The 72,089-nt window shown below is 42.4% G+C and overlaps 1 protein-coding gene across 1 annotated transcript; it reads left to right on the forward strand.

The window, feature by feature from the left end:
- The first annotated feature begins 25,927 nt into the window (after positions 1 to 25,927).
- On the forward strand, positions 25,928 to 36,137 carry si:dkeyp-72h1.1 (uncharacterized protein LOC799956 homolog). The gene is made up of 4 exons (XM_068038302.1): positions 25,928 to 25,981; positions 26,754 to 26,841; positions 30,979 to 31,183; positions 35,766 to 36,137. Exons 2-4 carry the CDS (start codon positions 26,755 to 26,757, stop codon positions 35,852 to 35,854), a joined length of 381 nt encoding a protein of 126 aa, XP_067894403.1. The 5' UTR covers positions 25,928 to 25,981; position 26,754; the 3' UTR covers positions 35,855 to 36,137.
- Positions 36,138 to 72,089: the final 35,952 nt, after the last annotated feature.

A 72,089-nucleotide genomic window follows, 5' to 3' on the forward strand; every position in this document is an offset into this window, starting at 1 on the left:
ACTGTGTTTCCTACATTACAACAGTGACTGCACTTCAAAAGTACTTCATTGACTAAAAAAGTGCAAATGCTTTCTTTCTTTCTTTCTTTCTTTCTTTATGAGCCACACTCACCTCTGTAGTGCTTGGATGTAAGGCATTCCATGTGAGGGGTGCATATAGAAAAACTGGCCAGGGAGAATCATGCATCCAAGGAGCAGCCTGCCTGATTTTCATCTGTTTGAATTAATAGACAGAAAATCAGATAACTGTATTAAGGTGTGAAATCCTCCCACTTAATTTTCCGATTTGCTTTCCAGCCATGAGAAAATTTGCTGCCAATTTTTTCCCGACAAGCAGAGAAATTGTATGTGGGATGTCCCTGTCCCCATTCTAATAGGCAAAATAAGCTCCCAGATACTTTGGACAGGAGCAAATACCACCCATTCCAACCAAACAGAAACTCGACTGGTGTTGACATGGGGAAAATCAGGGGGAATTCATTTCTGTCTGGTTTACTGCTCCTGCGCTCTGTGCTCAATTTTGGGGAGTAACAAAGATGAAAATTGGCACCATAGAAATGACAGTAAATGAAAAGTTGCAACAAACACAATAAATAGATATCTGGTTACTATTGGTTTCAGAGCAAATTTGTTGAGGCAAAGCTTTCAATGTCAAGATCCAAAACATGGAGTGATTCTCTCAGTTCCCAGTAGAAAATTAGAACAATACTGTTTAATGTTTCAAGTGCATCCCAGCCTCATTGAAAATCTGACCTTTTGTGGCAAGCTGGAGAAACAGATGTACAATTTCCTTGCAAGACCACGTGCATGTCCCTCAGGGAAGAATTCCCACCATACTGTTTCCTGTTTTGACCAACAGCCTGACATGTGATGAAGAGTAATGCTCTCTTTGTTAATGATATCACACTTCCCAGATTAGTAAGCTCTCTATCTGAAGGAGAAATAGCAACTTAATGATTTCAGATGGACACGGTGAACTGGATACTGCATGGGCAAATGGTATGTTATCTTTGTTATTCAAAAAGCCAGGTCAATATTTTTTGAAGGTGACTGATCGTGACATTGTATGCTTACCTCTCATCTATAACAGGTACAAACTCACTTCAGGCACAAACATTGAGGTACCTTAGTTTTTATGCTTGACCTGACAAATAGTGAGAATGGTTGAAAATCCCGGTAAACGGGGAATTTTAAAGAAGTTCAACCTATCACTAGTCACATATTTTCTACAACTCAACGCACTGTACAATAATGTTTCTCATTTTGCAAGCAACAAAAAAAAACTAGCTCCTTTTCTGGGACTCTATCCAGTCTGAAGTTATGATGGACTTGACAAGGATGGCCTACAGCATGCCAGAAACCACGTTTACCAGCCTCAAAGATGTCTAACTAGGTTATCAATCCTTTATGATTATGATTATGTTTTGACCAGATTTCCATAATTATGTTCAGGAGACAAGGTGCTGCACCTCAACTTTCTGTATCAGTTCAAAAATAGTCTATTGGGAATACCTCTGGCAAAGCTTCATATGCTGCTTCAACTGCTTGAGGAATTTGTTCCAGAGAGTTTTGTTATCTATCTTTTGTACTCAAAAGTTTAAACGCCAAGTTGACCTGCTGAATAAAGATACAACACATGGAAATCAATGGCTTGCCCTGTGGCAACCCAATACAACTAACCAATCTTTCTGTTCGCTCAGCAACTATCTCTATGGGTCTGTATTTCTTAGAGTTGTGTTCAACTGTACCATACTGTTATATTATTTATTCTAGAACTTCCTCCTAGTAACTTTAGGTTTTGAGAGCTAATGTTCAAAGGATCTAAATTCCAAATCTACATTTCACTGACAAAATTATATTGTGCCTCTTTTCTCCTAGCACTGTTCCAGTAAATTATATCCTAGGTTGAATAGATAATATAAAGTTAAATATTACTCATTATATGAAAAGTTGGAATGCAAACTATGAGATTGGGGCTGCAAAATTTAACAATAAAACTGAAAATAGATTAATGGTATTAAACTTTGAACATTAGATAAAAGTTTGCCATTAGAAAGTTTAGGTCACAGATTAACTTTCAGTTCAGAAATTTTACTTTGGCACAAGAACAGAAACATTATTTGTGCCAATGTAAATACTGATCTTTGTGGCAATGTTATACATTCCTTCCTGATTTTTGCCTATGTGTGCTTTTCATTTCAGAATTATTAATGAAGGTATGTGTCAAACCAAAATGTACTTTTGATTTTTTTGTTACACTCTGTGCTGTTGCAAAGAATGCTGTGTAAAGGAAAGAATCAGAGCAACATAAACAATGACGGGCTGGAAAAGACCATCTCGTCCATCCAACCTGTCCCACAAATGCGCAGCTTACTGCTGAAGAATGGTTTCAGCTTGTGTAAAGCTCTTTGAGGAAAAGAGGGAACTATAAAAATGTAAAGAGATAACAGAAAAGCTATATGCATTTTACAGAAACTCGTGACCGTATTCAGAAGACCATCCTTTACGCATAGTTTCGTAGAAAAATATTATTTTGCTACTATATACAGGATTGCAGATAGATTTCACATGTGTTATGATTGGTGTTTACACCTTCCAAAGCTAGATACCATTGTCTTTCTGATTACTTTTGAGCATGTCTACTATTTAGCATGGAGCCCAGTGGGAGTAGTGCTCATACAACATCAACCGGACAAGGCAACAAGCTACACCTTACACCTGCTCAGATTTTGTGGTAGTCAACAAAAGAGATTTAAAGACTGTTTAAAAGCTACTTTGAAAGAGTGCCAAATTAATGTCCATAAGTAGGAACAATTTGCTTAAGATAAGAAAGCATGGCAAAAAACAAGCCATGAAGGTACCTCCTACCATGAGGCCTGTTGCATCGCTGATGTTGAATATAAACACTAGTGGAGGATGTCTTGCTTGAAAAATCAAGATTTCCAACTTGGTGTAACTGGAATCCACTGTACAATCTGCGGATGTTCATTCCAAGCAAAAATAGATTCATCAGTCACCAAAGAGCTCACAGCAAACAACTTAAATGATATTCTGGCTGTCTTCTTTGATATCAAAAGATGAGCGATGACACCGACAATGTAGCTTAATACCATAGTAGAAAGCCATACAGACTAGAGGTGCTGAGTTAGTTGATCTCAGCAACACTTGTCATGCTACAGTTAGCCTCAGCACTCCTAGGTGAGGAAAGGAACAACATAGCCAGCATATTTATTGTCACATTTGGCTCAGTTGGTAGCACTCATGGCTAAGGTTCAGAAAGCTGTGGATTCAAGCGTCAGTCTGGAACTTGAGCACATAGTTTCAGCTGATACATCAGTATTGTACTGAGGGACTGTTGCATTGTAGGAGGGGCTATCTTTCAGATGAGCCATTAAACCAAGGACCTAGCTTCTGGTTTAGGTGAATGTAAAATATTCCATGGCTCTATTTGAAGAAGAGCAGGACTCCTGGTATACCGGACAATATTCTCTCAACCAATACCACCAAAACAGATTAACTGGTTATTCATCTTATTTGCTGTTGATGGGGCCTTGCTGTGTGCAGGTTAGCTGCTGAATCAACTTACACAACAGTGGCTACACTTCAAAAGTAATTTATTGGTCGTGAAGCACTTTGGAACATTGTGAGAGTTATGATAAGGTGTTTAATAATTTTTTATAACAATCCAATGATTCATGTTGGGACGTACACCTGTACGAACATTAGGATAGGTTATCATAAGATTTGGTTGTGAGATTTAGGCATACACAAGAGGAATGCTGGCAGCACCTGTGAAACCTTACTACAAATGAGTCAGTGAAATAATAATACTTCCATTTACTTATCAAATGTATCCCAGTGAAATATCTCAAACGACATTACACAAAGAATTATGTTTTGCAGTTCACTGACTGTTCTCATGCAGACAAATGTACCTGCCATTCTGGAGCAGCGATTTTCCACAAATAGGAGTGAAATAAATAACCAGTTCATCTGTTTTAGGTGGTATTGTATTAGTTGAGGGAGGACACCAAGAGGAGTCACTTCTCTTTTTGAAAGGTGCTATACGATCTTTAATGTCGATCTGAGCAGGCAGAAATGATCCAGTTTAATACCTTTTTTAATTCATTTGTGGGATGTGAGCATTGCTGGCCAGGCCAGCATTTATTGTCCATCACTAATTTCCCTTGAGAAGGTGGTGGTGAGCTGCCTTCTTGAACCGTTGCAGTCCATGTGGTGTAGGTACACCCACCGTACTGTAAGAGAGGGAGTTCCAGGTTTTTGACCCAGGCACAGTGGAGGAATGGCAATATAGTTCCAAGTCAGGATGGTGCATGGCTTGGAGGGGAACTTGCAGGTGGTGGTGTTCCCATGTGTCTGCTGCCCTTGTTCTTCTAGGCAGTAGAGGTCACGGGTTTGGAAGTTGCTGTCGAAGGAGGCTTGGCGAGTTTCTGAAGTGCATCTTGCAGATGGTACACACTGCTACCATTGTGCTGCAGTGGTGGAGGGACTGAATGTTGAAGGTGGTGGATGGGTGCCCAACAAATGAGCTGCTTTGTCTTGGATGGTGTCGAGCTTCTTGATTGTTATTGGAGTTGCACTCATCCAGGCAAATGGAGAGTATTCCATCACAGTCCTGATTTGTGCCCTGTAGTTGATGGACAGTCTTTGGGGAGTCAGAAGTTGAGTTACTTGCTGCAGAATTGCCCACCTCTAACCTGCTCTTGGAGCCACATTATTTATATGGCTGGGTCCAGTTAGGTTTCTGGTTAATGGTGACCCCCTAGGATGTTGATGGTGGAGGTTTCTGTAATAGTAATGCCGTTGAATGTCAAGGGGAGATGGTTGGATTCTCTCTTGTTAGAAATGGTCATTGTCTGACTCTTGTGTGTTGTGAATGTTACTTGCCACTTATCAACCTAAGCCTGAATATTGTCCAGGTCTTGTTGCATGCAGGTGTGGACTGCTTCAATATCTGAGGAATTGCGAATGGTACTGACCACTGTGTCTTCATCAGCGAATATCCCCAGTTTTGAACTTAAGTTGGGGGAAAGAGCATTAATGAAGCAGCTGAAGATGTTTGGGCCAAGTCACTACCCTGAGGAACTCCTGCAGTGATGTCCTGGGGCTGAGATAATTGGCCTCCAACAACCACAACTATCTTCCTTTGTGCTAGGTATGACTCCAACCAGTGGAGAGCTTTCCCCCTTATTCCCATTGACTTCAATTTTGTTAAGGCTCCTTGATTCCATACTCAGTCAAATGCTGCCTTGATGTCAAGGGAAATCGCTCTCAATTCTGGAGTTCAACTGTTGTGTCCACGTTTGGCCCAAGGCTGTATTGAGGTCTGGTGCTGAGTGGCCCTGGAGGTACCCAAACTGAGCATCGGTGACCAGGTTATTGCTGAGTAAGTGCCACTTGGTAGCACTGTCAACATTACCTTCCATCACTTTGCTGATGATTGGGAGTAGACTGATGGTGCGGTATTTGGCCACGTTGGATTTGTCCTGCTTTTTGTGTACAGGACATACCTCAGCAATTTTTCATATTGTCAGGTAGATGCCAGTGTTGTAGCCGCTTGGCTAGAGGTGCAACTAGTTCTGGAGCACAAGTCTTCAGTACGACAGCCGGGATGTTATAAGTGCCCATAGCCTTTGCAATATCCAGTGCCTTCAGCCATTTCTTGATATTTCGTGGAGTGAATCGACTTGGCTGGCATCCGTGATGCTGGAGGCCTAAGGAGGAGGCTGAGATGGATCATCCAGTTGGCACTTCTGGCTCAAGATGGTTACAAATGCTTCAGCCTTGTTTTTTGCACTGACCTGCTGGGCTCTGCCATCATTGAGGATGGGGATGTTTGTGGAGCCTTATCCTCCAGTTAGTTGTTTAATTGTCCACCACCATTTATGACTGTCCAAAGGCCAGCACCTCAAAAAATGCAACATTTCCCCAGTACTGTACTGAAATGTCATCCTAGATTATGTGCTTAAATTCAAACCCACAATCTACAAACCCAGATATGGATAGGTTGGGAAGGTTGTGTTCTTTCACACATGAAGATAATATTTGATTTTCATGTTTTGATATAATGATCCTACAGGCAGTGAATGATAATAGGTAGTTTATTAATGAGGGGGTTGATTTACTTGATCCAAGTAAACATTAACAGCTGCACCATTGTAAAATGGTGGGCTTGTGGACAAAATGATTATTGCAAGTAACCTTTAGGTCAGGCCTCTCACTGCATTGTTATAGTTTCTTTCATTTTTATTGAAGAAAAGAAAGGTCACAATACTTTGTCTCCAGTTGTAATTATAGGGTTGTAGTCAGTTGGTATCAAAGCCCAACATTTATTTAAGTGCAGGACGTGGACAGCAGTCAACCTATACACTTGTGCATTCTTAAGATGAAGCCTATGTAATATTCTGTGCAATTTAGTTTTCTTGTTCAAGTCAAACAAGATTTAATTTATATAAAAGTAAAATACTGCAGATGCTGGAAATCTGAAATAAAAACAAGAAATGCTGGAAATACTCAGCAGGTCTGGCAGCATCTGTGGAGAGAGAAGCAGAGTTAATGTTTCAGGTCAATGACCCTTCATCAGAACTGCATTTAATTTATGCTGCACAAATCAATTTACTTCTTACATACTTAAAAGATAAAAGAAAGATAAAGAGTTGCATTTATATAGTGCCTTTCACAACTTCAGGATGTACCAGAGCACTTTACAGCCAATAAAGTAGTGTTGAAGTGTAGACACTGTTGTAATGTAGGAAACGTGGCAGCTAATATGTACACCCCAAGATCCTACAAGCAGCAATGTGATGATGACCAGATAATATATTTTTTATTGTTAATTCAAGAATAAATATTGTTAGGACACAGTTGAGTACTGCACTACTCTCCTTCAAAATTGTACCATGTGATCTTTTATGTCCATGTGAGACGGTATCTGAAAGATGGCACCTCTGAGAGTGCACCACTCCCTAAGTACTGCACTGGAATGTAAACTTTGATAACGGCCTCAAGTCTCTGGAGTGGAACCTGAACCTTCTGAAGTATTAAAATGTGTTTGTAGATTTTAAACAAAATGTATTTGTACAAACAGACAGACCTTTGAAAAGTTAGAAGTATTTGCCATTGGCTTAATTAACAAGAATTGATTGGCTGAAATGAAGGTTGATAATTACATTCTAAACCCTTTTGATGAAATAAAAAGATCTAAAATGAATCTTTTGTTCTGAGTTTGTATTAGAATACTTTGAAGAGACAAAAATAAATAATTTCTGAATGTTCTCTATTTTGGAAAAATATTAACAATAAACATTTTTAGTTAATTAAGAGTCCATCAGGAAGTCCTTTGAGGTCTACAGCAGCACTTTATCATTTAATTGAATATCTAAATTCAGTAAAGTTCTACCATAATAATTATTCCATTTATTCTTTTATAAGATGCAAAAACAACAGTCGGCAGATTGTAATTTTTGGTGTTTTATGGTCTAAATTGTGTTCAGTTTGAAAGCCACAATGACTGTTTATTATTCAAAGGATTCACATTTAAACAGAGCCTTCTAGAAAACAGGCACATCAAAGCAGAACACACGTCATCCCGTCAAATCTTTTATTTACAAAAAAAACCTCTCTGTGAAAGTGCAAGTTTGGAGAACACGTATCTTTAATATTATAACAATCATCAACACTCTTTTGATAGAGCCTGAATCTGTTTTTATGAAGAAAACAATGTTAGAATCTATCCGCCTGCCAGGAGCTATGGAGCTGGGTACTTAGAATGCCCTGGGTTACCGACGCACCATTTCCCAATTTTTAAGCAAGCCTTTGGACTGGTGGCTAAGCCACCTGCCCAAAGTTGGTGATATTCTGCTTCACATAAACTAGTTAGGGTCGGATACTATAATATAAGCAATTTTAACTTTAGTCTGAGAGGGGAAGGCACCATGGTCAAGGGCCAAGTGAAAGCCAGCATGAGGAAGATCGGGAAGATGAAGAAATTCTGTGTCACCACAAGGAAAGATTAGGCCAACCCTGCATTGGACTCTCCTTCCTTTTCTACCATGAGATGCCTTGGAAACCCTTTCCTAACACTTACCTTAGTGCTGGCAGACCCAACTTTCTGGATCGCAGCTACTTCCCACCCACTACCCTCCGTTCCAGAAGGGAAATGGACAGGGCCTGGCGTTTAAAATCTCTGTGTCCTCACCTGTCATGGGGTGCGGGTGTAGGGTGAGGAGAACTAACTGAAAATAAGGGCCCAATTTTATTCTGGTGACAGGGGTCCTGGTGGCTGGCCGGAAGGTGAGGGGAGAACCTGCCTCAGCCCTCCATCGAACCCTTCTTGCTGTTTCACAGTGGCAGCCAATTAATTGCTCATTGCTGGGGATGCCGTCCCTTTAAGGGACGATATTCCGCCTCCAGAGCTGCTGGCCAATCAGAAGGCCGGCAGCTTAGCAGAACCGGCAGCGCCACCAGGAACGACGGCCACTGCCGGTACTGTAGGAGGCCCTGCAGTGTGGTTCAGTGTGGAAGACATCCCTGAACCTCAGACAGGTAAGTGGGGTCGAGGTTGCCAACCAGATAGGACCTGATGACAGAGTTGGGGGGGACTTAGTGAGAGCGGGGTGAGGTCTTCTGGGTGGGGTGGGGGTGGGGGCCTGCAGCCATTGCTAGTGGCAGGCCCCTCCATCCTCAATAAAATTAGAGTGGAGGCGGGAAGAGGCCCTTAAGTGGCCATTAATTGGCCACTTAAGGACCTCAATTGGCCTGGGGTGGGAAGGCAGTGCTCAGCCTGCCCCGGCCCAAAGTAGCAGGGGGCCCAGGCAACATCAGGAATGGCACCCCTTACTATCTTGTTTGCCTAACCCCCCTTGGCCTTCATTCCCGTCTCCAAGGGCAGGAATCCTGCCCTAACAATTTCCTGTTGGAAACCTGCTGACCATTAAAATCTGCCCCTTTGAAACAAATTCATTAAGCAGGCAAATTGTGCCTGTGGTTAGTCAAAGTACTGGGAAAAGAAAATGTTCTAAATATTTTCCATACATTTTTTTGAAATGAAAATTCCCTTCCACCTATCCCTAATCCCATTTGTGATTTTTGGCTTGTTCCAGAGTATTATTCCATTTATTTCAAGGGACTATTCTTTATGTGTTAACCTAGACAGTGAGTCCTGGCAGGCTATTCAACTGCAGATGGCATCACCACAAAAAAAATGATTCCTGCCTTCACTCAATCTCTACAGTGGTCAATAGATAGCAGTCAGGAGTCAGAACTGCAGCTGCCTTTTTTCCTCCCTTAAATGGAGCAGAGTCTGACTGCATTGCCTAAATTACCAACCCACTAAGATCTCAGAAATGTATTTCTTACTGGTTCAAAGCATCATAAATTCAGAAGAGTGCGAAATTGATCTGGAAATGGGAAAATGTCTAATGAAGGTGCAGAAACATAAGATGAGTTACACCATCACTCAGAGAGGTGGGGTAACACTGATTTTTTTGAGATACGAAAAGCACTTTCACAAACTTCTATAATATAATGTTCATGAAACATATTTTATCAAATTCGCAAAAGAAATTGCTGATAATTTGAATACAGATATTAATGTACTTTAATTTTAGACAATAAACAAATAATAACAATTCAAATACGACAGGAAAAGGATATGGAAATGAAACAAAAAAGTAATTTATTCCTATCAATAACCAAAGTAGATCTGAAGGACATTGTCAGCATGTTAAGCATGGCAACAGTATTATCAGCTTTTCAAGTACATTCTATTAAATAACATTCTTAAGAATTTTTAAAAAGTATTAATGAGAAAAGACCGCAGGGTAGATTTTCACATTGGGCAGGAGGTGAGGAGGCTGATCAGGCTGTCTGTATGTTCTCATCAGTGAGAGGCCCCTTAGGGCTTTATTTAAATCTTATTGGTGGGTCTCCAGTGTTGTGCAGCCTACCTCCTATTTAAAGAGTATATGCACCTCTTAAAGTGAGTAGTCTTTTCACTAATTGTAAATTTTCAATGCTATTAGATTTGGGCTGTACCATGTCTCAGTCAAGAATACCTAGATTTAGTGATTCAGTGTGAGAGACTCTTGTTGAACAGGTATGCCCTCACATGGTATATCCTCTTCCCCTTGGATGGGAGCAGGCCTAGGCTGAAAACATCAACACCTGGGCAATCACTCCCAGGACATGGGTTCAGTACCACAAGTGCTTTGATAACTTTACCCCAATAGCAAGAGTGGGAATGATGTCTTTCTATCTCTGTTTCTGTGCATTAAACATGCCACAACACTCTCTCCACTCATCCACCCAGCACCCCATCCAACCCAACGAGCACTCTGAACCCTTTCTTTCCCTGCTCTATATGCTTCTTCTCCAATCATGAGAGGACAGTGCACCTTGTCCTCTTCTCAATCTAAATACATAAGCACTTACTGCTGCTGCCCTCACAACAGGGACAAACAGCATTCTGCTTTTATCTGGTAGCAACTGGAAAGCATTTCACTGTTCTGCTAATTGCTTTCACATTTCACATCAGAGCTATTTTCTTGCATAGGCATCTGCACTCTGCGGCTAACCATGGAGAAAGTGGTTACCTCTATGGACGCTGCAGCAGATCCTCTAACAAGGAGTCTATATTACCGTCCCTTTCAGCTTTGATCAAATCTTAAACTGGTGCCATTCAGGCTCTAGAATACCATCAGCACTGCCTATAAAAGGTCAGGAGAATCCATTGAAAAGGGCTTCAATTGTATCAGAGACCTCCCAAAGTCTGTTCTACCACATATATGTTGGGAGTGATGATGCACAGCTCCACGGGAGCAGCACTGATACAATGAGAGTGGCACATGTTGCATTCTCTCAGGATAACAACATGCCTGCTCCCTCACCGGTCCATCAACTGATGCCTGACCTAATATCAGAAAGCCAGCAGGTCCAGACTGCCCCAGCAGCAGTTGAGCAGTCTGCAGCTAGACCCCCTAAACTCAAGCTCTGCATGTATATAAACACACAAACTCAGGCATCTGAAGGACCCTCATCTGAGCATCAGCAACCTTTTGCTACCCATGTTGAAGCCACATGAGGATCCTTTCATAGGCACTAGACAAAAAAAATCACTTACAAAAGCATTAGGGCTGACACATGGGTGATAATATTATTTAATTGCAGTTATATCATCCATTAAATAGTCACACCGTAGGAAATTCTAACTTTATCTTCAAGGTAGCTCCATCACAGCTACTGAGTCTGCAATGTTAAGTGTCACTTATATGAATGTTGGTCGCATGTTGGAAGTTTTTACTGCAGATTGGAAGGATTGGTAGTGCTGGTAGAGATTGGTAGAGACTGTTAATGTCTGCAGTGGTGATTGGGTTGGAGGAAGAGTAAATCAGCCGAAGCATGAATTGATCAACTCCTGCCAAAGAGCTCTGGAGAGAGGTTGGTGTTGCCACCCTCCCGCTTTTGGTCCAACCCTTGCTGCTGTTGGGGCCTTCCTCAGCAGATAGTGGAATGCTTGCTTGCTGTGCAGGTTCTGTTCGTTATCGGTGTGACACAGCAAAGTTGTACAGAATGCAGCAGATGACCACAATCTGGGAGACATTCTGTGGACTGTAATGTAAAAAGACCCCAGATCTGCTGAGGCATCAGAAGCATTCTTTCAGCAGTCCAATCGTCTTCTTGATGATGCCTCTATTGGTTTTGCGGCTTAAGTTGCATTTCCTATCACTGGGCAAGGTAGGGTTTCAGCAAGGCGTTGTGAAGTAGGTATAAACAGCATAGCCCTTAGAACATAGAACATAGAACATACAGCACAGAACAGGCCCTTCGGCCCACAATGTTGTGCCGATCCTTTGTCCTCTGTCAAGGACAATTTAATCTATACCCCATCATTCTCCTTTATCCATATACCTATCCAAAAGCCTTTTGAAAGTCCCTAAAGTTTCTGACTCAACAACTTCCCCGGGCAAGGCATTCCATGCCTCGACCACTCTCTGGGTAAAGAACCTTCCCCTGACATCCCCCTTATATCTCCCACCCTTCACCTTAAATTTATGACCCCTTGTAACGCTTTGCTCCACCCGGGGAAAAAGTTTCTGACTGTCTACCCTATCTATTCCCCTGATCATCTTATAAACCTCTATCATGTCACCCCTCATCCTTCTCCTTTCTAATGCGAAGAGGCCTAGAATGTTCAGCCTTTCCTCGTAAGACTTATTCTCCATTCCAGGCAACATCCTGGTAAATCTCCTCTGCACCCTCTCCAAGGCTTCCACATCCTTCCTAAAATGAGGCGACCAGAACTGCACACAGTACTCCAAATGAGGCCTTACCAAGGTCCTGTACAGCTGCATCATCACCTCACGGCTCTTAAATTCAATCCCTCTGCTAATGAACGCTAACACCCCATATGCCTTCTTCACAGCCCTATCCACTTGAGTTGCAACTTTCAATGATCTATGCACATAGACCCCAAGGTCTCTCTGCTCCTCCACATGCCCAAGAACCCTACCGTTAACCCAGTATTTTGCATTCATGTTTGTCCTTCCAAAATGGACGACCTCACACTTTTCAGGGTTAAACTCCATCTGCCACTTTTCAGCCCAGCACTGCAACCTATCCAAGTCCCTTTGCAGACGACAATAGCCCTCCTCGGTATCCACAACTCCACCAACCTTTGTATCATCTGCAAATTTACTGACCCACCCTTCGACTTCCTCATCCAAGTCGTTAATAAAAATCACAAACAGGAGAGGACCCAGAACTGATCCCTGCGGCACGCCACTGGTAACTGGGCTCCAGGCTGAGTATTTACCATCTAAGACCACTCTCTGCCTTCTATCAGTTAGCCAATTCTTAATCCAACTGGCCACATTCCCCACTATCCCATGCCTCCTGACTTTCTCCATAAGTCTACCATGGGGGACCTTATCAAATGCCTTACTAAAATCCATGTACACCACATCCACTGGTTTACCCTCATCCACTTGCTTGGTCACCTGCTCAAAGAATTCAATCAGGCTTGTGAGGCAAGACCTACCCCTCACAAAACCGTGCTGACTGTCCCGAATCAAGCAGTGTCTTTCCAGATGCTCAGAAATCCTATCCCTCAGCACCTTTTCCATCAACTTGCCTACCACCGAAGTAAGACTAACTGGCCTGTAATTCCCAGGGTTGTTCCTATTCCCTTTCTTGAACAGGGGCACAACATTTGCCACCCTCCAATCACCTGGTACCACCCCCGTCAGCAGAGAAGATGAAAAGATCATTGCCAGCGGCTCTGCAATTTCATCCCTTGCTTCCCATAACATCCTTGGATATACCCCGTCAGGCCCGGGAGACTTGTCTATCTTCAAGTTATTCAAAAACCCCAACACATCTTCCCTCCTAACGAGCACTTCCTCGAGCTTACCAGTCTGTTTCACACCGTCCTCTTCAGTAATACACCCCTTCTCATTCGTAAATACCGAAGAGAAGTACTCATTCAAAACCTCACTTATCTCTTCCGGCTCAACACACAGTCTCCCGCTATTGTCCTTGACCGGACCTACGGTCCCCCTGGTCATCCTCATATTTCTGACATACGCGTAAAAGGCCTTGGGGTTTTCTTTTATCCTACCCGCCAAGCATTTTTCATGCCCTCTCTTAGCTCTCCTAATCCCTTTCTTCAGATCCTTCCTGGCCATCTTGTATCCCTCCAGAGCTATGCCTGTGCCCTTTTTCCTCAACTTTATATACGCATCCTTCTTCTTCCTAACAAGACTCTCAACCTCTCTTGTCAACCACGGTTCCCTCACATGACCATCCCTTCCCTGTCTGACAGGGACATGCTTATCAATGGCCCCTACTATCTGCTCCTTGAAAAAGTTCCACATTTCGACCGTGCCCTTCCCTGCCAGCATATGCTCCCAACTTATGCTCCTCAGTTCCTGCCTGACAGCATCATATCTACCCTTCCCCCAATTGTAAACCTTGCCCTGTTGCACATACCTATCCCTCTCCATTACCACAGTGAATGCTACAGAATTGTGATCACTATCTCCAAAGTGCTCGCCCACCAACAGCTCTATCACTTGCCCTGGTTCATTACCTAGTACCAAATCCAATATTGCCTCCCCTCTGGTCGGGCAGTCTACATACTGAGTCAGAAAAGCTTCCTGGACATACTGCACAAACACTACCCCATCCAAACTATTCGATCTAAAGAGTTGCCAATCAATATTTGGGAAGTTGAAATCCCCCATAATTACTACCCTGTGACTTCTGCTCCTTTCCAAAATCTGTTTCCCAATCTGCTCTTCCACCTCCCTGCTGCTATTGGGGGGCCTATAGAAAACTCCCATCAAGGTGACTGCTCCTTTCCTGTTCCTGACCTCAACCCACAGTGCCTCAGTCGGCAGATCCTCCTCGAAAATTCTTTCAGCAGTTGTTACACTATTTCTAACTAACAATGCCACCCCCCCACCTCTTTTACCACCATTCCTAATCTTATGAAAACATCTATAACCAGGTACCTCCAAAAACCATTCCTCCCCCTCACCTATCCACGTTTCAGTGATGGCCACAACATCGTAGTCCCAAGTGCCCATCCACGCCTTCAATTCACTCACCTTATTCCTGATGCTTCTTGCGTTGAAGTATACGCACTTTAACCCTTCTCCGTGCCCATCTGTCCTCTGTGACAGTGCTACCTTCCCCAATACCTCACTACACTCTTTGTCTTTCTGAGTGGACCCACTGGTCCCTGGATTACAAGTCCGGTTCCCATCCCCCTCCCAAACTAGTTTAAACCCTCCCGAACAGTACTAGCAAACCTCCCTCCCAGGATATTGGTGCCCCTCTGGTTCAGATGCAGCCCGTCCTGTTTGAACAGGTCCCATCTTCCCCAGAATGCAGTCCAATTATCCAAGAACTGGAAGCCCTCCCTCCTACACCATTCCTGCAGCCACGTGTTCAGCTGTGCTCTCTCCCTATTCCTAGCCTCTCTATCACGTGGCGCCGGCAACAAACCAGAGATAACAACTCTGTCCGTCCGAGCTTTCAGCTTCCAGCCTAACTCCCTAAACTCACTTCTAACATCTGTGCCACCCTTCCTTCCTACGTCGTTGGTGCCAATGTGCACCACGACCTCTGGCTGCTCCCCCTCCCCTTTAAGGATCCTGAAGACGCGATCACAAACATCACGGACCCTGGCACCAGGGAGGCAACAAACCATCCGTGCGTCTCGCCTGCGCCCACAGAACCGCCTGTCCGTACTCCTCACCATCGAGTCCCCGATGACTAGTGCTCTCCCATTTTCCCTCCTTCCCTTCTGAGCCACAGTGCAGGACCCCGTGCCAGAGGCCCAGTCACTGCAGCCTGCCCCCGATAGGCCGTTCCCCCCAACAGTATCTAAAACTGTATACTTGTTGTTGAGGGGAACGACCACAGGAGATCCCTGCACTGACCTCTTCCCACCTCTAACTGTTACCCAGCTGCCTTTGATTTGTGGAGTAACGACCTTGTCTTGAAGCAGTCAATCTTTGAGCTGATGTGCTGGGCCTAAGAGTAGGGGAGATTGAAGAAGGTGCAGTACGTAGACATCATGACAGCAGCTAGGGGCACCTGCATGGTGCACTAGTGGTGATCACTCAGTAGATGAACATTAAGGGACTGGAATCCTTTTCTATTTATTAAGGCTGCTGGTTCATTGGGAAGTCAGACTTTCAGGAGCTAGGCAGAAGTTAAAAAGTAGGAATTTGAAGCTGGAAATCTCTGGATACTCCTAGTGCTATGCACTGGCGAGAGTAGAAATACGAAGATAGTGAGCATCAATCTGTGGTTTGAAGCATGCTGCAGGAGGGAGGGTTTCAGATTCTTGGGTCATGGGGACTGGTTCTGGGGCAAAAGGGATGGCTTGCACTTCAATAGGACTGGGTTTAGTGTCCTTGGGGGAAGTTCACTAGTGTGGTTGGGAGGGTTTAAACTAAAATTGGCAGGGGGCTGGGCACCAGCATATAGAAGTAGAAATGAGGAATAAGATGCATGAAGGAGTGAAAGTGTTGGATAGCACTTAGAGAAGGAAGTAGTACCATGTTAGATAGGAGCAGTCTAAGAAGGACTATGAGAAGTACAAAAACAGGTTTACAGTGCATGTATATAAACACACAAAGTGTGGTGAATAATGTTGGTGAGCTACAAGCACAAATAGCTGTGTGGGAATTTGATGTAGAGGCAATAATGGAAATGCGGCTTAAAAATGGTGAGGACTGGGCACTTAATATTCAAGGATACAAAGTGTTCAGAAAAGATAGGGAAGGAAAAAAGGGAGCTGGCGTGGCAGTACTGATTAGGGAAGACATTGTAGTGTTGGAAAGGGAGGAATTATCCTTGAGGGGGCAAAGAGAGATTCTATTTAGTTAGAGTTGAGAAGCAAGATCACACTATTGGGGGTATTCTATAAGACTCCAAATAGTGAGAGTGAGATAGAGGAGCAAATCTGCAGGGAAATTACAGAGATGTGCAAGAACTGTAGAGTGGTGATATTGGGGGACTTTAATTAGCCAAATATCGATTGGGATAATGTTAGAGGAAAGGATAAGAAGGGGGAGGAACTTCTGAAATGTTTTCAGATGAACATCCTTGACCAATATGTTCTCAGTCCAAATAGGAAGGAGGCATTGCTGTATCTGGTGCTGGGGAATGGGGTGGGCCAAGTGAACCAAATGTCTCTGGGAGAACACTTAAGTAAGAGTGATCATTGTATCTTAAGGTTTAGATTAGTAATGGAGAAGAGCAAGGAACAATCTAAAATTGGAAGAGGGCTAACTTCAATGGGATGAGAGGGGATCTCACCTGGGTAAAATGACTGATAGGAAAAATGGTAACGGAACAATGATCTTTAAGGAAGAGAAGTTTCAGGTACAGGTTAGGTACCTTCAACAAGGGTGAAAGGTAGGGGAACCAAAGCCACGGCTCCTAGGATGGCCAGGAGATAGAGAGTATGAAAAAGAACAAATAAAAGAGGGTGTATGATGCACGTCAGGTGAAGTCTTCAAGCAAGAACCAGGCCAAATACAATAAGTTGAGAGGGGAAGTGAAGAGGAAAAAAAACCTGGCAAAGAGAGAATATGAAAATAGAATGGAAGTTAACATAAAAGGAAACCAAAAAATCTTTTACTGGCATGTAATTAATAAGTGACTAATAAGAGTTGAGGTCAGGCCCATTAGGGACAAAGAGGATGATATTTGCATCAAGGCACAGGGCAAGGCCAGAATACTTAAGAGTACTTTGTATTGGTGTTTACTAAGGAAGAGGATGCTGACAAAATATCAATAGAAAAGGAGGTGGTAGAGGTAATGGATGGGGTGAAAAATGATAGGCAGGATGTACTGGAAAGGCTTAGAGTGGATAAGTTGCCTGGTCCGGATGGTTTTCATCCCAGGTTGCTAAGGGAAGTGGGAGTGGAGATAATGGACAGGCTTGCCATAATCTTCCCTGGACACAGGAAAGATACCAGAGGATTGAAAAGTGACAAATGTGATACCCTTATTCAAGAAAATGTATAATGACATTCCTAGCAACTACAGGCTGGTCAATTGTGGGTGAAGTTTTAAAAACAATAATCGGGGGAAAAAAACCAACAGGCACTTGGAGAGGTTTGAGTTAATTAAGAAGAGCCAGTACAGATTTGCAAAAGGCAATTGTGCTTGACTAATCTAATTGAATTTTTTGGTGAAGTAACAGAGAAGGTTAATGAAGGGAATGCAGTGGATGTTGTCTATATGGATTTTAGAAAGTATTTGACAAAGTACAACATAAAAGGCTGATTGACAAAATTGAGGCTCATGGAAAAGAAGGGTCAGTGTCAGCTTGGATTAAAAAATTGGCTTACGGACAGAAAACAGTGAGTCATGGTAAATGGTTGCTTTTCAGACTGGAGGATGGTAGTCAATGCTGTTCCCCAAGGGTCAGTACTAGGACCACTGCTTTTCTTGGTGTGTGTGTAATATATATATATATATATATATAAAATAAATGATTTGGATATTAGAAGACAGAGTAAAATATCAAAATTTGCCAATGATATCAGACTTGGAAGTGTGGCAACTGTTATGAAAGTGCCTCTGTGTTTTGTTAAGTATATATTTTGAGGATTTTTTTTGAAAGATCGAAGAAACCTGAAACATTGGGGCTTTCAAAGGGGGTCATGTAAAGGCCACTTGACTTTGAAAAACAGTCCCTGGAAATGTTTTTCAAAAGTGGCACTGAGAGGTCTCGTGAGGAAAATAAGCCTTTCCGGGAAACCACTTGACTTCCAGCAACACCAACAAGCCTTTCTGGAAACCACGTGACTTCCAGCTCAATAAACTACAGAGAACTTTGGACACCTGGAAAAGATGTTTACAAAGAAGTGACAGGTCAAGATTGATGGAGGTCAAAAGGTTGACCTCCTGTTTAGTTTAGAGATACAGCACTGAAACAGGCCCTTCGGCCCACCGAGTCTGTGCCGACCATCAACCACCCATTTATACTAATGCTACACTAATCCCATATTCCTACCACATCCCCACCTGTCCCTATATATTTCCCTACCACCTACCTATACTAGGGGCAATTTATAATGGCCAATTAACCTATCAACCTGCAAGTCTTTGGCATGTGGGAGGAAACCGGAGCACCCGGAGGAAACCCACGCAGACACAGGGAGAACTTGCAAACTCCGCACAGGCAGTACCCAGAATCGAACCCGGGTCCCTGGAGCTGTGAGGCTGCGGTGCTAACCACTGCGCCACTGTGCCGCCCCTGTGTCGGTTTTGCTTTTGAATTGTTTTGAGTTGGGGTTGAACTGTATAAAAAGGGAGAGGACTTTCAAGGCGAGAAGAGAACATCCAAGCAGAGAACAGAGTTTCCAATGAAGTAGAAACGATAACAATCCAGCTCAGATTTTCAACACCTCTAAAAGTCCACTGTGTCAACTCAACTCGATTCCTGTCTTTGAAGAAATGCCTGCTAAATTAATTCTCAACGCCGCCTGAAAAGAATTGTTCTAAAAGATCCCAATGACCTGTCTACGCATCTACGTGCACTCGGAGGCCAGACTTTATGCCAGTTTTGGTACACAACATATCTCATCTGCTGTCTCTTCAAGAATGAGCAAGTATTCAGCCCAAGTGTTTTTTTCTTTGTTTTTTTTTGCAACAGTGCTCTAAACAACAATCCCTTTTATTTTTCTGGTTAACCAGTGTATATGTGTGTGTGTGTGATGGGCTAAGGTAAAAGGGGAACTTTATTATTTCATTCTGTGTGTTTATGCTTTACTTCATTATTGGTTAAGATTTGTTTTATAATGAACTGATATTTTTGTTTATTAAAGGAACCTGGTTGGTGTGTTTTATTCTGGGATAAAAATAGAGTCTATGATTGACCGTATCGGTAAGTGGGAAAACATATAAATATAAGTTCTGACCTGTGGAGAAGTGGAACTAGAATAAACAGTGCACTCCTCCTGTCTCGGTCATAACATAACAGAACATAGATAGGCTAGCAGAATGGGCAAACAAGTGGCAGACGGAATTTAGTACAGAGAAGTGTGAGGTGATGCATTTTAGCAGAAGGGATATGGAGAGGCATATAGACTTAATGGCACAGTTCTAAAGGGTGTGCAGGGACAGAGGGACCTGGGGGTTCATGTGCATAGATCTTTGATGGTGGCAGGACATATTGAGAAAGCAGTTAGCAAAGCATATGGGATCTTGAGCTTCATAAATAGAGGTGTTGCATACAAAAGCAGGGAAGTTATGCTGAACCTTTATAAAGCTCTAGTTAGACTGCATCTAGAATATTGCATCCAGTTCTGATCACCACACTTTAGGAAGGATGTGAGGGTCCTTGAGAGGGTGCAGACGAGATTTACCAGGGATCAGGGATTTTAGCTTTGAAGTTAGGTTGGAGATGCTGGTGTTCTCCTCGGAGCAAAGGAGATTGAGAGGAGATTTGATAGGTGTTCAAGATTATGACACATTTAGATAAAATAGACAAAGAAAAGCTGTTCCCATTAACTGATGGTACCAGGTCTAGGGAACACAGTTTTATGGTTTTTGGGCAAGAGGTGCAGGGGGAATGTGAGGAAGAACTTTTTTACACAGCAAGTGGTAATGGCCTGGAACTCACTGCCTACAAAGACTGTGTAAGCGGAGATGATTAATGATTTCAAAAGGAAATTGGTTGGGCACTTGAGGGAAAGAAACCTACAGGGCCATGGGGATAGAGTGGGGGAATGGGATTGACTGGATTGCTGTAATCCAAACATACAAATATTTGCATTCCACAGATGACACATCAATGGTACAGGCAGAACAGAAATCATTGACCTCAATTAAGAATTTAATCATTATGGTGGTAAATTTCCCCAGAGATGCTCCTGCTTCACACCATAACTTAACTGAAAATTTTGTGGACCCATTTTTATGCACAAGAAATGGGGATTTCACCACACTTCTGGAGAAGTTACAGTGCTAGAGCAGAAGCTCAAGGAAATTTCTGGCCTGGGACTGTCGGCAAAATTTAGAACCATCATTTGTGTTCTTAAAAGAAAGTATGGCATTACTGTTTTTGTTCTAATTCTATTTAAATTTCTAGTCTCATCAATTTTATATGAGTGTCCTTTAGTTCTGTGATCGGTCTCTGTTAGCTGTAGAGTACAATACCCATTGCAAGTTGTGAATCACATTGCTGGTAAATTTATCATATTTCATGTGCATGGGCAAGATATGGAAGAAAACTCTGTAGTAAGTTTATAAAGTGCCCAGGTAGTCTGAGCACTTTTAAGATCCAGCTTTATAACAGACTGGAATTATATTGCACACAGTGTCTAATAATGTGAGATGGCCTGCCTGGGGGGTATCACACTGCTTTGCTTTATTGCAGACTATGCTTTGACTCCAAAATTATGCTGCCACAATCACAGCAATATACAGCCAAAAATGCTTTTTATTGACTCGATACTTGGTAAATAAATCCAGCTGCTAACATGATGGAGATGGGTCTTAAAAGACGAAGAATACTGGGTAAAAGGCAGTACTGCTACAGCATTACTACCATTTCCTGCCTCTCGTGCTGTCAAAACTGTATTTGTTTGCACTAACACTCTGGTGCTAAATTGGCACTGACTTAGTAAAGCCAATTAAAGTGTTGTAAATGACTCACCACACTGCTGTTATTTTGCTTGAGGAAATAAATACTTCTGTGGTGCAGTGTATTCACTAACTGAACTGAAGTTTGCTTTTGCTACAGTGACTTACAGCAGAGAAATGCTTAGAGTGCCGAGTGCCTGATTCGGGGAGAAGCTAAGATGCACTGCTTGATATTACCATCCTTACTTGGCTCAGCTCCCAAGGAACGTAAAGAGCAGCATTTATGTAATTATTATTGAAGTCTCAAAATAGCAAGTCATAACATTTACGATGAATCATTCTTGCACATTTTGCCTTTTATCAGCTTCTAAAATCTATCTTTATAAAGCCAATTAAAGATTGATGCTGAGATAATGTCAGGGTGAATGTCATACAGTATAATACCAACATATGCCTGAGATGTGCCCTTTACGGCCGTTCAATTTGTGGAAGTTGCTTCATTTGTAACTGTAAAAAGTTGAAATTTTAAGAATTTCATTTGCCAAAAGATTAGGAATAGCTCGTAATTTACAGCCATGGCTGGAATGACAACGATAACTTCAAGTCAGCTGTTCTAAATTTGTAAACAAGAGGTATAATTGACAGATTAAGTTGTACATTTCAACTTTTTGCAGTTAAAAGCGGTATACAACGTATAATTGTTACAATTAAGTGTTACAGTATACGATGGTAAGAATTTTATTGGCTTTGTAAATGCATATTATATTTGCCAGAACAGTTTGTCAGTCCAATGTTTTGCGCGCACTGCAGTGCTTTGTAAATATTGATGGCAATTTATATCTCACTATCGCCCCATTTTTAGATGTAAAAAGGGTAGTGGTAGGATGAAAAGTGAAACAAGTCTGTCCGCTTTACCGCTGAAGGTCTGCTTGTTGCAATTTTTGGTCAGAGCTCCCATCGGACGCAGGTGGAGACCTCATTAATATATGCAAAGCGGAGTCAAGTCACCATTTTGTCTCTACTCACATTGGCATCTTCAGTTCCTCTACCTTGAGTGCTACAGGTCAGGAAGCAGCCATTCCAGCAGTATTTAAAGTGATCCGTTGCTGCATTGAGGGAAATCTGGACAGCACCAAAAAAAAAACGTGTTTTGAGCATCTAAAGCTTCCAATGTTTCAATTTCTTTTTTTTAATTTTCAAAATATACTTTATTCATAAAAATCTGTAAAATTTACATTCCCAAACAGTTTAAAACAGCATCAAGTCAAAAAATACAAACAGTGCAAAGGTGATCAGTTTCCTTCTATACAATTATGAGTTGCCTCACAACCCTTCCATTTCATTGTCATGCCATATACATTTTTACATTTTATAGCAAATGAAAATTTTCCCGATACAGTTCGAGGGGTTTCCCATGGATCCAGCCCCTCAGTTCAGCTTGGTGGGGGGACCTTACACTGTGGTCTTTCCCCATTGAGCCTTTGCTGTGGCTGCCCCAAGCTTTAGTGGGTCCCTTAGCACTTAGTCCTGGACCTTGGAATGTGCCAGTCTGCAACATTCGGTCGTGGACAAAGAGTTGTCCACGACCAATGTTTCAATTTCTTGCTGCTTTGGATGCTGCAGAAATTTTTCTGATGCTGAAAACTGCCACTGCATTTCACTGCCTATACTTCCGCCCTGCCCCTTTAAGGTGCTGCTGCAGGCCCATCTTGATTGGCAGGCACGTCCGATTTTCCACCCTCTCATTTGATGAGCTGCCAGTCAGAAGTGTGATTAGTGCGTGCGGCTAGTAGCATTGAATGCTAGTCGGGTCCAACCATGCAAATCGATTGAACTTCCCACTAACATCATCGGCCAGGTGGAGTGGACGATCCATCCATTACCATTGATGTACATTGAAAAATGACAATCGATCCCATTATGATGTGCTATTTTGAGGATATGATGTTCTTTAGATTCTGTGGCGATCAGATTGGACCAAGTTAGCAATGCCATGACCTGACACATCTGCAGGGCGAGGGGTGGAACGTCCTGTACCCCTGAATGTGGGCTCCTAGTGCACCCAGATAACTCATCCATCTTTTATACAGGACATCCAAATATTAGTTTACTTATATTTGCCATTCATTTCGGCCAGCCATTGTGCGACTTTTGAGTCCCTTTAGCTGGCTTAACATATTGCTGCCACTCCCTTTTCTCCAGTTTAGTGCCGATTAAATATAAAACTGATATTTTCACTGCTGACTCTGCATTGTTTTTATTCATGCACAGGATTTGGGGGTCACTGGCAACGCCAGCATTTATTGTCCATCCTTAATTTCCCTTGAGAAGATGGTGGTGAGTAGCCATCTTGAAGCACTGCAATCCAAGTGGTGAAGGTACTCTCAACAGTGCTGTTAGGAAGGAGTTCCAAGATTTTGACTCAGCAACAAGAACAAAAACAACAACAGTGAAGGAACGGTGATATATTTCCAATCGGGATAGTTTGTGGCTTGGAGGGGAACTTGCAGGTGGTGATGTTCCCATGCATCTGCTACCCTTGTCCACCTAGGTGGTAGAGGTCACGGGTTTGGAAGGTGCTGTCAAAGAAGCCTTGGCGAGTTGCTGCAGTGCATCTTGTAGAATGTGCACACGGTGCCCTGGTGGTAGAGGGATTGTATGTTTAAGGAGGTTTTTGGGGCACCAATCAAATCTGCTGCTTCGTCCTGGATGTTGTTGAGCTTCTAAAGTATTGTTGGAGCTGCACACATCCAGGCATATGGAGTGCATTCCATCACTTGTGCCTTGCAAATTGTGGAAAAGCTTTGGGGAGTCAAGAGGTGAGATACTGGCTGCAGAATTCTCAGCCTCTGACCAGCTCTTATAGCCACAGTATTTATATGGCTGGTCCAGTTCAGTTTCTGGCCAATGGTAACCCCCAGGATGATGATGGTGGGGAATTTGATAATGGTAATGCCATTGAATGTCAAGGGGGTGTTCAGACTTCCTCTTGTTGTAGATGGTCATTGCCTGCCACATGTGTGGCATGATTGTTACTTGCCACTTAACAGCCCAAACCTAAAGGTTGTCGGCGTCTTCTTGCGTGCGGGCACGGACTGCTTCAGTATTTGAGGAGTTGTGAATGTAACTGAACACTGCACTGGCCAGGTTTCTGACATTAACAATAACACCAACATCTGCTGAAGTAATATTCCCAGCGGAAAACACAGCTGTTTGTCCTTGAAACAATGTTACGGTTGGAAAATAAAGATGAGACATTAACAAAATCCAGGTCCCATGTTATCGTTCATATTGCGCTCAATCTTTTTTTCTATTAATAACTTCAATTAATTAAGTTTCTCTCCTTTCTTAAAAATCAAACGTCTCACTTTTCTCTGAACATTCATGTAGGTCCTTTGGAAAGGTTACTATCCAGAATCGCACATGTGGCTTCATGATGATCTATGCAAGACGATAATACTGGAAATGTTCAGTGCGGTTATTGGAATAACGACAGTCTTAGTTTGGATATGTTCGTGGAGAACGTAAACTCTACAATTAATATATGTTTCATATTTATATTATCAAAAATCTATCAGGCAATTGCTTGATGAATATTGACCAAATAAATGCGTTTATCTTTAAATCTACCGTACACTCAGTTCAGTATGAAACACGATTTAATGTAGCGTGACTTACATTTGTTTTAATATAGTGTTCTACAAATCTGATCAATTCATATTTATACGGTAATTCGTGCTAGAATGGTGATGTTAGTCAGATGATGACATGATGAATTCTATCCCCAAATAGCTTTCCTCGCTGCACCGCTTTAATCCTTACAATGGTGAATATTTTAAACTTTAAAAAGGGCAAATCTGGAGAGAGATGCAATAAGACGTCACAACCGCCGCACTCAATTTAGACTTTAACCTCTTCGGAGACTGAGAAAGACTTTTTCCTCGTTTCTGAAAAACGATTTCATTGTGTTTTATTGTACGGATCATCTGCAAAAGCCCCGACTGCAATAAAAGCACAAGAAACACGATACATGGACACTGCCAATTCGGAAACCTTCATAGCTATCAAAACAGTGCTGAAATACTGTTGTGGTTAATTATCAGGGCTGTTTCTTACAAGATAGGTGATCATATATTAGCGTCATCGAAAACTTAAGACTGCTGCTGCGGTCCATCTCCCAGATAAACAGTTGGTCATTAGTTTTAGATCAAATCAAGGTGCACACGGGTTTGAAAAAAGGGATGTAAATGAACCGCCTTGTTAAATCTAAAATAATTATCAATGACAAATAATTGATTAAAATGTGACTATTACCATAATTTGTGTACATATATTTATTTTTCTATCATTTGATGATGCATTTTTAGAGAGTAAACAAACTATTCTTTTGATCTCCCCCCCCCCTCCCCCACCCCTCACCCCCGCCCCCACCTCCACCATACAGAGTATTTTCAGTCTCCTTCCCAGATTCTGCCGATAGCACAGTATTGGCTGTGATCTCCTCTGATGAGTGGCCGGCAGTGGGATCACTTGGACCGTGACTGCAGCTCTGCCACTCTCCCTCACCATGTCTGCACACTGATGATGTGGTTGTGCTGAGAAAGGCTCTCTCTTTCTCTCTCTCTCTGTGGCTGCATGGACAATTGCCGTCGTTCTTCTTGGGGCGCCCTCACACTCATCAGGTCCTGTCAGCTGCAGTCGCCTGCAGCTAACGTAGAGCTGTCACCCATCAAAAGCGGCAACCGGAGACCGATCAGCACAAATTAAGCTCCAACAGCTCGCCACACATCTCAGGCACAAGAACAAACGCAGAGTGCGTGCGGTACCCAGGTGTATTTATTCCCTTAAGGTAAGAATGGTGGCTGTGTTTTTTTCACCGTTCCTTGCCATTGCATTGCGCTATCTACAGCAGCAATGGGCTGTAGAGCAGGACCAGTGCAATCCGGCGCACCGGGCACCAGGAGCGCCTCTTAAAGGTAAACATTTTGCTTTCCTCTCTCAACCATCGGTTTAAAAACAAATCACTGATCGACTGAATCGGCGGCAGCTTTCCGTGTATTAGAATGGCGTCAAACTGCTGCTCGGCCTCATTTGAAATCTAATCCACAAAAGCAATCAGGGAGTAGGAAGTTTTGGACAATTTCTGGCAGATTCATGTGCAGCTAAGGTTTTGCGAAATGTTCCCTCTTGGAATCTATAGGAATGGATTACACAGAGGAAGAGGCTTGCTAAAGTGCTCTGATGATAATGATTATTATTATTGAGGGGATACAGCTCCAGTCCTGTTTCCTGACGATGATATTACTTTGCGTTCTCGTCACCCCATACAAGATCATTGTTCAACCTCTCGTTATGAAAATACCAACCGGTCTGATAAGGGTGACAGTCCGTCTGTGTTCCTTGTCTAACTGCCTGATGGAAGTGCAACGTTTTTCGGTTCGGCTTTCACGATCTATTGAAAGAGTACTTTGGATGATTTTCTTTTTGTGTATTCGTTAACGTACTTTGTAATTTTTAAACACCCCCATTGCATCAAAATTACGTCGTCGGCTAACTTAAAAATTGCCAATAGAATTGAACATAGGCGTGTAGAATTTGTCAAACTCGTTTCTGTGTTTCAGAATGACGGAAGTGATGAGCAGCTGCGAGCCTGTAATGGAGGATTTTACTTTAAACCAGACACCAGAAGAGGGAAAACTCCCCTTTCAGGTAATGTGTTTGTGTGTGTGTATAGGGAGCAGGCGGAGATCAAGGTGATCAGTAAATATACATTGCCTTAGCTTTCTATTTCTTCTTCCCATTTCCCGCTGTCACATTCTACACAGATTGGTAGTTCTTAGAGGTGACTGTTTGTTACGAGCACACATGCGGGTTATCGCCTGTGTTCCTGGTTGAGGTTATTTTTGTTCCTGTCATCAGACAAATGGTGCGAAGAATCATTTTAGCGGCGTACATTTTATCACTCCATTATAATAACATCAATTATAGGTGTATGAAACAAGGAATGACAACTTCACATATGTAAATGGCAACTATATTTGTCGGAATTGTTCACATATTCCTAATTGTGAAAGGACATAATGACACACTTACTAGCGGTGACCAGTCTCTATGTTCCCCAGAATTAGGCACTAAACCGAAGATCACAGGTCATGGAGATGACGCTCTCCGAAATGGCAAGATGAAGTGGCTTCAGTCATTAAATGAATCAGAAAGCTGAAGAGGAGGTGTTTGTTGGAGGAGGGTCATGTGCTTGACTGTGTCAAAGGCTACAGAGAGGTCAAGCAGAGATAACACGCTATGGTTATAGTCACAGAGAATGCAATTGATGACCTTAGGGATGTTAGGGCTGTTTTGGTGCTGTGGGAGGGATGGAAACCTAACAGGGAGTGTGGGAGAGGTGGGCAGCGATCTAGGGGGTGCCAGAGCATTCCAGGATCCTGGAGCATAAGGTAAGGTTGAAGCTGGGATGATAATTAGTGATGAGCAAAGGGCTGAAGATGGTTTTTTGAGCAGGGGTGCTGACAGTTATTTTTAAAAGGTAGACGAACAGTACTTGAAAATAGGAAACCACTTACAACGTCAGCTAAAATGTGGGCCAGGAAGGGAAGTTGGGTGATCAGGAGTTTAATGGGAATGGGGATATAGAGAACAGGAGTTAGATGGCATGGATGAGATGAACTTGGACAAGGCATGGGAGGAGATGTGTCGAAATTAGATAGACATGAGGGATCAAGTCTAGGTTGGGGATGGGACAGAGGAGATTAGGCTTAGTGAGCAAGCAGAGGAGGAAGCAGCAGATAGCCTCTATTGGAGATGAAGAAATCCATTAATTCCCCTCATTTGTTAGAGGGAGCAGGGAGAGATTTAAGGAGGCAAATCAGTATTAGAAAAAAAAAGTTTGTGGTTATTTTCCTCATCGGGATGATCCTTGACTAGTGGTCCATTTTGTCAGAGTCAAGTGTGATCAAGTAAGCTTTGACAATGGATGGCTAAACCAGCTGCATGCCAGATAAATCAACTCTGCACTCATTGGATTTAAAAGAAAGACAGGGCCTGCACAAGAGGGCACAGCTAGGTTGTCACATGGATGGTGAAGGTTTCTCTCAGGATAAGGACATCAATAGTGGACTTGAGGGAGTAATTGAGCAAATCAACCATTGCAGAGGTATTATGGCAAATGTACGGTCAAGGTTAGGCAGTAAGGAGTTTGAAAGTACAGTTTTAAGTAAGATGGAGGAAAGTTTTTTCCCCCAGAAGTGGATGCAGAAGTAATTGGCTTTGATGGAGACCAGAGGAATGGAGAGGTCACAGGAAATGGTGTGGTCGAAGGGGATGGCTGTCGATATGGGTAGGAGAGTTTATATGGAAGTTTACAGAGGAAAGGGAGCATTGAGTTTGGATCAGAGGAGATAATGGAAGCTGAAAAGGAGATTGAAATCACCTTGGATTAGGTTTCACTTCATGCAGAGGCTGAGGGAAGAAAGAAGAGTTGAAATTTTGAAAATGGGGGCTTAAATGTCTTTAAACTAAGCTATTGAGAAGTCCACACAGTGTACTCTTTGTTTGTTCAATACAGAATTTATATTCTTTCCCCCTTAAGAACAGATTTAACTTATATAAGTATAGAGAGTTTAGGCATAGGTTGAAAAGACTTATCAACCCTAAGATTGCAGGGTACTGTTGGAGTTTAACTAATTGAAACTACACACCCTACAAGCACAGAGCATTGGTCAAACTAGGAAACAAATTATTCTGAAAGCTCTAAATATGGAGTTCCTGCCAGTACAGACGCACCTTCCACTCCATAGATGAACTCTTTAAGGCAAGACACAGGATTTCTCACCCACCTTCCATTGTACACAGTTTATGTTTAAGTATCTTTATACCCCTAACTAATCAAGCTCATTTTCCCTTCAATGTAGAATGGAGCTGAAAGAAATAAAAAATTTAAACAAACATAAACTGCAGTCGTTGCACGAGTTAATTGAAGCAGCAATATGTAGCACTGTAGAGCCACGGGAGATTTCCCCATTCTGTTCAATTCATATACTTAGAAGGGAAGGAAAATTGAAATGATATTGTGCATGCTTCTCTATGGTCAAGGCCTTAGAAGCGGCTGACCACCAATTGTTTCAACTGTAAGGGGTGGCTGGCCTGACAACACCTTGTATGTGGGAAAAAATGGAGGGGAAGCTGCCAAATATCATGTCCCTATAAAAAGATGGAGAATACACTAACCCAGTAAGTATATTTTGGCACATGCAAAATTAAAAGAAAAACTTTATAGCTCCATTTTTAAATGATATAAAAACCCTACAAAATATATGTGTTGTATCAAATTGCTTACAGGAAGGGAGGACAGGAGTTTCCAGTTACTCTGAGGTCTAACAAGTTCCTTTCGCCATATTAGCCAAATATTCTCCCATCCCCTTTGTTCTTCACTGGTGGCCAATCAGGTTTGTTTGTTTCCACCTCATGCACTATGACCTGAAATAAGAATTAATATATTTTTAAAACAACTGAAATTGATCTTCGATAGCTACTTACCAACTTCAGCAGTCGAGCTGAGTCATACAGATCAAGGAAGGGCTCATATTCGATCGCAGTCAGTGTTGACTTGGCTAATTTCAGTTGAATCAATGGTACGGTATAAATAGGTGGTGGCGCAAAGAGCTGGAAATGTATTTTTGTGACATGGATGCTAACAATGTGTCTGAGCCACTTGCAGGCAGGAGAAGAACCTCAATCAATTGAGTCCACTTGTCCACAATAATCCTGAATCCCATTTTTACACAAAAACCTCTTGAAACACATCACAGTTTCTTGTTGTACCATCTACTTCTGTAAACTGTTCCACATACTTACCACCCTTACCTGCAGTATACGAGGTAGAAATAAACAAACCTGATTGGCCTGGACAGTCAATAGTTTATCTACATCTGCTGGTAGTCTAGTCTAAGGGTTAAAATAAATAATTTCTAACTGAAGGAATAAAGTGTTTTTGGTGTTTAGAACTTTCTGTGCCTGTTATGTCTCACAAACATCAGCTGGAACTGTCATAGAATGGTTACTGCACAGAAAGAGGCCATTCAGCCCCTCAAGCCCATGCCGGCTCTCTACAAGAGCAATTTAGCTGGTCCCATGCCCCGCCCTTTCTTTGTAGCCTTCAATTTTTTTCCCCCTTCAGGTTATCCAATTGCCTTTGAAAGCCATGATTGAATCTGCCTCCAACATCCTTTTAGGCAGTGCATTCTAGATCACAACCACTCACTGCGTAAAAAAACTTCTCATGTCGCCTTTGATTCTTTTGCCAATTGCTTCAGTGAATCAATTGATAACATCTAGTTATTAGCTTTTTTCTATAATTTATCATATCTGTTATATTAAAATATAAACCACTAATAGCTCCAAATAACATTAAAGAATAGCACAATAAATTGCAACCAAGTGCAAAGCCTAATTAAACCCACCTAAATTGTATAGTATTACTTTATCCAGCCTTTACTATCTTTCCCCCTTCTTCAAAGGTTCCTCGATTCCATGTACCATTGCTTAACCCCAAGGGGTGTCCAAACAACAAGGTCTTGGGTCTCTGCCGTTGCAACTTTAGACTTTTTTCTCCCATAATCATACTTGCTGGACCAAGCACCAATTAGTACAGCCAACAGACCTCACCCCCTAACAATAACATTTCCTTAATGCAATTAAGGCTCTGTAATATATCATGTAGAAAGGGACTCAAATGTAATACATAGCGATTTGAGCATCAATCAGCTTTAAAGTACCAATGATTTTGTTGTAGGAAGAATTGAAAAATAAAGAAATAATTTATTTTTACAATAGATATTTCCTGATCCCCATGAAAAATCTGAAAGGTTTCCTAAGATGACAAAAAGACTGCCATCAATTGTGGTTGAACCAACTGAGTGTGGTGAGGTGGAGAGTGGAGAGCTGCGATGGCCACCTGATGAAATGAATGTATTAGAAGATGAGGAGCATCACCAAAGTGAATTATCTAAACCAAAAATACCAGAGGATGAGGAGGAAGGTAAAATGTACATTTCTTGTAGTTGCACTTCTATAATTATTTTAGTTGAAATTATTTTAGGAGTAATTAATACCAAAAATGCCACACACAGGAAAAATAGAATTATATTGCTTACTCTTGCAAATGAAGAAGAACTGATGGCACAAAGCCAAGTTTGTGTTTCTCCATATAAGTTTGGTTTTTAGACAATATAAAACATAACTTTCTTTTCAAATTGAAAGTACTTTATTCCAGCAAAGGTATCACATACAATATAAAGACTCATTTAATCAATAGGACTGTCATATTATGACAACAGCATGCCTTACTAGAAGGTTACAGTTATGAATTATGCTTTATTACAGCAGAATCATAATACTTGTTTGTTCAGCAATTTTAAGCTGAGGTCAGATTTCTGTAACCTGAAAAATAAATTGTTAACTTTTACATCCCAATCTGATCATTCATTCAACTATAAATGTGGACAGAAGCAACAAACCTTCAATGAGAATTTTTAAAAATATAATTTTAAGACTTCTGAAATGTGCTGCTCTCTCATGATGAAATGCAGCAGTTTACTGACTATATTATGTATCAAGCACTACATTAGCGGAAATTGAGGAACGGCTGATTCTTCTTTCTGAATGTTGTGCTTAAATCTATGCTTAGGACAGTAGTCTGGACAATAAGAATTGATGGGATATGATTTCATGAAATCTTATGTGTTTATCTGGGATTAACTGATTTACAGTTTCTATCTGAATAAGGAAGTTAGAAATAAAGGATATTTATTAACAATCTGGTTAGTTGAGAGCATTATAAAGATTGACAAGCAGATGCAATTTTACTTCACTAATTCAATTTGCCATATTTTTCTGCTTTATGTTTTCTCCATTTGTCTCCCAATCCTCTCTTGAATAATACCAAGAAACAGCACTGCAGGCACAGCCACTCATATGGTCGCTCTTCCTATATGGCCCTAGCTAAAGAATGAATGTTGGCAGACTAGATTCTATTCTCACCAGACATGCATACAGACACAGGGCTGGATTTTCTTCTCCCCCAGGCATCAGGTTCCGTGGCAGGGGGTGGGGTTGGGGTCTGAAGATGGCTCCAGCTGAGGCCCACCGTGGATCCTGAGACCGGGAGGGCCCGACCTGATCCTCTCAGCGGCAGCGAGGCCCCATGGTGCCCCACCCACCCCGCCGCTGGGCAACAGGACCTCAATTAAAATATTCAAATCAATAAAATGAATACATTTAAATAGACTTACCTGCGATTTTGAGGGCCCGCTGTGATCTTGGGCGCAGCGGCCGGCACTCCAGTGCCTTCAAATCCCCATCCAGGGAAATGCAGTGCCACATTGGTGGGGGTGGGGAACAAAGAACAAAGAAAATTACAGCACAGGAACAGGCCCTTCGGCCCTCCAAGCCTGCGCCAATCCAGATCCTCTATCTAAACATGTCGCCTATTTTCTAAGGGTCTGTATCTCTTTGCTTCCTGCCCATTCATGTATCTGTCTAGATACATCTTAAAAGATGCTATCGTGCCCGCGTCTACCACCTCCGCTGGCAACGCGTTCCAGGCACCCACCACCCTCTGCGTAAAGAACTTTCCACACATATCCCCCCTAAACTTTTCCCCTCTCACTTTGAACTCGTGACCCCTAGTAATTGAATCCCCCACTCTGGGAAAAAGCTTCTTGCTATCCACCCTGTCTATACCTCTCATGATTTTATACACCTCAATCAGGTCCCCCCTCAACCTCCGTCTTTCTAATGAAAATAATCCTAATCTGCTCAACCTCTCTTCATAGCTAGGGAGGAGGTAAGATTTTCAGTGCGGGAGGTGTGGGGGAACGGGGACAAATAAACGTAATGGGTGCAGGAGATGGTAGGAAGGGTTGACCTTTAAACTTTGTGCAGTTTGTGGGGGGGGGGGGAAGGTCAGATGTAAAAGGTATGTGTTTTGGCAGGTGGGGGAAAGGGCAAATAGTTATGGTAATTGTTATTGGGGGTGGGTGGGAAAGAGGCATTATAAATTTATTTAATTTGGAAGGGTTATGTCTTCAAAAATTTAAATGTGCTGGCAGGGCTGGCTGCCCTTTAGAAATGGCGCCAGCACCTGAACGCAGGTAGCTAATGCTATTGTTGGCGCGGACAGCCTGCCCCCTCCACATGATTGGGAGGGGGTGGGGGGGGGGGGGCATGCCATCCCAGCCATTTAAATGAGCCGCCGCACGGGAGATTGCGGCAGCTCTTTGGTTGAACTTGCCATTGAAATCAGCGGCGGGCTCTTAAAATTCAGCCCACACGTTCCAGGAACTGTTACTGGACTCGATCAGGATTAGGAAACCTAGCTGACTTTTTCCTCTCCCTAGCATGGAGACTGTAGCTGTATTTTACATTTTTTAAATAATGTTACAGCACAATATACATATTACAATTATTGCTAATATTTTCACTGAGAGCAACATTGAGGTGGGGTGCAATAAAGTCTTGTGCGGTATTATGATTTTGCTACATAATGGGCCAGAATTTGCAGTAGGAGTGAACTTAACAGTGTCTGCTATTAGTTAGACTTGCCCTTGCATGTTGAGATTTTTAATTCTTTTGCATGGCAAGTTGTTACAAGCTGATAATGTCGCAGTTGAGAGAAACTGGGCGTCTGGGATCTGAGTGAACAGGGCAAGCAATTGTGTATCTCCTTCACCAATCAGATAGAGGATTGTGAAATTAACAGCACAAGGACTGAGAAGGAAGAATAAATTAGAATGGGTGAATTCAATGCAAAATCAGGTACAGAAAAAATAGAGGGAAGAAAAGATCGTATTGCGAGAATAAAAGAGACAGAAAGGAACAGTAAAAAAAATAGACATTTTTAAAATCTCCAGCAATTAAACACTTGAAGGAAAGAGACTCCACACTTGTAATAGTTAATTTTCAGAGTCAATGAGGTTGACTGGCAGTAATTAACTCTTATCATGTTATTAAGAGGATACTTAGACTGAAATGGATAAGACCTAACTTGCTGTGGCAAGTTTTGTTCATATCTACTGCATAAGTATAGCAACTTCACACTGCTAAATGCATGTTGATGGTGAGGCAGACAGTGAGATGCCATTTTTGTGAAGCTAACAGCAGAGTAATGCCCTTAGCCTCATTGTATTTTGACAGCAATTTATGGCCCAATGGGTTCTGATCTCAGACAAGAGGAGGAGCAATAGACCTGTGAGCCATTTCTCCAGATTGAGGATAATTTGGAGCATAAGTCATGCTGACTGTTGTTTCCCATCCCTTATTAACTGGCTCAAAAGAAGCTTTGCAGGGGTCTTGCTTAAATTCAATAGTACTTATCAGACAAGGAACAAAAATAATTTACCAAAATGGCAGTGGACAATAACTGTTTATATGTATATAAACAAGTATACATATGTTTTTATTGGAATAAAGATTTGTTGTTGTGCTGGAATAAACATATGTTTATGACTGTTCTTTTAACAACATGTTTATAGTATGAATCCTCCTCATATTAGCACTAAGCTTCAGGAGGGAAACAGATGGAGCAGTGAAGAAGGGCAGTATCACTTAGTGAATCAAATCAGCTCAATCCGCCCTAGTGATATGTACAAAATAGATGTTACATTAAACCCATATTTGTCATTCATTTGTTAAAATGTTCATTTTCTACAACAAACTAAAAAGCATGTTAAGTTTGCTTCTATGTATAAAAGGAATAGTGTCATGTACACTAAGGGAAGCATTATGCTGCAAAATTCTTGGGGCTGAATTTAGTGCTGGTGCCGGGGGTCCGCTAACGGACCTGAAAGCCGGAGTGGTTGGGTGACCCACTTCAGTGGTCAGTGGGAACCCAGGGCCACATCTTGATAGCGGCAGCTGCCAGGGCGGCAGTCCGTTTTAAGGAAGGCTTCCCGCCCCCTAAAGCTGGCAGCCAATCACAGGGCCGGCAGATCAGCAGCACCACTGGGCGTGGTGCCTACTGCTGGGGCAGCACCTAGAGGAGGAAAGCGCAGCGATGGACAGAGCCTTCACAACCAATAAGTGGGGCGATGGCCAGTCAGGTTGCCACGGGAGCGGCCATTGCCGCCCAGGGGCTCCGCCGTGGTTAAAGAATGCCCAAAAAGGAGGAATCCCTGCCAACCCCTCCCCGCAGCCCATTGGGAGGCCGCCAGAGTTTACCTGTGGTCTCCCCATGTGGTGGCAGGCCTCCCTGCCACTGGTAAAATGCCAGAGGAGATGGGAATAGGCCCTTAATTGGCCACTTAAGTGACTCTATTTACCTCTGGACAGAAGGGCCATCCACCACCTTCCCTGCCAGCAAGGTGGCATGGCAGTAGGAAGATGAAGGGCACACCACCCCCCACTTTCCCGCACCACTTTACAGACACCACCCACCACCTTCCAACATCCCACCAAGCATGACCCAGATGGCTGGTAAAATCCAGGCCTTACATTTTTATTCCACACATGAGGAAAGCTTGAATAACTTTAGATCACTCATTCAATAAATGTCTGTCTGATTTAAATAATAGTATTCTATTGTCTAGTTCTAAAACAAGTAATGTTACTTCTGTTCATTCTAGATATATCATCACAACCCAGTCAAATACCAGAAATTGAAATAGACTATTCTGATCAAAGAACATCAGAAAGCTCAAATGACAGCAGCTAAAAGCTGACATGACCTGACTGGCACCCCACTGTGAATGTTTGGTCACAGACTGGAACCTGGTAGAGCACCTCAAAAGGGATTCTGAGTCAACAAACTTGTTTGTCAAAAGGCTTCATCTGAATGTTTTGCAGTTACTTGAATTTCTGACAATTATTTATATATATGGTGGTTGATGTTACATAGAGATAGAACTTACTGTTTATATGTTGTCCTTGTCTTATACCTCAAGCATTAAGCACACATTTAAGCTTTATGTTCATATTTGATCAACAATGTCTTTATTTGCTCACATAGTTAGAGATGTAGTAGCTGCTTTTACTCTTTCTCTTCTTCCAAGTCAATCACCACACCTGATTCAGATATTACTTAAATTGGAGTATAATACTCATTATTAGCAAGTATTCACTAGTGTTCCACACAGTGTAAATGTGAAGTAAGTATAAAAGACAGACTGAACGAATTCTGTCACAAGAAAACAAACTAGTATTGTTCACTTAGGTGCAAACACTGTGGATGGATTTTGAGTTTTGGAATGTCAGAGGCTATCTACTGGCCAGGTTATTTGTTTTTGAAAAATTACAATGGTTAAACACTGTGATTTATGAGCCTAAGATAATGCAGGCAGAAATCAATTAGCAATTTGAGAAAAAAAAACCCAAGTTTGTGGTCTTGTTATTCTAAAGCTTTTTCCATTTGCAAGTTGGCATAGCAGAGCCTGTTCCCAGGCAACAGGAGAAATGAATAGCATTGAAATGAATGGAGATAGCAGAGGAAAAGTAATGCAAGGACAAACTGAAGGGTGCTATATCTAAACTCTGCATGTAGACCATCATATTATTTGTGCTATTTTATATAGAAAGTGTCTTTTATGCTTGTGTTAGAGTTCATTTTGAAATCAAAAGCCTTCAGCTCTTTCCAGAACCATCACAATTAAAAATGTAAGTTTAAAGGTTATAATTTATTTGCAGAATACTAGTGAAAAAGTGGGCAGATTTTCATTACTTTAATTCTAGATTATATTCAGTATAAAAAATTTACATGTTTTTTTTTTTAACAGATGTTATCAGGCAGATATATACTTGTATGAGATGATGTCAGATACAGGAGCATATTTTGAAAAGAGTTAAAGGAAATTCCACATTGCAAGGACACATTCTATTAGAAATTGTGTAAGTCATTAAACAGTGCTAGAGGTGCACAAGTTGAGCAAAGCACGAGACACAAACTGGTAGCAGCAATAACACTATGTTGAGATAGTACTCCGACAGTGCTATACTACCAGTCTCATTGTAGCAGTTTAAAAATTCAAAACATAATGCCAGTGAAGAAGCTACACACCCTGTTTTCATGCTCATGAAACTCTTTCACAGATACTGTTTTCATTTGGAACTCTGTCTCCTGTAGTCAGAAAACGAGCATCACATATCCCTGTCGGAATTGCCACCTAAAATACAAGGAAAATAGAATTCCAAAAAGATCTGCTGAATCTTAAAAAAAAAAAAAATTATTTGGGTTTTTTGATTGGAAAGGGGGAAAAATCCAAGTAAACTCTGTTTACCAGATTAGGCTATTTGGCTTGATTTGATTACATTGGCACAAGAGAATAGAAATTGATTTAACCAAGACCATTGATGTTTAATGCAGCAATATAACAACCAAAAAATGGTGTTAGTGCCAATTCAAACCACAATAAGTAAAGTTTTGATCAATATTTATTAACTTATTTTTAAACAAGTATTTGTGTATTGTTTATTGGGAATTAAATTTAAAAAGTTTGAAATTCCCACCATTTAATGTTCACTAGTCAATACACACGGATGGTAATAAAATGCAGACTGCACCAGAGGAAGATTCATATCATGCAAGTTAACTTTCATCGTCAATGCTCTCATTAACTTATCATGCTTTGATTCTGTACAATTCGACAAGTTATGAATGAGAATAAAAGACCATTGTTTCTGTTACTGTACAGGTTTGGGTTGAAAGTTTCCTTGAAATATTTTAGCCCCAAAATATCTTGTGTATTCTGAACTTGAAAATTACAGCTGGAGAGAGATGGGGGAAAGGAACTTGAGGCAGAAGCCTGTTCTGTCAGGTCTTGGCCCCTTGCTGCCTGGGATTAGAAATTCCTCAGGAAGTGGGGGGGATGGGCACCTTACACCCACCCCCCTTCCAGTACATGCCTGGACTAAATCCTGGCAGAAATGGAATCCAGCAGATATTAAAATGCCAGTTTTCCTTAGTGAGAAAGCAATACATTTAAATCTTGGACCTTTCTGCCCTCTTTCTTTTAACTTAATCTGGCTCTGCTATGCTGTGGCTTGGTGCTGCAGTGAAATTCCTCCTCCTCCCCTGCTGGAACAAGTGCTGCAGTGTGCCAAAATGGTATGGGCGTCTATCCAAAGTACGTAAATTGACTGACTCCACGATTTCTGATGGGGGTCAGCGTCTGACCAGTTGATGGGCAGATATCCTGAGCCCTGTTGCACATTTGACAATGCAGGGGTCCACCAGCATGTTTGCATCCACTGCCAATTCTGCTTCCATCCTCACATCATGATGGTGATGTAATTTTAATGATTTATGAAATAAGTTAACACGTTCTTAAGCATAGCCTTAGTTTACATTGTCACACTGCTGCTTTCAATTCCTTCATCCTTTAAATCAATGTCATTGATTTGAATGCTTTCAATTTATTACATCTTCTAATAAAACATAATCACAACTCTGTTTCTCAATAGTTGGGTTCATTTTCAACCTTGTATAACATAAAGATAACTTGCCACATCTGTTGTATGCTTCCTTCTGCTAAATGTCAGTAGTCATCAAAAGCAGGCTGGCATTGCTTGCAACCTGGTGCTGGATGTTTGGTCTTTGTGGTGGATGCATACAGGAATGTATCCAGCTAAAAGAAGAGATTGTCTCTACAATACAAAAGTTACTTCATTCTTGATGGCCAACTGAAAACCATCTGTTGAACTCTGTTCTAGTTGGGGCAGGACTTCAGCTGAGGGTTACCACCATGTTTACAATTAAAAGGAAGGTCCAAATATCAAATGTGTAAGCTGTTACTCTTTGATGGCTAAAACATCAGTGAAATGACTGCTGTCATACCAAAACATGTAATTACTCTTCCCAGTGGCTGATATCAATTTATATATGTATAAAGCACTATAAATATGTAATGTAGTGATAGAAGGGTGGGGATACCAGAAGTAGGTGATTGAATAGTCTCCCTCCACCACACTTTTGAAAGTATGTTAGCATCCAAAAATGGGGCACCGTTTGGATTATTGTCTGTTTCCAAAGCATTCACTCTTTTTAGTGAGAGCTCTGCATTTTCCATTTTTTGTGCTATAGCCATAGAAGCTGATATGACTACAGAACACAAAACCCAATTCTCAATTCTGTGACCATTTCCAGTTCAGTACCAGTCTTTACAATAGACGTGCACATTTGTGATACAGTAACCTGAAAAAGACAGGTCTGACTTTGTTTCTAGTAGTTTGTTTAGCAAGAGGTGTATGTGCCACTTTCTGGTTTCTACAATTCAACAATGTTTCTGATACTCTGCTGAGCTGTAATTATAGTACAACATTTTGTGCATATGGTTTCAAAATAAAATGAATTAGAAAACTTTGTCTTAAATTTTATTTCCTTACAGATGAATTGGACACATCATTAGACATAAAAAAGTTAACTAGAAAGCTCGAGTATAAACAGATATGCTTCTTGATATCTGAAATGTTCTTTAAAAATGTATTACACTGGGTAAAGTAATATGGTCAAAAGGTTTCAATTAACTGCCTAGTAAATCTCCAGATGATTGTAGTACTGTTTAAAGACTACATTAAAAATATAGAATACAGTTGTTCTCTCATGGCATTGCTCACATGCAAAACTGTCTTGTAACTGTTTCCCAGTTTTCAATTCTTGGTGTCCATTTCTTTGTTTTTCTGTTTGTGTCTGATTTGTTCTCTCAGTTATCACTATTCTTTCTGTAAGTCTGTGTCTTTTTTTCAAACATTGCCCAATGTCTATTGTTTTACTTTACCAATTGGATAAATTTGTAAATCTGATCTTTGTTAAAATCTAGGGCAGATGACAAGATACCAGATAAATTGTACCAGCCAGATACAAGTACTTAGATTGGGTATGGATAAGCTGCAGAGAAATGGCAGATTACAGAAGATGAGAGAAATTGATGGCTGTACTGGGAAACAGTGGGTGAGCTGGGGCCCAAGATGGCATGTTGAATGGAATGGCCAGAGGCAGAAGATGGAAAGATTAAGATGAAATGGGCTTCTTGTGATGGGTTTGGTAGGAGTGTAAGCAGTCAGGAATTGGCAGCACTCAGGAAAAGTGGAGGAATGACAACAAACATTTGGGCAGCGTTCAGGCAGTTGAGATTAGGATCTTGTAGCAGTCAGGTTGGAGTGAGAATGGGGATCTGTTAACACTTGTGTGGGGTCTGACATCACTTGGGGGAGGGGGACAGCTGAATCTAGCAGCACCTTGGTTACAAGATTCTAGTAGTACTTGTAGGGGCTGGTAGCTGGCACTATTTGGAGATGACGGACAGCATGTTATCTAGTAATACTTCACCAGGCTGGAAAATGGTTTGCAAGTACTCAAGAGGGCAAGATCTGTAAGTGGGCACCAAGGTGAATATGAGCTGTGACTGTAGGGCTGAGTTCAGGAGTGAAGCAGAGGCCTGGCTTTGCAATGACTGGAATGAAGGAGAAACATAGGGAGGGGAGTTGCAAAGGACAAAGACAACAGGAGGAAGTACCAGGGAAGCGAAATACAAGCAAAGGAAAGACCCAGGAGTGGAAACATGCGGAAGGCTGTGAAAATAATATGATGCAAAACACTTTGATCATGCATGTGCACATGCTGAAGGACAAAAGAGAAGCACCAGGGCAATGCACTAATCTCTGATAGTATACATGTAACAACATATTGTGAAACAAGATCCAGGTGAAGGATTGAAGGCCCAGGAATGGAGGTCCTTGAGAGAAGGAAGTTCACTTCAAGGCAGATACTGTTAGAAATATTGGAAGTTTTGTGATTTTGTTTTCAGAATTGTTTAAATTGTTATATTTATTAAATTATAATTTTCAATTTTAGGAGGATTTGGTGGGGTTGTTAAGGATTCAACATCATTATTTAAAAGTCTTTGATTTTTTTTTTAGGGATATCATTGCTTCCTCTTGTGAATTGGATTTTTTTTTGGATAAACAGTGAAGTGCATGCCGTTCACTTATGTTTAACAGCTTTATCATTGGATGCTTTTTGGTGAATGTGAAATTCCCTCCCTAAACCGCTCCAGCTCGCCACCTCACTTTCCTCCTTTAAGACACCCCTTAAAATCTGTACTCACCTGCCTTACTATCTCCTTATGTGGCTCAGTGTCAAATTTTGCTTTATAACACTCCTGTGAAGTGTTTTATTACATTTAAAGTGCGATATAAATGCAAGTTGTTTGATGTGTCAAGGAGGGAATTCCAGAGCTTAGGGCCTAGGCAGCTGAAGGCACGGCTGCCAATGGTGGAGCAATTAAAATTGGGGATGCTTAAGAGGCAAGAATTGGAGGAGCACCGATATTTCGGAGGGTTGTAGAGCTGGAGAAGATTACAGAGATAGAGAGGGGGGACGTCTCAAAGATTTGAAAACAAGGATGAGAATTTTACAATCAAGGTTTTGTTTAACTGGGACTCAAGGTAGATCAGTTAGCACATGGGGTGATGGGTGAATGGGAATTAGTGTGAGATAGAACACATGCAGCAGAGTTTTAGATAACCTCAGGTTTACGGAGGTGGGAGGCAGCCAGGAGTGCATTGGAATAGTAAAGTCTAGAGGTAACAAAGGCATGAATCAGGGTTTCAGCAGCAGATGAATTGAGGCAATATGCACTCGAGTGATGTTACAAAGGTGGAAATCCCCAATTTTAATCACTCCACCACTGGTGTTTGTGCGTTCAGCTGCCTCAGCCCTAAGTTCTGGAATTCCCTCCCTAAACTATTCTGCCTCTCTACCTCGCTTTCCTACTTTCCCCTTTAAAATCTACAGAAGTGGAAATTGGCAGTCTTAGTGATGGCATGGATTTGTGGTCGGAAGATCATCCCTGGATCAAATATGACACCAAGATTGTGAATAGTCCAGTTCAGCCTCAGACAGTTGCCCAGGAAAGGGATGAAGTAAGTGACTGGGTAACAAAGATTGTAGCTGGGACCACAGAATGGTTTTGTTCTTCCCAATATTTAATTCTCTGCTTTTGTCAGCAGAGCTGCAGTATGTGTTTTCATGAAGGTGAAAGCACCAACTGGTCCCTAATCATCTCTTAGGTGGGAGTCTACCGCCGCTTCCAGTGAAGCTGTCACATGTTCCATTGATGTCTGCACTGAACAAAAAAAAAATTCCCTGATGTTGCTGCAAATGAGAGCTGTAGATTCAAGAGCCACATGAGTCAGTTGCTGCACAGGGCTGCAGAGGAACTTACAGTGGGAGGGGGAGGATCCAGTCGTCATGGTCCATGTAGGTACCAACGACACAGGCAGAACAAGGAAAGAGGTTCTGCATGGTCAGTATAAAGGAGCTAAGCACCAAATTAAGAAGCAGAACTTCAAAGGTAATAATCTCTGGATTAATGTGTGAAATTAATGCATAGCTCAAAGATGGGTGTGGTAGATGTGGGTTCTGGTTCATGGGGCACTGGCACCAATACTGGGGAAAGTGGGGGCTGTACCATTGGGACTGTTAACACCTGAACCGTGCTAGGACTAGTATTCTAGTGAGCCACATAACTAGGGAAGTAGAGATGATTTTAAACTAAATAGTGGGTGCAAGGGATCAAATGTGGGAAGATGTAGTAAATCAAAGAGTAGAGACAAGGCAAGAGAGGAAATGATAAACAGACCATGACGGGAAGGGACAGAGAGTACAAATCTAAGAGTAAATCAACAGATAAGGCAAGAGGTTACAAAAATAATAAAAAAGGACAAAACTAAAGGCTCTGTATCTGAATGCACGTAGCATTTGAAACAAAACAGATGAAGTGATATTTATATCTAGTTGCACTAAGTACAATCTGATAGCCATTACAGAGACATGGCTGCAGGATGACATAGACTGGGACCTGAATATTGAAGGGTACATGACATTTAGGAAGGACAGGAAGCTAGGAAAAGGTGGAGGGGTGGCTCTATTAATTAATGATGGTAACAGCACAAGAGAGAGGGATGATCTAAGTTCAGGAAACCGGGATGTAGAAGCAGTTTGGGTAGAGTTGAGAAATGATAAAGGCAAGTAGTCACTTGTGGGAGTGGTGTACAGGCCCACTCTCCCCAGTATTGGGGCCAGTAACCACACGATAGGATGGGGTATAAAGGAAGAAATGATGGGAGCATGTCAGAAAGGTATGGTGATAAGTATGGGGGATTTTAATCTACATATAGCCTAGAAAAATCAGATGGGCAAAGGTAGCCTAGATGAGGAGTTCACAGAATGTTTTTGGGATAGTTTCTTAGAACAGTACGTTGTAGAGCCAACCAGAGAGCAGGCTATACTAAAACTAGTATGATGCAACAAGATAGGATTAATTAACGATGCACTGCACAAACTCACCAAGGCTCCTTCGACAGCACCTTTCAAACCCGTGACCTCTACCACCTAGAAGGACAAGGGCAGCAGATGCATGGGAACACCACCACCTGTAAGTTATCCTCCAAGCCACACACCATCCTGACTTGGAACCATATTGCCATTCCTTCATTGTCACTGGGTCAAAATCCTGGAACTCCTACCCAACACTGTTGGTGTACCTACACCCCAAGGACTGCAGCGGTTCAAGAAGGCAGTTCACCACCACCTTCTCAAGGGCAATTAGGGATGGGCAATAAATTCTGGCATTACCAGCAAAGCTCACATCCCCCAAATGAATAAAACAAAATGACCTCATAGTGAAGGCGCCCCTAGGCAGCAGCAATTTACATTCAGTTTGAGGGAGAGAAAAGTGGGTCTAAGACTAGTATTTTAAACTTAAATAAGGGCAATTATGAGGGCATGAAAGCAGAGCTAGCTAAAGTGAACTGGCAAATTAGCTTAAAGTATAGGTCAATAGAGATGCAGTGGCAGACATTTAAGGAGATATTTCAGAATACACGGAATTGATACATTTCAATGAAAAAGTAACATTCCAAGCAGAGGACCCACCATCTGTGGTTAACTGAAAAGGTTAAAGATAGTATAAACTTAAAGAAAAAGCATATAATTGTGCAAAGATGTTTGGCAGGTCAGAAGTTTGGGCAGAATATAAAGAATAGCAAAGAATGACTAAAAGATTAATAAGGAAGGAATAATTAGAGTACAAGAGGAGCTAGTAAGAGTTTCTTTAGATATTTAAAAAAGAGCTAATAAAGTCAGCGCTGGTCCTATAAAAAGTGAGTCTGGGAATTAATAATGCAAAGTAAGGAGATGGCAGATGAATTGAACAGGTATTTTGCATCAGTCTTCTCTATAGAGGATACAAGTAACATCCCAGAAATAGCTGTAAATCAGGAAATGGAAAGGAGAGAAGAACTCAAGAAAATTATGATGACCACGGAAGTGGTACTGAGCAAATTGTTGGAGCTGCAGCTGACAAGTCCCTGGGTCCTGATGGACTTTATCCTAGGGTTTTAAAAGAAGTGGCTAGTGAGATAGTTGATGCGTTGGTTTTAATTTTCCAAAATTCCCTAGATTCAGGGAAGGTTTCATTAGATTGGCAAGTAGTGAATGTAACTCCCTTATTCAAAAAGGGAGATAGAAAGCAGGAAACTACAAGACAGTTAGTTTAACATCTGTCTTAGGAAAAATGTTAGAAGCTATTAAAGACATTACAGCAGGGCACTTAGAAATATTCAAAGTAATCAGGCAGAGTCAACATGGTTTTTATGAAAGAGAAATCATGTCTAACCAATTTATTGGAGTTCTTTGAAGAAATAACATTGCGGTGGATATAGGTGGATGTACTGTACTTAGATTTCTATAAGGCATTTAATAAGGTGCCACATCAAAGGTTATTGCAGAAAATAAAAGCTTATGGTGTAGGGGGCAACATATTGGCATGGATAAAAGATTGGCTAGCTAACAGGAAACAGAGAGTAAGCATAAATGGGTCATTTTCTGGTTGGCAAGATGTAACGTGTAGTTTGCCACAGGGATCAGTGCTGGGGCCTCAACCTTTCACAATTTATATAAATGACTTGGATGAAGGGACCGAAGGTATGGTTGCTAAATTTGCTGATGACACATAAAAGGTAGGAAAGTAAGTTGTGAAGAGGACATAAGGGGGCTGCAAAGGGATATAGATAAGTTAAGTGAGTGGGATGTGCAATTGTCCATTTTGGCAGGAAGAATAAAAAAGAAGCAAATTATCTAAGTGGTGAGAGATTGCAGAGCTCTGAGATGCAGAGGGATCTGGGTGTCCTAGTGCATGAATCACAAAAGGTTAGTATGCAGGTACAGCAAGTAATTCGGAAAGCTAATAGAACGTTATTGTTTATTGCGAGAGGAATGGAATACAAAAGTAGGGAGATTATGCTTCAGTTATACAGGGCATTGGTGAGACCACATCCAGAGTACTGTGTACAGTATTGGTCTCTTTATTTAAGGAAGGATGTAAATGCATTGGAAGCAGTTCAGAGAAGGTTTACTGGACTAATACCTGGAATGGATGGGTTGTCTTATGAAGAAAGGTTGGACAGGCTAGGATGGTATCCACTGGAGTTTAGAAGAGTAAGAGGCATGATTGAACCATATAAAATCCTGAGAGGTCTTGACAGGGTAGATGTGGAAAGGATATTTCCCCTTGTGGGAGAATTTAGAACCAGGGGTCACTTATTAAAAATAAGGGGTCACCCATTAAAGACAGAGATGAGGAGAAACGTTTTTCTCAGTGTCGTGAGTCTTTGGAACTCTCTTCCTCAAGAACACAAGAAATAGGAGCAGAAGTATACCATATGGCCCATCGAGCCTGCTCTGCCATTCAAAACAATCATGGCTGATCTTGGGCTTCAATTCTTCTTTCCAGCCTGCTCCCCATATCCCCTGATACCCTGCGAGACTAAAAATCTATCTATCCCAGCCTTAAATGTATTCAATGATGGAGCATCCACAACCCTCTGGGGTAGAGAATTTCAAGGATTCACAACCCTTTGAGTGCACTAATTTCGCCTCATCTCAGTCCTGAATGGTTGAACCCTTATCCTGAGACTGTGTCCTCGTGTTCTAGATTCCCTGACCAATGGGAACAATCTCTCAGCTTCTACCCTATCAAGCCCTTTCAGAATCTTGTATGTCTCAATGAGATGGCCTCTCATTCTTCTAAACTCCAGAGAATAAAGGCCCAATTTACTCAGCCTTTCATCGTAGGACAAACCCCTCATCCCAGGGACCAATTTAGTAAAGCTTCACTGCACTGCCTCCAGTGCAAGTATATCCTTTAAAATATGGAGACCAAAACTGCACAGTATTCCAGATGTGGTCTCGCCAAAGCCCAGTACAATTTTAGTAAGACTTCTTTAGTCCTGTACTCCAATCCCTTTGCAATAAAGGCCAACATGCCATTTGCCTTCCTAATAGCCTGCTGCACCTGCATGTTTACTTTGTGTTCCTTGTACAAGTACCCCCAAGTCTCTCTGAACATCAACACTTACCAGTTTCACACCTTTTAAAAAATATTCTGCTTTTCTATTTTATGACCAAAGTGTACAACTTCACACTTCCCTACATTATACTCCATTTGCCATCTTGTTGCCCACTCACTTAACCGGTCTATATCACTTTGCAGCCTCTCTATATCCTCCCCATAGCATACAAGGCTATGGACCAAGTGCTGGAAAATGGGATTAGAATAGATAGGCTTGATGGCCAGTGCGGACATGGTGGGTCGAAGGGCCTGTTTCTGTGCTGTATAACCATGACTCCTTGCAGCTTACCTTTCCACCTAGCTTTGTATCATCAGCAAACTTAAATACATTACTCTCTGTCACTTCATCCAAGTCATTAATAGAGTGTAAATAGCTGAGACCCCAGCACTGATCCTTGTGGCACCCCACTTTTCACTGCCTGCCAACTTGAAAATATCCCATTTATGCTCACTCAGCTTCCTGGCTGTTAACCAATCCTCTATCCAAGCTAATATATTACCCCCAACACAATGAGCCCTTATCTTGATGATTAAACTTTTATGTGGCACCTTATTGAATGCCTTTTGAAAATCCAGGTATACTACATCTACTGGTTCCCCTTTATCTACCCTACTAGTTCCATACTCAAAAAACTCTTAATAAATTTGTCAAACAGGATCTCCCTTTAGTAAAACCTTGCTGACTTGCTCTAATCATACTATGCTTTTCCAAGTACAATGTTAAACTTCCTTAATAATAGTTTCCAGCATCTTCCCAACAACTGATGTTAAAATAACTGGCCTGTAGTTCCCTGTTTTCTCTTTACCTAGTTTCTTGAAAAGCGGTGTAACATTTGCCAACTTCCAATCTGATGGGACCATTCCTGAATTTAAGGAATTCTGAAAAATCACAGCCAGCGCATCCATTATCTCTGCAGCTATCTTTTTTAGAACCCTAGGATGTAGGCCATCTGGTCCCGGGGATTTGTCAGATTTTAGTCCCTCAAGTTACTCCAATACTTTTTCTCAACTATCAATATCCTTAATTTCCTCACTCTTTTTAAGCCCCTAGATTACTGCCTATTTCTGGTATGGAACTTGCGTCTTCAACTGTGAAGACAGACACATAATATTTTTTCAATGCCTCTGCCATTTCCTCATTCCCCATGATAATTTCTCCTGTCTCTGCCTCTAAAGGACCAACATCTACTTTAGCTGCTCTCTTCCTTTTTATGTACTTATAAAAAGCTCTTACAATCTGTTTTTATATTGTTGGCTAGTTTACTCTCATTCTATTTTTTCCCTTGATCAACTTTTTGGTGGCCCTTTGCTGATTTCTAAAATACTCTAATCCTAAGACATGCTACTATTTTTTGCAACATTGTAAGCCTCTTCTTTTAGTCTAATACTCTCCTTAACTTCCTGAGTGAGCCACAGATGGGCCTTTCTGGATGTGTTTTAGTTTTTGAACGGAATGTACTTTTGTTGAACCCTTTGAACGGTTTCTTTAAATATTTCCCATTGTTCATTTACCCAATTAACCTTAGCCAGTTCTCTCCTCATCCCTTCATAATTGGCTTTGTTTAAGATTCCTGTTTGTGATTGAAATATGTCACTTTCAAACTTAACATGAAATTCAATGGTATTATGATCACTATTTCCCAGTGGATCTTTTACTATGACATTGCTTATCAACCCTGCTTCATTACACAATATGAGATCTAAAATAGCTTTCTCCCTAGTTAGTTCTACAATGTATTTCTCCAAGAAACTGTCAAAAAAGCATTCTGCAAATTCATCTTATGGACCACTGTTGTCAATTTGATTGTCCCAGTCTATATGTAGATGAAAGTCCCCCACAATTTACACATTAACTTTTTTTACATGCTCCAATAATTTCCCATTTAATGTTCTGCCCAATAATATAACTACTGTAAGGGGACCTGTAAATTACTCCCACCAGTGTTTTCTGACTCCTGCTATTCCTAATTTCCACCCAAATTGATTCTACTTCATGATCTTCTGAGGCCAGATCCCTTCTTATTAATGTCCTAATGCCATCCTTTCCTATCAGGGCTACCCCTCTGCCTTTGCCAGTCTGTTTGTCTGTCCGAAATATTGTGTACCCTGGAATATTTATTTCCCAATCTTAGAGTCAGAGTCACACAGCACAGAAACAGGCCCTTCGCGTCCATGCTGACCATAATGCCTATCTATACTAATCCCACCTGCCTGCATTAATTCCATATCCCTCTATGCCTTGCTCATTCAAGTACCTGTCGAGATGCCTCTTAAATGGTGCTACTGTTGCTGCCTCCACCACCTCCTCAGGCAGCTCATTCCAGATGCCCACGATTCTTTGTGTGAAAAATTTACCCCCTTGATCCCCTTTAAACCTCCTCCCTTTCACCTTAAATCTATGCCCTCTAGTTTTAGTCACCCCTACCATGGGAAACAGATTCTGGCTATCTACCCTATCTATGCTTCTCAATTTTATATACCTCTATCATGTCCCCTCTCAGCCTCCTTTGCTCCAGGGAAAACAGACCCAGCCTATCCAATCTCCTTATAACCCTGTCTCGGTAATGGCAATTAAATCTAGATCATTTACCTCTATTCGTGCCATTAGTTCATCTACCGTATTACAGATGCTTCATGCATTCAAATAAAGGAACTTCAATTTCATTTTTTTACCTCTGTTCCCTGCAATGACCTTATTTGCCAAAGTACAATCTTTGTTAAACTCTCAGTCCCTTTCTGTTGGGAGTTACTCACATCACAATCCTGCTCCAATGCCCTAACCTCTCCCTCTTTGAATTTCTAAATTTCCCTTTACCCAAACCTTCCCCCCCCCCCCCCCCCCCCACTGTTAGTTTAAAGCCCTGTCCACAGCCCTAGTTATACGATTGGCCAGGACACTGGGTTCCAGCCTGGTTCAAGTGAAGCCCATCCCAACGGAATAACCCCCTCTTCCCTGAATATTGATGCCAGTGCCCCAGAATCAAAACCCCTTCTTCCCACACCACTCTGAGCCTCGCATTTAGTTCTCTAATCTGCTTGACCCTGTGCCAATTTGCACATAGCTCAGGTAACAATCCGGAGATGATTACCTTTGACGTTCTGCGTTTTGGTTTGAACACTAACTCCTCCAATTCTCTAAGCAGAACATAATTTCTGGTTCTACCTATGTCATTGGCTCCCACATGGACCATGACAACTAGATCCTCTCCCTCCCACTCCAGGTTCCTCTCCAGCCGCGAGGAGATGTCCTTAACCCTGGCACCGCGCAGGCAACATAGCTGTCGGAGCACCCAGTCATGGCTACAGAGGACTGTATCTATCCCCCTGACTATACTGTCACCTATCACTACCACATTCCTCTTCACTCCCCCCTCCGGAATGACATCTTTCACCATCCGCTCATCCACCTTGCAGTCCTTCTCTTTATCCACACAGGTAGCAAGGACCTCGTACCTGTTGGACAAGGTCAGGGGCTGAATGTCCTTCATGCTGATTCCCCCTATCTGCTTCACTTGCAGTCACACCCTCCTGTCCCTGACCAATGGCCATCTCTAATTTCATCCGTACTCTAAGGGGTGCGACTGCCTCCTTGAACAAAGTGTCCATGAGCTTCAGTTGGGATGGGCTTCACTTGAACCAGGCTGGAACCCAGTGTCCTGAACGAAGTGTCCAGGTAACCCCTCCCCTCCCAGATGCTCCACAATGTCTGCAACTCAGTCTCCAGCTCAGCAATTCTGACTGAAGTCAAGCAAGCTGCAGACACTTACCGCAGACATGCTTGTCCGGGATTGCAGTTGCAGTGCACCACTGGCCCTGCTGTCTCTGTACAATATTTTCTTAGTCAATTAGTTAATAATTCAAGCTGAAGGAATGGAAAGTTGCACTCACCTACCTTGGAGTCAGAGGAAGACGACTCACCAACTGCTGGAGGCTGTAAAAGATAGGAAAAGGAGCCCCTCTTTCCCCCTCTGCACCAAATTCCCACATGCACCAAATTTCCAAATTCACTCTGGCTTTTCACAAGTGTTCAGCTAAGAAACTGGTCTGTTTTACATAAAGATTCTGATGACTCACCAGCTAGCTCAGCTTTCTGCTACAATAGTTAACACCTATTGAACCAAACTACTTCCAACTGATTGACATAACTGCTACTGCTGGCTGCTTCTTGTTTAACAAGGCTATTTACCTAACCAGAAGATTTAAAGCCTGACTCTTAATCTAAAATTTAAATGGGACAAAAACTTACCAGAACTTACCACATGCATCAAGTTTCCAAATTTACTCTGGCAAATGTTTCACTCAGGCAACAGTCTCTTCTCAACTGCATCCCCTCACAAAAGATGGTGCAAGCAGGGTCTTTGGATATTTTTAAGGCAGAGGTAGATAGATTCTTGATAAGCAAGGGGGCGAAAGGTTATGGGGGATAGGCGGGAATGTGGAGTGGAGGTTACAATCAGATCAGCTATGATCTTGTTGAATATCAGAGCAGTCTTGATGGGCTGTGTGGCCTATTCCTGCTCCTATTTGTATGTTTGTATGTTCATTCTCAGAGACTGGCCTTAGATCCTAGAAGAATGATTTTATCGTGCATTCTTCTTTTCAGACAAGGTCCAAAAGTACTGGCTCCTAACTCTATCATGGACAGCTTTCTCCATCGCCTTTACTGGGAAAAGTCTACATCCTCACCCACCCTCCACTCCTGCAACTGGCACCTCCCCCACAACCAAAGTAGCATGATTAAAATGATGATGGGAGTGAACATATTGGGATTGCACAGGAAGTACCCAACTGCCTTATTACCCACCCTCCTGCCCTGTTCGTGCTGTGTGGGGAGGATTAATATTGGGCCTTTTATGTCTGTTCCTCTCTCTCTGTATCTTATTATATGTCCCTTGGATCTGTGTCAGAGTGCATGTGTAAGAGAGGGTTGTGTTGTTGACTCTCTCTCACTCAATAAATAAACAACTATTACCAAACAGTTATCTTGTTAAAAACCTATCTCAAAAATGTTCACATTTTACATTGGTGTTCCAAAATATTTTCAAATCAAACTCAGAATTATTGCTACCTGTATTTGGCTTTAACTTCCGAGAGATTTTCTGCACAGAGACAGTGCAAAGTTGCAAAAGGAGGGTATGCTGTGAGTTGCGGTTTTTAAATCTCTTCAGCTGCTAGTGATACCTCGAGCAAGTCCATGAACCTGAACCTTAAGCTTTCCAGGGAGGTTTACCGATTTAAAAACATTCTTATACAGATTTTAAGCACTGAGGGACCAATCTTGGTTTGCTATGAGCATCATGTGTGCAGTAAGCATGCGCTCGAGCTACCCACTTGATTGCAGGAGTGAAAGGCCTGAATCGGAACTCATTAGCACGTGGCCAGTGACCCGCGTGCGCTGAACAGCTGCTCCAAGGCAGCTTGGCGATCAGGAGGGTGGGAAATCAGCTGGCTCCCACGCTGTGCTGGCAGACAGTATACCCCCGAGTAAGAGATAACCCCAGGAGGACCCTGCACACCTGCTCTTCCTGGCCCCTGGTCCCGTTCTGGAACGCTGGTTAGGCCACTCCCTGCCAGGAACCAATAGGTAGAGCATACACAGTGCACCTCATACACTTTGGTAAATGAAAATCATGTTGGCGTCCTGCAGTGCACACAGGATGCTGATTTAAATATTTAAAGAAGCCTGTTTACATTGAGCTGAAGTTTAATAAAACCACACCAAAGCTGATCAATACATTTAATCTGAAAGGCAAAAAATCAAGTAATAGGTGCTGTGGCATAACAAGATTGTTTTCTTGAGGAATTTCCTGGTTTCTATATTACTTCGTGCGTACTACATATAAATAACCCAGGAGAAGAAACCAAAATTTCATAGACACGAGTGTTGTAGTTAACCCTAAAATCCTACTTCTAAAATTCTGCTGGATATGTCTTAGGCTCCTAATTGCAATGAAAAAGCAGACATGAAAATTGCTGAGTCATCAGCCATGAAGAATCTTGTCTTATGATGTACTGGGTCACCTTCGAATTCTGGAACAATAGCTAATCCTTTCAAACATATATAAGCTGTAAAAGTGTTGGAACAGATGTGTTTTGAAAATAGTAATATTCACAGAATAAGAATATGTTTGTTCAGCTCTAAGTAAAACAACTTGAGTAATTAATGTGGGAAATAAAAAGTTTGTTTCTTTGTAAAATCTTAATGGCAATATGGATATGCAAAGGGCAAAATTGGTTATATAGCACCCTTTTTTGGATGCTACAGGCCAATGAGTATTGAAAATAGGGTCCAAGATGTGTGAGCACACTTCCGACGGGAGAAGCGCAGGACATCGTCTTGGTAAAGGGATTTGCACATGCATAACAACAGCCGGCAACATGTCGAGCAGTGAGATATTGATGCAAATCAGTGTGCAATGCTGATTTAACACCAATGCTGTCATTTTCAAACTCCACACTCCAGCCAAAACCTTGTCCTAACTTTGTACAGTTGAACATAACATTAAACAGCACCAGCATTATTTAAAGAGATCATAAAGCGGCACAGTGGCGCAGTGGTTAGCACCGCAGCCTCACAGCTCCAGGGACCCGGGTTCGCTTCTGGGTGCTGCCTGTGTCTGCGTGGGTTTTCTCCGGGTGCTCCGGTTTCCTCCCACAAGCCAAAAGACTTGCAGGTTGATAGGTAAATTGGCCATTATAAATTGTCACCAGTATAGGTAGGTAGTAGGGAAATATAGGGACAGGTGGGGATGTTTGTTGGGAATATGGGATTAGTGTAGGATTAGTATAAATGGGTGGTTGATGTTCGGCACAGACTCGGTGGGCCGAAGGGCCTGTTTCAGTGCTGTATCTCTTAAAAAAAAAAAAAACAACTTAGAGGTTAGTTGCTGGATTATTTCTTCCGGCTGCTACTGTAATTGCATGTGTTTTTGAAGCTTTTCTATACTTGGCTAAAGTTTTAATACTCTACACAGAGTGGTCTGGCTGGTCTTGAAACAGTTTTTTGATCATTTAAAATCTTGTACTGAAACAAGTTGCTTTCCGACATGGGTGGCCTGGTAGGGCTTCCTCTGAGAATTCAACATGACTGGAAGAATAAAGAGAGGCCATGCAGACTTGGGCAAGCTGCTGAAGGAGGGAGGTGGAGGAGGAGGGAGAAGGTCACTCAGCAGCAGGATATGTCAACTAAGAGATTTTAGAGAGAAATTCTCTTAACTCAACTTTAGTGAGGACCAATGCATACGACATCTGCCAAGCACTGCAGCCTCAAAGCAGGGAAAGGACAGCATTGCCTGTAGCTGTTTTGGTTGAATGGCTGTCAGTGTATGTGAGCTGTGTGTTGTTGGTGCAAGGCTTGCCACAGTGCTAAGTGTTTTAGGGTGAGGTAAAGCATATGTTTTATTGATGGATAAAGTATAGAGTGATAGAGATTGTTGGTAGGTGGATGATGGGGGTGTAATGAATTGAGCAGTTAATGAGGCTGATGGTACAGTTGGTATGATATGCCATTTGAAGATTGAACACATTCACTTTGACAACACTTGTCAGATTGTTAAACAACTTCTTTCACTTTGACCATGTTCTTGGAACTATACACCTGCCATTGATCTCCACCATTACTTCTTTCCACTGCCTCCTGCCCCGACCGTGGCTACAGGATGTCTCTCTCTGCCCATCTTGCACCACGACCATAGTGCATTGCCAGAAATTTTGGTGTGCACGCTCTCACATATTCAGGAACTCCTCAAAGTAGCACAGCACAAATGCACTTTTCAAAGGACTGCCACCACCTCTTGCAGTCACAATGCACCTCCCCTTCAAGTTGTGCAGGCTGCCATTAGGTAGTACTAGCCACTCATGATATTTGGCCACCTGCTGATGCATGTAGCCAATGAACAGCACAGGTAGCACTGGTTGCACGCAGCAATCACTTACAACAGCAGGCAGCACAAATTTAGTGTGTTAATGAACGAGACTGTGTTAATTGCATACCATTATCCCACTGCCGTTTTCAGGGGTTATCCAATTTAACTATTGCAATGTATTAGTTTGTGGATACAGTTCTTCCCCTTGGTCTTAGATGGACCATTTGACAAAGCACGAATCAGAAAGAAGTGAATTCCTGTTTCCTTTTGTTGAGAAACAAAACAAAATCATGAAGAGCCAAGAGAGATGTGTGTTCCCTTCCAAGTGAAGGTAAGTTTATTTGGCTGAGGCATTAGAAATGTGCAAGTAGTCATATTATCTCTGTTCCTGCTACCTTCCAGGATTAATGAGTTGTATATTTGTGTTTATATCTAAATCTGACACATGATGGATATTGAAGAACATCTAAAATAATCTGATGTGATTTCACATGATTGAATAGAGACCAGCACTTCCAATAGATTAAGTTTAAAACCGATCTACAATTCAGCACAGAATAATTTAATATCAGAGAGAATACACTTGCAGTTTACAAGTATTAAAGAGGTGCTAATACACCCTTAACACTGAGAAAAGCACTGGCACAATTAGTGAATTGAATGTGGGAACTAAATTTGATAGTATTGCAAGACCAGAAGTAAAGATGGCCAGTTGGAAAACATTTATGATTAAGTGCTATACTTTACAGAGGATAACTACCTTACTGTTTACAAGGTTAATTTAATCATACAACTTTAAGGACTGCAAAGTGGTATTTGTTGAAGAGAATGTACCAAATTTTAAGGGGCCTGGATAGAGTGGAGGTGAAGGGCCTATTTACCTTAGCAGAGAGGTCAGTGACTAGGGCGCATATATTTAAAGTGATAGAAAAATTAGAGGGGAGTTGAGGAAACATTTTTTCACCCAGAGGGTGGTGGGAGTCTGGAACTCACTGCCTGAAAGGGTAGTTGAGGCAGAAACCCTCAACTCATTCAAATAGAGTCTAGATATGCACCTCAAATGGAGGCAGTGGTATAGTGGTACTGTCACTGGCCTAGTAATCCAGAGACCCAGGGTATTGCTCTGGGGGTATGGGTTCAAATCCCACCATGGCAGAAGGTGAAATTTGAATTCAATTAATAAATCTGGAATTAAAAATCTAGTCTAATGATGGCCATGAAACCATTGTCGATTGTTGTAAAAACCCATCTGGTTCACGAATGTCCTTCAGGGAAGGAAATCTGCTGTCCTTACCTGGTCTGGCCTACATGTGACTCCAGACCCAAAGCAATGTGGTTGACTCTTAGATGCCCTCTGAAATGGCCTAGCAAGCCACTCAGTTGTATCTAGCCACTTCGAAGTCAATAAAAAGGAATGAAACCGGACGGACCATCCGGCATCGACCTAGGCACCGGAAACAACAACGGCAAACCCAGCCCTGTCGACACTGCAAAGTCCTCCTTACTTACATCTGGGGGCTTGTGGCAAAGTTGGGAGAGCTGTCCCACAGACTAGTCAAGCAACAGCCTGACATAATCATACTCACGGAATCATACCAGACAGACAATGTCCCAGACACTGCCATCACCATCCCCGGGTATGTCCTGTCCCACCGGCAGGACAGAACCACCAGAGGTGGCGGCACAGTGGTATACAGTAGGGAGGGAGTTGCCCTGGGAGTCCTCAACATCGACTCTGGACCCCATGAAGTCTCAAGGCATCAGATCAAACATGGACAAGGAAACCTCCTGCTGATTACCACCTACTGCCCTCCCTCAGCTGATGAGTCAGTACTCCTCCATGTTGAACAGCATTTGGAGGAAGCACAGAGGGTGGCGAGGGCACAGAATGTACTCTGGGTGGGGGACTTCAATGTCCATCACCAAGAGTGGCTCAGTAGCACCACTACTGACAGAGCTGGCTGAGTCCGAAAGGACATATCTGCTAGACTGGCTATGCGGCAGGCGGTGAGGGAACCAACAAGAGGGGAAAACATACTTGACCTCGTCCTCATCAATCTGCCTGCTGCAGATGCATCTGTCCATGACAGTATTGTAGGAGTGACCACCGCACAGTTGTTGTGGAGACGAATTCCCGCTTTCACATTGTGGATACCCTCCATCGTGTTGTGTGGCACTACTACCGTGTTACATGGGATAGATTTCAAACAGATCTAGCAATGCAAAGCTGGGCATCCATGAGGTGCTGTGGGCTATTAGCAGCAGCAGAATTGTACTCAACCACAATCTATAACCTCATGGCACGGCATATCCCCCACTCTACCATTGCCATCAAGCCAGGGGACCAACCCTGCTTCAATGAAGAGCGCAGGAGGGCATGCCAGGAGAAGCACCAGGCATATCTCAAAATGAGGTGTCAACCTGGTGAAGCTACAACTCAGGACTATCTGCGTGCCAAACTGCGTAAGCAGCATGTGATAGACAGCTAAGCGATCCCATTGCCAACGGATCAGATCTAAGCTGTGCAGTCCTGTCACATCCAGCCGTGAATGGTGGTGGACAATTAAACAACGAACTGGAGGAGGTGGCTCCACAAATATCCCCATCCTCAATGATGGGGGAGCCCAGCACATCAGTGCAAAAGATAAGGCTGAAGCATTTGCAACAATCTGCAGCCAGAAGTGCCGAATTGATGATCCATCTCGGCCTCCTCCTGAAGTCCCCAGCATCACAGATGCCAGACTTAAGCCAATTCGATTCACTCCGTGTGATATCAAGAAACGACTGAAGGCACTGGATACTACAAAGGCTATGGGTCCTGACAATATTCCGGCAATAGTACTGAAGACCTGTGCTCCAGAACTTGTCGCGCCCCTAGCCAAGCTGTTCCAGTACAACTACAACACTGGCATCTACCCTGCAATGTGGAAAATTGCCCAGGTATGTCCTGTACACAAAAAGCAGGACAAGTCCAACCCGGCCAATTACCGCCCCATCAGCCTACTCTCAATCATCAGTAAAGTGATGGAAGGTGTCATCAACAGTGCCATCAAGCGGCACTTGCTTAGCAATAACATACTCAGTGACGCTCAGTTTGGGTTCCGCCAGGGCCACTCAGCTCCTGACCTCATTACAGCCTTGGTTCAAACATGGACAAAAGAGCTGAACTCAAGAGGTGAGGTGAGAGTGACTGCCCTTGACATCAAGGCAGCATTTGACTGAGTATGGCATCAAGGAACCCTCGCAAAACGAGGTCAATGGGAATCAGGGGGAAAACCGTCCACTGGCTGGAGTCATACCTAGCACAAAGGAAGATGGTTGCGGTTGTTGGAGGTCAATCATCTGAGCTCCAGGACATCACTGCAGGAGTCCCTCATGGTAGTGTCCTGGGCCAAACCATCTTCAGCTGCTTTATCAATGACCTTCCTTCAACCGTAAGGTCAGAAGTGGGGATGTTTGCTGATTATTGCACAATGTTCAGCACCATTCGCGACTCCTGAGATACTGAAGCAGTCCGTGTAGAAATGCAGCAAGACCTGGACAATATCCAGGCTTGGGCTGATAAGTGGCAAGTAACATTCGTGTCACACAAGTGCCAGGCAATGACCATTTCCAACAAGAGAGAATTTAGTCATCTCCTCTTGACATTCAATGGCATTACCATCGCTGAATCCCCCACTATCAACATCCTAGGGGCTACCATTGACCAGAAACTGAACTGGAGTAGCCATATCAATACCGTGGCTATAAGAGCAGGTCAGAGGCTAGGAATCCTGCAACGAGTAACTCATCTCCTGACTCCCCAAAGCCTGTCCACCATCTACAAGGCACAAGTCAGGAGTGTGATAGAATACTCTCCACTTGCCTGGATGGGTGCAGCTCCAACAACACTCAAGAAGCTTGACACCATCCAGGACAAAGCAGCCCGCTTGATTGACACCCCATCTACAAACATTCACTCCGGTCACCACCGACGCACAGTGGCAGCAGTTTGTACCATCTACAAGATGCACTGCAGCAATGTACCAAGGCTCCTTAGACAGCACCTTCCAAACCCACGACCTCTACCAACTAGAAGGACAAGGGCAACAAATGCATGGGAACACCACCACCTGCAAGTTCCCGTCCAAGTCACACACCATCCTGACTTGGAACTATATCGCCGTTCTTTCACAGTCGCTGGGTCGTAGTCCTGGAACTCCCTTCCTAACAGCACTGTGGGTGTACCTACCCCTCATGGACTGCAGCAGTTCAAGAAGACAGATCACCACCACCTTCTCAAGGGCAATTAAGGATGGGCAACAAATGCTGGCCTGGCCAGCGATGCCCACATCACATGAATGAATTTTTTAAAAAGTGCCGTCACCTGCAGGGCTACGGACCAAATGCTGGAAGGTGGGATTATTTTCACAGCCACATCTCTTTCCTCAGTGACTGTATCCAGCTTTGACTTATTCCAACTGAAGTTTCATCCTTCATGTTTTGAATCCACCCAGGATTACAGGTATCTTCGAGAAATACAACGTTCCTCGGACTGCTGTTCTTGCCACATCCTGAGATCCACACTCAGTGCTATGCGCCGCCATAGGCACACACTGGACCTCTCTCTCCCGCAGCACTGCCTCACCTTATCTCAAAGCTGTTCTACTCCGCAGTTTCATTTCATCCTTCGTCTATCCGCACATTAACAAAAAACGTTATTTCTTCCTTTCGGGTGTTAAGGAACGCAAGCTCCAGCAGCTGATGGGGCCGAATGCTCCTCCAGATCCTTCTTCCCCTTCACTTTTCTCTAACCCCACTCCTTCTGATCTGACCCCTTGCCGTGTATTCACTATACCCTCTGAGCTTCCCCTCTCTGATGCTGAACGTTCTGTACTCAGCAAAGGACTCAGTTTTATCCCCTTACGCCCCCACCTCAATGAATTTCACACTCGGCATGACGTTGAGCTCTTCTTCCATCGCCTTCGCCTCCGGGCTCACTTCTTTGACCAGGAGTCCTGGCCCCGATCAACAGACCCAATCAGCCGTCTCAATTTCTCTGCCCCCCCCTCACTCACTCTAACCTGTCCCCCTCTGAACATGCTGCACTCCGTTCTCTCAGGTCTAACCCCGACATTGTCATCAAACCTGCAGACAAGGGTGGTGCTGTTATTATCTGGCACACTGACCTTTATCTTGCAGAGGCTCAGTGCCAACTCTCAGACACTTCTTCCTACTTCCCCCGGAACATGACCCCACCACCGAACATTGAGCTACTGTCCACAGGACTGTCACTGACCTCATCTCCTCTGAAGATCTTCCCTCTACAGCTTCCAACCTCATAGTCCCACAACCCTGGACAGCCCGCTTCAACCTCCTTCCATTAGAGTCCATTATCAAAGATTTTATAGCAGAGCACTTGGAGAACAGTGATAGAATCGGACAGAGTCAGCATGGATTTACGAAAGGGAAATCATGCTTGACAAATCTACTCGAATTCTTCGAGCATGTAACTAGTAGAGTTGATGAGGGGGAGCCAGTGGCTGTGGTTTATTTGGACTTTCAGAAGGCTTTCGACAAAGTCCCACATAAGAGATTAGCGTGTAAAATTAATGCCCATGGGATTGGGGGTAGTGTATTGCGATGGATAGAAAATTGGTTGGCAGACAGGAAACAATGAGTACAGATAAATGGGTCTTTTTCTGAATGGTAGGCAGTGACTAGTGGGGTACTGCAGGGATCGGTGCTAGGACCCCAGCTATTCACAATATATATTAATGATTTAGATGAGGTAACTAAATGTAATATCTCCAAATTTGCAGATGACACAAAACTGGGTGGCAGGGTGAGTTGTGAGGAGGATACAGAGAGGCTTCAGGGTGATTTAGACAAGTTGAGTGAGTGGGTAAATGCATGGCAGATGCAGTACAATGTGGATAAATGTGAGGCGGGAATATGCAACGAGACCTGGATGTTCTCGTACACCAGTCACTGAAGGTAAGCATGCAGGTGCAACAGACGGTAAAAAAGGCAAATGGTATGTTGGCCATCATAGCGAGAGGATTCGAGTACAGGAGCAGGGATGTCTTGCTGCAATTATACGGGGCCTTGGTGAGGCCACACCTGGAATATTGTGTGCAGTTTTGGTCTCATTATCTGAGGAAGGATGTTCTTGCTATAGAGGGAGTGCAGCGAAGTTTTACCAGACTGATTCCTGGGATGGCGGGACTGATGTATGAGGAGAGATTGAGTTGGTTAGGATTATATTCGTTGGAGTTCAGAAGAGTGAGGGGGGATCTCATAGAAACCTATAAAATTCTAACAGGACTTGACAGGGTAGATGCAGGAAGGATGTTCCCGATGGTGGGGGAGTCCAGAACCAGGGGTCATAGTTTAAGGATACGGGTTAAATCATCCAGGACTGAGATGAGGAGAAATTTCTTCACCCAGAGAGTGGTGAGCCTGTGGAATTCGCTACCACAGAAAGCAGTTGAGGCCAAAACTTTGTATGTTTTCAAGAAGGAGTAAGATGTAGCAATTGGGTTTAAAGCGATCAAAGGATATGGGGAGAAAGTGGGAACAGGTTACTGAGTTGGATGATCTGCCATGATCATAATGAATGGCGGAACAGGCCCGAAGGGCTGAATTGCCTACTCCTGCTCCTATTTTTTATGTTTCCTAAAATCCACAAACAAGACTGTCCTGGCAGACCCATTGTTTCAGTCTGTTCCTGCCCTACTGAACATATTTCTTCCTATTTTGACTCTATTGTTTCGCCCCTGGTCCAGTCTCTTCCCACCTACATCCGTGACTCTTCTGACACCCTATGTCATTGTGACAATTTCCAGTTTCCTGGCCCCAATTACCTCCTCTTCACTTTGGACATCCAATCTCTCTACACCTCCATCCCCCACCAGGACGGTTTGAGGGTTCTCTGCTTCTTCCTTGAACAGAGGCCCAACCAGTCCCCATCCATCACCACCCTCCGCTGCCTGGCTAAACTTGTTCCCACATTGAACAACTTCTCCTTCAACTCCACTCACTTCCTTCAAGTAAAAGGTGTTGCTATAGGTATCCGTATGGGTCCTAGTTATGCCTGTCTTTTTGTGCGATATGTCGAACATTCCTTGTTCCAGTCCTACTCAGGCACCCTCCCCCAACTCTTTATCAACATTGATGACTGTATCGGTGCCGTTTCCTGCTCCCGCCCCGAACTGGAAAACTTTATCAACTTTGTTTCCAATTTCTACCCTTCTCTCACCTTTACATGGTCCATCTGTGACATTTCCCTTCTCTTCCTCTACTACTCTGTCTCCATCTCTGGGTTTAGGCTGTCTACTAATATTCATTATAAGCCCACCGACTCCCACAGCTACCTCAACTACACTTCTTCACACCCTGCCTCCTGTAAGGACTCCATTCCATTCTCCCAGTTTCTCTGACTCTGACGCATCTGCTCTGATGATGCTACCTTCCAAGACAGTGCTTCTGATAGGTCTTCCTTTTTCCTCAACCGAGGATTCCCCCCCACTGTGGTTGACAGCACCCTTGACTGTGTCCGTCCCATTTCCCGCACCTCTACCCTCACCCCTTATTCTCCCTCCCAGAACCGCGACAGTGTTCCCCTTGTCCTCACTTTCCACCCCACCAGCCTCCACATCTAAAGGATCATCCTCCGCCATTTCCACCACGTCCAGCGTGATGCCACTACCAAATGCATCTTCCCCTCCCCTCCCCTGTCAGCATTCTGAAGGGATCGTTCCCTCCTCAACACCCTGGTCCACTCCTCCATTGCCCCCAACACCTCATCCCCTTCCCACAGCACCTTCCCATGCAATCGTAGGAGGTGTAACACCTGCCCATTTACCTCCTCTCTCCTCACCTATCCAAGGCCCCAAACACTCCTTTCAGGTGAAGCAACGATTTACTTGTACTTCTTTCAATTTAGTATACTGTATTCACTGCTCACAATGTGGTCTTCTCTACATTAGGGAGACCAAATGCAGATTGGATGACTGCTCAGTCTGAAAACATGACTCCGAGCTTCCAGTTGCTTGCCATTTCAACACACACCCCTGCTCTTATGCCCACATATCTGTCCTGGGCTTGCTGCCGTGTTCCAGTGAACATCAACGCAAGCTCAAGGAACAGCATCTCATTTACCGATTAGGCATGCTACAGCCTGCTGGACTGAACATTGAGTTCAATCATTTCAGAGCATGACGGGCCCCCGTTTTTATTTTTAGTTATTTATTATTTTTTATTTATTTTATTTTAGTTTGTTTCATAATTCATTTTTTTTACCATGTGCCAACCCACTTTTTTTCATGTTTGTTCTTTGGGCCAGGGCGTTTCATTTTTCTGTCAATTAACACCCTCTCTGCACTAACACTTTGTCTTTCAGCACACCATTAACATACCACTTGCCTTTGCTCCATGACCTTCTGGTCAGTTATTCTCTGTGACCCTCTGTCCTATCAACAACTTGCCTTTTGTTATCTCTAGCCCCACCCCCACTTTATTTGCTTAAAACCTATTCCATTTCTAATATTTGCCAGTTCTGATGCAGGGTCACTGACCTGAAACGTTAACTCTGCTTCTCTCTCCACAGATGCTGCCAAACCTGCTGAGTATTTCCAGCATTTCTTGTTTTTATTTCAGATTTCCAGCATCAGCAGTATTTTGCTTTTAATATATTAGAATGGGTGGATCGTTTTTCAGCCGGCACAGACACAATGGACCAAGTGGCCTCTTTCTGTGTCTTAAACTTTCGATGATTCTATGATTCAATACCAAAGGCTGATGCTGGATCTGAGGGAACAATTTTTGAATATTTTAATGTCAGTGCTCCTCACAAGTGGCTGCCTGGGATAACAAACTTCCGGGAGAGATTACACATGGGAGATTGTGACCCAAATGTGTCCCCTACAATAATTTTTCAACCAAACAAAGGACTCAATGATGCCCAATTTCTTCCCCCATGACTTTTGATATAATAGGCCTTGTTTATAAGATTATAAGAAATTGGAACTGGAGTAAGCCATTTGGCACTTTCAGCCTGCTCTGCCATCTAATAAGATCATGGATGATCTGCTACTTCAACTCCATTTTCCTGCCCTGTCCCTATATCCTTGGATTCCCTTAGTTTCCAATAATATGTCAATCTCTGTCTTGAATATACTCAACAACTGAGCCCTCTGTGGTAGAGAATTCCAGAGACTCACAACCCTCTAAGTGAAGAAATTTCTTCTCATCGGAGTGCTAAATAGACGACCCCTTATTCTGTGATCCCCACCCCCCTAGCTCTAGACTCTCGAGCCAGGGAAGACATCCTCCTAACGTCTATCCTGTAAAGCCTCTTAGAATTTTATATGCTATTGAGATCACCTTTCATTCTTCTAAACTTTTTAAAATTTGCTCATGGAATGTAAGTATCACTGATAAGGCCAGAATTTAACGTCCATCCCTAATTGCTCTTGAGAAGCCGGTGGTGAGCCATACTCTTGAGCTGCTGCAGTCCACGTGGTGTATGTATACCCACAGTGCTGGTAGGAAGTTCCAGAATTTTGACCCAGCAATAATGAAGGAACAGAGATACTTTTCCAAGTCAGGATGATGTATGACTTGGAGGGGAACGGACTGCTTCATCATCTGAGGAATTGCAAATGGAATTGAACACTGTACAATCACCAGTGAGCATCCCACTCCTGACCTCATGAAGCAGCCTTAAGCTGGTTGGGTCGAGGACACTGTCCTAAAGAACTTAAAGAACTCCTGCAGCCATGTCCTGGAGTTGAGACCTCCAACAACCACAACTCTAGGGAAAATAGTCCTAATTTGCTCAATCTCATCTCATAGAACAATTCCTCATCCCAAGAGTTAATCTAGAGAGTCTTTGTTACACCTCCTCTCAGGTAAGTATATCCTTCCTTCGGTAAGGAGTTCAAAACTGTGCACAGTATTCCAGATGGGTCTCACCAAGGTCCTATACAATTGCAGTAAGACTTCTTCACTCTTATATTTCAATCCTAAGTGGAAAAGTAAGCTGGGAAGAAGATGGAAAGGGATATGCTTACCTTAGAGGAGGTGTAATGATAGTTCACTAGCCTGATGCCTGGAATGAGAGGATTGTGCCACACTAGGGGCTGAATTTTAGCGACCCTGCGATGTTGAGGGTCATGGCGGGGGATGGGGGGAGACTCCGGGAGAGGCCCGGCCCCATATTGCCGGCAGCAGCGAGACACTGTGGCAGTAGCCCCCCTCCCCCATGGCCTCTCAGCAATGGGACTGCCTTTTAAATATATCAAATAATGTAAATTAAGGAATTAATTAATTACCTGGTCACGCCAGCCATCCCATTCCGATATTGAGGTTGGTGGCCGGGCACTCCCATGCCGTTGGTTGTATGAACAGTGTTGTAAGGCGGAAGACTGGTGAGGAGGGGGGGACGAAGTAAGTTTCTCAGTGTGGGGGGAGGGGGGGGGACTGATGTCAAACTTACCTGATTGGTCTATGGGGTGATGGGAAGGGGTAAAGTTAAAAGTTTCTGAATTTTGTGGGGGGGGGGAGGTGGAGGGGGAGGTCAGGTAGGCAAGATAAGTATTTTGGGGGGGAGAGGGCAAGGAATGAAATGTAAGGTTATTGGCAGGGTGGAAGAGGGACTGGGAACATTTATTTAATTATTTTAAATAAATTTTAAGGCAAGGCGTCTTTAAAAACTAAAATTAAGTGTAAGGGCTAGAAGCCCTTTAAAAATTGCACCGGTGCCTGCGCAGTGGCACCAGGGATGGAGTGCCCACCCCCTCCACAAGGATTCAGTACTTGGGTCTCAGCTATTTACAATCTATATCAATGACTTAGATGAGGGGACTAAGTATAATGTATCCAAGTTTGCTGACAATACAAAGCCGGTAGGAAAGTAAGCGGTGACAAGGATGCAAAGAGGTTGCAAACGGATATAGACAGATTAAGTGAGTTGGAAAGAATGTGTCAGACTCTGCTCAAATGTATTATGATTTTCTGAGTGATACCACATCCCTAATAATAGATTCTAGCATTTTTCTTACTACTGATGTCAGGCTAACTGGCCTGTTTTCTCTCTCCCTCCTTTCTTGAATAGCATTGGCTATGTTTGCTATCTTCCAATCCATGGGGACCATTCTAAAATCTCGGGAATTCTGGAAGATCAAAACCAATGTTCCCTGAGCTATTCAGAATCCATCTAAAATGATTTCACTATAATACTCCTTGGTTGGTGTTGTCAAAAGCAGTCTTCGAGAGAGGGTACATTGGCTTGTATTGGTGAAAGTGTTCTACATATAGCAAGTTGAAGTTGAATTGTGTCAGATAATGTAGAATGATTACCTTTTTGCATTTAAGACGACTTTAAAGATATCATAAATTTAGATTAATACCAAATCTTGAATGATTGCCATGTTTATCTGCCATGACACAAGACCGGACTTCAGCATTGCTATATGCATGGCAGCTTGAAAAGATCTTTCAGGTCTCACATGTTCGTGATTCCATTTTTTCCCCCTATTTGTCCATTATTATTATGTAAATTCAAGTCAATCCCATATGAAGACTATTTTGAAATTTATTAGCAAAAGCAAATTTAATACACATTTGAATGATGTAACATAAATAGATACATGAGGATGTACTTTGCATGATATACAAAAGTGCTCTTAAAAGCATTCAAATCAGCACCTTCTGCATTTGAATGCAGTTGGGAAATTTACTGCATATATATCAAGTATGCTCTCAAAAAACTGTTCAAAATTAAAATAAAAAAAGATACCTTTTAACATTTTACATTACATTTTCAAGCATAATGTTTAAGATTCTCCTACAGCCTGCTATTTATATTTTCATTGTTTCATAACTGAGATCTCCAGAGAAAGCTGCTTTGTACACTTTTGTGCATTTGCATGCCTTAATCTCTCAGTGACGTCTGTACATTGTCGCCATGACGATCACTTGCCTCAAGTGAGTCAGAAAGCTGTGCAGGGAAAACTATCAGGTTTTCTGAAGAGCATAAATTCAGCATGTGGCAACACAGAAATAACAAAAAGATAGATTAAAAAAAAACTCAAACCTAAATTTAGACTGTCTTTTGTTAGAGACTGAAGCAATAGAAATTTCGTCTTTGGGCGAGCTCAGTGCAGTTGTAGGAGATATACTGTTGCTGACAGATACTCATTCATCCTTTACATTCTGAATAGGCAAGCATTTCAATAGAACTTCAGACAATTGTGCATCCCATATATTAGCAAACACTTCAATAAAAGCTACAGTCACTTTTATCTTGGTACTCATTCTGGCTTCAAACAGAAACGAGGCAAAGGGATACTGTCACAAGCTACAGTTCACTGTGGACAGATATATCTGTGCCAAAAAGAACGTGGCAACATCTGTTGCCTTTTATATGTAATTCAACACAATTAGGACAACATTTGAATTTTAAAATAAATTATTTTTCACTTTGTTATTCTAAATGTCTGGTACTAGTGCATGCTGAGTGGAACTATTTTTGAAAAATAATCATTTCATCAGTAGCCCCCCAAAATTATAATTTAATAGACAAATCATTTTGCAAACTTCAACTTCAGCTAATGTTTGTCCCCAAAATAAAAAGCTTAGTTTACCATTCGAACAACTCATTAGAGAAAAGTTAATCCATTAACAGTCATGTTACATCAATGATAACAATTCTTTTGGTATGATTTGTTAATGGGATTCAAAATATTAGTCTTGAGTGGTGAACCTTAAGCACTTGTTTTTTTATTGTGCAGTTGAAACTGTAAAAAGGATTTAGAGGGATAAGGTGGTGAATGAAACAGAGTGGAAGCGAATAGTGTGGCAAATGTAAGACAGAACTAGATAAACATTTTGCAGGAAAAGGTGTTCTGTCTTAAGTTAGGAATAATCACACTTTAGACTTAGAAATACTGGATATCTTTGTGTATTTCATATCCATGCTGCTTGGTAAAACTCGTTTAGACTGGTGCAGTGTTATGTGTCACATGACTCCAGTGCAGCAGTGAATGTGGCACACTGAAATAGACTTACACATAACAATTAGCTCCTAGCTAATTGGTTCCTGGCTCTTTACAAATGATATATCACTTGCTGGTGACGTTGTTGATGTCTCGCTGGAGAGTAATGTTTCCAGTTTTGTTGATGATCTTTTCTGATTTTCCAGCTCAGGTGTAGGTCGAATATGGACTCTGTTCCTTCTCATTTGCTTACCTGTTTTGGTCTCAAAGATGTACGGCCTTGGAATCTCAGCTCCACCAACAACTTTTGCTGGGCTCCAGGTTTTCATGATTGGGTCCTGTACATATACAGTTTGTCCTTTCAACAGCTCGGGCAGGGATTTAGTATGCTTGATGAAGTGTTGAGCTTCTACTACCTGTGCTTCAGTAAGTTGTTGTCTTGGTCACTAGGAGGATGTATCTTGCTCGGCAAAATTGTGTTATTCTTTCTTCCATTTAACAGCTCAGTAGGTGATTTCACGTCAGCCTTGAGAGGTGTAGATCGGAGTGACAATAAGGCAAAGTTTGGGTCTTGCTTCATCTCTCAGTATTTTGCAAGGGTCCTTTTGACTGTCTGGACGTCTCTTTCTATAAACCCATGTCCCCGTGGGCAGTGTGGCGAATAGGTGATAATGTTGAACCCATACTGTTCAGCAAATTCCTTAAATTCTCTGGATGTGAATTGGGTGCCATTGACAAATATTAATCTTTCAGGAATCCCTTACTCAGTGAACAGAACTCATACTGCTGAGAGGATTGTGTAGCTCTCGTCTTTCACCTTCTGGACAAAAGGGTACTTTGAGTAGTAGTCTGTGACAGTGAGATACCATTCTTAATTGTGTGTGAAAAAATTGTCTCCTATAGTATGTCATGGTCTAGATAGTACTTCAGTAGTTAGCATCTCCTCTTTCTGCTGTGTGTTTCTGTACTTCTGGCATACATTGCATGTAGACACCATATTTTTGATGTATTTGTATTTGCCTATCCAATTCACAGCTGATCTGGCTCTAAGCTTACACTTCTCCATTCCCATGTGGCCTTTATGTATCTTCTGCAGAAGTTCTTCTTGCATTGTTTGGGTATGATTATTGTGGATTCGACTGGCAGAACACAATCTTCTAGTGAGATGTCATCTCTGATAGACCAGTACTGCCGCATTGCTGGCTGTGTTTGCCGTATCTTAGGCCATCCCTGGATCACTTGCTGAGATAGCATCTGTAACTCCTCATCTTTGCTGGTCTCACCTCTAACTTAACTCAGTTTTGGTGGTGATACGTTCACTAGGTGATGAAACTTTATATCTAAATCTTCTATCTCGTGTTTCTCCTGTGGCAACCACCAAGATAAGGTATCTGCCAGCACCAGTTCTCTTCCTGTCTTCTATTTCAGAATGAAATTGTAACTCCGAAGCCTCAAGGGTAACCCCAGCAGTCTTGCTGGTGCTTTACATAGATTTTTCTTGTAGATCTGCTCCAGTGGATGATGATCACACTCCACGATGAACTTTCTCCCATAGAGATATGTATGGAACTTCTCACATCCATACACGACTGCCAAAAGCTCTCTTTCTATGTTGGCATATCTGGTCTCAGCTGATGTTAGAGCTTTGGATGTGAATGCTATCGGCTTTCTCTCTTGTACTAGGACTGCTCCCGTTCCCTTTGTAGAAGCATCTACTTGCAGAGTAACAGATTTCTTTCTGTTGTAGTATGACAGATTTTTGTCCTTACATACTATCTTTTTGAGTTTGTTGAAACTCCTGTCACGTGACTCAGACCACTGGTACTCTACATCTTCTTTCATCAGCTCCCGCAGGTTTTCTCCGATAAGTGTTCTGACAAATGCGGTATGAAGGAGCTCATGTATTGGATCAAGACAAGGACTTTTCAACACTCTCTTATCTCTTGGGGCTTCCATCCCAGAGATAGCCATGGTTCTTTCAGAACTCAGCTTGATTCCGTCAAGTGTGTTGACCATTCCAAAGGACTGTCATTCTGTCATCTTCACAATGCGTTTGTCTGCATTTAGCTTGATCCCAGCTTTCCTGGTTCTCTCCATGGCTTCATGTGGATGGTTGTTATGAGCTTTTCTGTCTGCACCATGTATCTGGATCTCATCAGCTATGCCGACTGCTCCTTTACATCCTCGCTATGTCTCATCTACTTTCTGCTGGAACACATCCTGGCTTACTTTAAGGACAGAAGGTAGAAGTAGGAATTTGTACTGTCCAAAGGGTGTGTTGAATGTTGTCAACAGAGAAGATTCCTCATCAAGCTTCACATTCCAGTAGCCATTTCTGGCATCAAGCTTGCTGAAGACTTTTACCCCTGGCAGTGCTAGTGGGATCTCTTCCAGTGCTGGAATAGGGTAGTTATTCCTCTTTATTGCTTGATTAAGATCTTTGGGATCCAGGCTAATTCTTAGCTATCCATTTGGCTTGTCTCTCACCACGATGGAATTTATCCCATCAGTAGGCTTTCTGACTCTGGTGATCACCTTCTTTTCTTCCATCTCTTGGAAATCTCTTTCAAGCTTTCCTTTTAGTTCTATTGGTACCTTACATGAGGGATGAATCATTGGTTTCATCGCTGGGTCAATAGTGATGTGATACTCAAAATCTTCAAAGCATCCGACTGTCTCATCAAAACACTCTGCAACATTTGTACCAGATATTCTTTGCTTCTAATCGGAGGGTGCTTTTCAAAGGGTGTATTGTCTTCAACCCTCAGTGTCGCCTCCTTCACCTCATGGTTCACTGAGCTAATCTGCAGCCCTTCGCAACTGCTCAACCCCAGGATAGCAGGACCATCTGTTTCAGTGACGTAGTATAGTTGACATCTTTTCCTTTGTGTGTCCCTCTGATTTGGGTTGTTCCTAGTTGCCGAATCTCAGTTCCCCGTCTGCCTTTAGCATGATGTTGTTCAGTTTCAGAGCACCTTTCTTTGGATAATCATTTTCTTCCAAATGTTCAGAAAAGATCTTCTGGTATAGTCTGAGCAGGATGGTGTTACTCTGTGCTCCGATATCAAGCTTCACCTTCAGATTTATTGTTGTGGGCTTATTTCTCACCTTCTTCCTGATCTGAATGGTTGTGTGAATTTCTTTTCTTTGGGAACTGTCACATCCAGACATTTCATGCAGTTGTATGGTTCCTATGTCTATTGTGTTCTCAAACAGATCGTCATCTTCCGGTGTATGGATATTTTGGTTTCTTTTCCTACTCATTCACCCTGTTGCTGTCTCTGGTGATGCATCTACCACCTTCTTCCTTTATTCTACCCACCTTTTCTCAGTGATTGGCTGATTGATCCATATGCAAGATATTTCCTTCTGTCTGTGAATTCATGTGGTTGTCCACAGCTCCTGCACATTATACTCTCTGTTGGATGTGCATTTTCTGTTGCTGTTTCACTACAACAAACCGCTGCCTTTCTCTTGGCTTAACTGAAGGCTAACCATTTGGGTGGTTTGTTTCTTCACCTGTTTCTCATGGCTTCATGTGGTCTGGCAGTGTCTACAGCCTCCGATATTGTGAGCTTGTCCTTTTCAATTAGTGCTTTTTGTACTTCAGGTTGTGCAGGACCCCAAATTAGCTGATCTATCAGCCTTTCATCTGTGTCCTTGTATTTACATTTTCTGGCTACATTTTTCGATCTTGTTATGAAATTGTCAACAGGCTCACCTACTACCTGTCTGAGGCCTTAAAATTCATATTTGTAGATCCAATGATTTGATTTTGGCTGGAGGTGGGTGCTGAATTTTTCAAAATTTTTTCTGGGTTTCTGCTGTCGTCTTCACTCAGCTCCCAGCTATTAAACAAATGCAATCCTTTTTCTCCTGCCCACAGAAGGATATAGCTGACCCTCTCTTCTTTGCTACTACCTTTTAGAAAACTATTGAATGTCAATATGCACTTTTGTTTAAACTACTCAAATGCCTCTATGACATCATCAGCTTCCCAATTCATTATGGGCTGTAGTTGTGCATTTATTGCTGTGGCATGACCATTTTGTTTTTGCAGAATTTACTGTTTTCTTCTCTCTCTGGCACTAATTTGAGTCAACTTTTTCAATCTAATTCAGCATTAAGTTCATTTAAAATGCTTTAGGCTTATTCACAGACACTTACTGCTTTCATATTATGTCTTCTGGTTCCCATAAGTTACAAATAATCACACTTTCGACTTAGAAATGCTGGAGCTCTTTGTGTATTCCATATAGGTGTCCATGCTGCCTGGTCAAACTTGCTTAGACTGATGTAGTGTTATATATCACATGACTCCAGTACAGCAGTGAATGTGGCACACTGGAACACATTTACACATAACAATTAGTTCTTAACTGTTTACAAACAATACAAAATATAACAAAAGGTGCATGACAGCTAGACTAGTAATGACATTTTTCAAAGTTTGGGAACAACCAGGTGGTTTTTTCTGGTCCTGTGCATTCCATTTTGAGAAACCTTTCAACAGCAAAGCAGTAAACAGTAGATAACTGAATCAATGGGTCCGTAATTCGTCTTCCATTTCTGGGTCCAGGATTGAGGTTGCAGAGGCAGCACGTGCCCCAACTCGGAGGCCAGAGACTTGAAACTCATAGAACCATAGAAAAATTACAGCACAGAGAAAAGCCATTCAGTCCATCATGTCCGTGCCGGCT

This window comes from Heterodontus francisci, chromosome 9, assembly GCF_036365525.1.
Source record: "Heterodontus francisci isolate sHetFra1 chromosome 9, sHetFra1.hap1, whole genome shotgun sequence".
Lineage (NCBI taxonomy): Eukaryota > Metazoa > Chordata > Chondrichthyes > Heterodontiformes > Heterodontidae > Heterodontus > Heterodontus francisci.

Coding starts and splice junctions, on each gene's coding strand:
- si:dkeyp-72h1.1 (XM_068038302.1), top strand. CDS start 26,755: ATGACGGAAGTGATGAGCAGCTGCGAGCCTGTAATGGAGGATTTTACT. Junction 26,842..30,978: donor AGGGAAAACTCCCCTTTCAG/GTAATGTGTTTG, acceptor TTTTTACAATAG/ATATTTCCTGATCCCCATGA. Junction 31,184..35,765: donor ACCAGAGGATGAGGAGGAAG/GTAAAATGTACA, acceptor TGTTCATTCTAG/ATATATCATCACAACCCAGT.